The sequence below is a fragment of the Lethenteron reissneri genome, chromosome 7 (genome assembly GCF_015708825.2).
Source record: "Lethenteron reissneri isolate LAM-NWPU_2019-01 chromosome 7, ASM1570882v1, whole genome shotgun sequence".
NCBI lineage: Eukaryota > Metazoa > Chordata > Hyperoartia > Petromyzontiformes > Petromyzontidae > Lethenteron > Lethenteron reissneri.
The window spans coordinates 3329854-3387574 of record NC_083785.1 but is presented as its reverse complement, the minus strand read 5'-3'; the positions used below and the strand labels follow the sequence as shown (position 1 = coordinate 3387574).

At 44.0% G+C, this 57721-nt stretch overlaps 1 protein-coding gene across 1 annotated transcript; it reads right to left on the bottom strand.

Moving 5' to 3' along the window:
* Positions 1-10516: 10516 nt before the first annotated feature.
* RAB3GAP1 (RAB3 GTPase activating protein catalytic subunit 1) lies at positions 10517-57491 on the bottom strand. The gene is given in 26 exon segments (XM_061573366.1): positions 10517-14641; positions 20777-20797; positions 27180-27282; positions 27475-27590; positions 28988-29091; positions 29762-30041; positions 31476-31541; positions 32816-32953; positions 34222-34725; positions 35150-35204; positions 36533-36705; positions 38104-38208; positions 39218-39393; positions 44689-44781; positions 45810-45883; positions 46870-46938; positions 47819-47900; positions 49468-49567; positions 50056-50221; positions 51001-51120; positions 51535-51613; positions 52256-52298; positions 52300-52398; positions 54178-54253; positions 55978-56033; positions 57389-57491. Coding segments are annotated over 26 exon segments (3216 nt in total). The 5' UTR covers positions 57407-57491; the 3' UTR covers positions 10517-14341.
* Between the last annotated feature and the right edge of the window lie 230 nt (positions 57492-57721).

The following is a 57721-nucleotide window of genomic DNA, read 5'->3' as shown; positions in this document are numbered from 1 at the left end:
TCATTTCCCTTCTACGTGACTTTACCGAAAAAACCAAGAAGATGAATCCCTGCAGTCACGAAAGCTTTAAATCGAAATTCTCCGGGTTAGTTAACCATCGCCCGGGGTTCGGCGTTGTCAGCTGCTGACTGTAGTGACTCACCAGGGATGTTGAGCCTGGTGTGTTGTCAGCTGCTGACTGTAGTGACTCACCAGGGATGTTGAGCCTGGTGTGTTGTCAGCTGCTGACTGTACCGACTCACCAGGGATGTTGAGTCTGGTGTGTTGTCAGCTGCTGACTGTAGTGACTCACCAGGGATGTTGAGTCTGGTGTGTTGTCAGCTGCTGACTGTAGTGACTCACCAGGGATGTTGAGTCTGGTGTGTTGTCAGCTGCTGACTGTAGCGACTCACCAGGGATGTTGAGTCTGGTGTGTTGTCAGCTGCTGACTGTAGTGACTCACCAGGGATGTTGAGCCTGGTGTGTTGTCAGCTGCTGACTGTAGTGACTCACCAGGGATGTTGAGTCTGGTGTGTTGTCAGCTGCTGACTGTAGTGACTCACCAGGGATGTTGAGTCTGGTGTGTTGTCAGCTGCTGACTGTAGTGACTCACCAGGGATGTTGAGTCTGGTGTGTTGTCAGCTGCTGACTGCACCGACTCACCAGGGATGTTGAGCCTGGTGTGTTGTCAGCTGCTGACTGTAGTGACTCACCAGGGATGTTGAGCCTGGTGTGTTGTCAGCTGCTGACTGTAGTGACTCACCAGGGATGTTGAGCCTGGTGTGTTGTCAGCTGCTGACTGTACCGACTCACCAGGGATGTTGAGCCTGGTGTGTTGTCAGCTGCTGACTGTAGCGACTCACCAGGGATGTTGAGTCTGGTGTGTTGTCAGCTGCTGACTGTAGTGACTCACCAGGGATGTTGAGTCTGGTGTGTTGTCAGCTGCTGACTGTAGTGACTCACCAGGGATGTTGAGTCTGGTGTGTTGTCAGCTGCTGACTGTAGTGACTCAGCAGGGATGTTGAGTCTGGTGTGTTGTCAGCTGCTGACTGTAGTGACTCAGCAGGGATGTTGAGTCTGGTGTGTTGTCAGCTGCTGACTGTACCGACTCACCAGGGATGTTGAGCCTGGTGTGTTGGCAGCTGCTGACTGTAGTGACTCACCAGGGATGTTGAGTCTGGTGTGTTGTCAGCTGCTGACTGTACCGACTCACCAGGGATGTTGAGTCTGGTGTGTTGTCAGCTGCTGACTGTAGTGACTCACCAGGGATGTTGAGTCTGGTGTGTTGTCAGCTGCTGACTGTAGTGACTCAGCAGGGATGTTGAGTCTGGTGTGTTGTCAGCTGCTGACTGTAGTGACTCAGCAGGGATGTTGAGTCTGGTGTGTTGTCAGCTGCTGACTGTACCGACTCACCAGGGATGTTGAGCCTGGTGTGTTGGCAGCTGCTGACTGTAGTGACTCACCAGGGATGTTGAGCCTGGTGTGTTGTCAGCTGCTGACTGTACCGACTCACCAGGGATGTTGAGTCTGGTGTGTTGTCAGCTGCTGACTGTAGTGACTCACCAGGGATGTTGAGCCTGGTGTTTTGTCAGCTGCTGACTGTACCGACTCACCAGGGATGTTGAGTCTGGTGTGTTGTCAGCTGCTGACTGTAGTGACTCACCAGGGATGTTGAGCCTGGTGTATTGTCAGCTGCTGACTGCACCAACTCACCAGGGATGTTGAGCCTGGTGTGTTGGCAGCTGCTGACTGTAGTGACTCAGCAGGGATGTTGAGCCTGGTGTGTTGGCAGCTGCTGACTGCACCGACTCACCAGGGATGTTGAGTCTGGTGTGTTGTCAGCTGCTGACTGCACCGACTCACCAGGGATGTTGAGTCTGGTGTGTTGTCAGCTGACGGACTGTACCGACTCACCAGGGATGTTGAGCCTGGTGTGTTGTCAGCTGCTGACTGCACCGACTCACCAGGGATGTTGAGTCTGGTGTGTTGTCAGCTGCTGACTGCACCGACTCACCAGGGATGTTGAGTCTGGTGTGTTGTCAGCTGCTGACTGTAGCGACTCACCAGGGATGTTGAGCCTGGTGTGTTGTCAGCTGCTGACTGTACCGACTCACCAGGGATGTTGAGCCTGGTGTGTTGTCAGCTGCTGAATGCACCGACTCACCAGGGATGTTGAGTCTGGTGTGTTGTCAGCTGCTGACTGTATCGACTCACCAGGGATGTTGAGCCTGGTGTGTCGTCAGCTGCTGAATGCACCGACTCACCAGGGATGTTGAGCCTGGTGTGTTGTCAGCTGCTGACCGTAGCGACTCACCAGGGATGTTGAGCCTGGTGTGCGCCTACGGTAGCAGCTAGAGGTGCCGGGCCAGATGGAACAAGCCTGAGGCACAACTAGCTGGTCATACACATGTACAAGCGTCAAGGTCGGGATCGAACCCACAACCTTCTGTATACCGGGCGAGGTAGTTAACATCTCGCCAGATAGATGTTAGGCAATGTTGAACGTGAACAAACACACTTCTCAATGTGCAGGGAAAAAGCGGAGGACCCAGAGAAAAATCCACGCGACCACACGTGTCTCGGGGTCGAGCCCACGACCTCCTGCATACCGGGCGAGGTAGTTAACATCTCGTCACCATGGCGCTCCTATGACGACACATGGACGAAAATCATCAAGCGTGTCGATGACTACGACAACTGGCCACCAAAGAGAGATCAAAGCGCGATTAAATGAAATTAAATTAACGAGCATCGGCGAAGACGCAGACGAGGCTGTTTTTAGTAACGTCATTAGAGACTCATCTTCTTGGTTCTTTCGGTAATAAAAATAAAACATAATAAAATAATTATCACGACGTTTCGGCTACAACGCAAGCAGCCGTCTTCAGGTGAAGAATGAAACACTGCCAAGCTTGGAGCGTATATATATAAGCTGGGTTGGAGGTGGAAGTCACTAGAGACTGCAATGCGCTGATGAAGACCAAACGTGCTGTCTATGTATATAAGTATAAACAGGTGTGACTAAAAGCTTGAGTCAACTAGACTAAGATAATTAATGCATCGATTAGAAAACCCCGTCGTTCCGTTTTCCCGTCAGCTAACAGAACACCAAAGGAAGATGGAAAAACACCCTCCAAAATACAACTGTCAGCAGTAGCAGAACACGCGTGCCAACAAGGACACTCAATTGATTTGATAATGTTGAAGTTCTGTTCAAAACTAGTTACCACCGGCCAAGACTAATTAGAGAATCTATCGAAATTGAGCGAAATAACAATAACCGTTCTGATAGCTACAGGCTGAGTGCTGCTTGGAAGCGAATAATCAAGTAATACACCGTTTAACTGCATGCCCATACAGTACGTCGATGGTGATTAACTTTGAGCAGACAATATCAAGTATTGCGATTTCTTGCACCCAAAAATGGCAGGACGTACATGCACGATGCATGTATAATGTGCATGCATAATGTATGTCGATTACCATATGCATTACCCAACCGGTAATGGCTCTCCATTGTAATTCACGTACACACATTCAATGACGGAGCCAGGATTTTCAGGTAGAGGGGGGGGACCCCTCCAGCAATGAAAAATGATAGAGGAGTTGTTAGTGAGTAAGGACTTGTCCCTTGCTTTTTATTCGACGCGTGTGCGGCGATGGCGCAGCCGTCGATCGAGGGTCGAATTCGAACCGCGTTGTGTGATCGGCATCGCGCTCTCTGAAGGTGTGTGATGCTTCAGGGAAATCGTGGACTGTATAAGCAACTGCGCACAATTCTGAGTCACTTATAACCGCTTTGCCGTTACTTATTGCCAATTATGGACTCAGACTATTGTCCTATCATCTCATAGAGTCCCTGGCACGTAATAATATGCTACACAGTGGCAGTGGGGGTCGCAAAATGCCGATTTATTACTAATAAACCCCAATGATCCGATCGAAATTAGGGATTTCGATCAGATCATTGGGGGGGGGGGGCACGTGCCACCCCCCACTGGCTCCGCTCATGTTACATTAGCCCCCCACCCCCCCGATTCCTGGCCGTCACCCTTGACTGGCTGAGTGACATCATCACATTGATCCCTCTCCAGTATTTAAGTCCGAAGCAGGATTTGTCAACAACTCTGCCTGTCGTCTGACAATGCTAGTTGTAATTACTGGCGAAACGTCGGACTCGAATTGAAAAAAAATTGCTGTGGGTTTACTCTCCAACACACCGGTGTGCTGCTGTACCTGTAACGAATTGGTACGTTCTGTTCACGTGACAAACCTTTACTAGTTGGCTGTCGGGCGGTGGCGAGTTTATAAGCGAAAGCCTGCTACGTGTTAAATAGAATTAAAAGACACAATCATGTCCGAGTTGCCACTGGTGCTGGAAGAAGTTCCGAGCTCACCCCGAAGGCGTCGTGCTTTAGAGGGAATCCAGTGGAGCAGCGAAGCCGCAATGCATCGTCCAGACACAAGAGACGTGCAGGCGACAGACCCTTTTGCCTGTTTTATTACAGCAATATCAAGGGCACGAATGTCACATAGGCAAATGGCAACGTACAATCACTGCCTCTTGGGATTTGATACAAGTTCAAACTCAGTCTGAGCAGAGAATAAACCGCTGTTTCAGGTTTTCTGCAGATTTGTCCTACTTTATTCAGGAATTGTGCGTTATTTTAGTCAAGTCGACCCTTTTCTACAGATGTCATAGATTAATTCACGTACTATGTGCACGGAATTATGTTACAAAATCTTGCCGATTCATTCGGGGTGAAACAATTCACCGCCAGACGCAATGCACTGTTGTGATTCAGGGTCAAGATTCGATTCAAGCATCAACTATTTTTTTTACATTTTGGTGAAAGGTCGTGGCTCGAATGGCTGCAGGCATGATGTGAACACGTTTCATAAAATACACAAAACATACAGGGATCTAAAACCATGAACTTTTTCACGCGGAAAAGTATGCCCACATCGTGAGCTAAATAATAATAAATGTTGATATTTGGTTGAATATTAATCTGCTATATTAATCGAGGCATCATTCCATCCCCGCTACTCAATTGCAACATTATGAACGTGTTTATCTTCTTTAATATTCTCTGTATTCGCTGGAGAGATGAGAAACAATTGCACGTTAATTTAAATAAGGAGCCGACAAAATTAATGTCAGTGCCAGCTTGATGTCCGAATCATCGCCAAAAAGGGTCAAGTGCTCAAACAGGAGTCCACAAGCACTCGCCCTTCCTAACAACTCTAACGCAGCAGTGGGAATTCTACATTCGGGTGGCAGAGGCCAGCATCTTAGAAGTAAACCCATTGTCTATTTGTTCGAAAAAAGTGGCACCCATTGTATTGACCCGGAAAGGGACGAATGAGAAAATGTGTCGACCACCAATCATGAGTTGAATTCGCAACCTTCGGATTGTGAGCCAAGTGATCTAACTACGGGACAAACCCAGCCGGATACCAATCTCTCAATTACAAAAAGGAATGCTATTTCATGAATCCCCTACAAACTGAAATACTTTGGCTGCAACACTGGAATCGTTGCATTGAAGACAATGTCAATGCTTCAATTATGGAATATGCTATGGTAGCAGTTCTCACATTCCACAACGTAGGCTCAGGTTTCGATGCCTTTCAATCAACAGACACATGACGGGACACATTAGTTCACCTGTCAATCTTTACCCGATTTGCATGCGAATTGGATGCCGCATAGGCCATACCTTGAGAATATGAGGTCATGAGCGCTGGGAAATTGAGAACAGCTGTTACCAAAACAATGGGCAGCTATCAGATAACAGAAGAGAGGCAAACACATGAATGGACTGACCTCTCATTAAGCATTGGTTGGCTGTGGGTTTCTACATCAGGCCTTGGTTGTGGATTGGAGAGCATGTGGAGAAGAGCTGTGAGACGAGAGGGGGTAGGTAAGTCCATGGAGGTTCTTACGTGTGCAAAAGCAGATGCTCGAATCGTTCTATAGAAACACCACGCTTCAGATATGGCCCCGAGAGCTTGTGTAGCACAGCAGTGAATAAATATTACATAGAGCAGAACATTAAGCTGTCAATAGAGTGGGAACTCTTCCCTTGCCTTATTTAAGCTCCGTGTGGCAGAGCCTACAGTACACCCTTTGGATTTCTAAAGATTAATTTACCTCTGAATCCACGTGAAGACCTGTCCAAAATAAGAGAACGTGTCCATAGTACGAGCTTTGGAAGATGCTTTTTTTTATATACAGAAGTTATATTTGGAGAGGTTTAGCGACCACATGACAAAGGGGGATTGGAAACAATTGTATGGTGCAGGCGAGTATGAAGACAGTCACAGAGAGGAGACAGCCATCGAAGAGAGAAACACAAATCATTCATGCAGAACTTTAACAGGGAAAGTAAACGAAACGCGTAAACAGCCAGGGGAAGAAAATGACGATCTAACAGGGGCAGCAGTGGAGAAGGAGCGACCTCCCATTGCACAGTGCTTGACTGGGAGTTTCGACGTGAAGACACTGATTGCTATGGTAGACGGCACGTAGCTGGCAGCGGATACGGCATGGGAGATGACGGAGGGATCCGTAAGATGGACAAGCAAGTGACAGAATCTTTACTGCCACGAAATAGGCAGTTATTGAGACCCGGGGGGGGGGGGTCTTAACAGCTCATTTAGATTCCACATCAAACTGTTTCAATTGAGAACTAAATGTACCGAAAGGGAGGAAATCAGCTGACAAGTTCACGGTAACCCAAATGCCGCATGCAGTTCAGACTCATGTCATGCTAATGAGAACAGCTGACATCATTGGAATTTAAGTGCACTCTATTAAAGTGCCAGTCTAGACGAAGACACGTTGTGATGGCGGTGTCATGGTGTAAATGTTTGCACGGTGTTTAGGGGGCAGCAATATTGGTAAATTAGCGAGGGGCCCAAGTCATAAGGTATTGGGTTCAGATCCTAGTTAGGCTAACATATGCCCACAGTCTTGATCATGCATTTCCGTCATCATCTATCCAGGGTTGGTAAAATGGGTACCACCTATATTCTTTGGTTCTTTCGGTAAAGTCACGTAGTATAAAATAAATTACATTTATTTTATAAAATAAATAAAGTTTATAAAATAAATAACGTTTATTTTATAAAATAAAAGAATTTTAATTTATTTTATAAAATAAAATTTCTTTTATACGACGTGACTTTACCGAATAAACCAAAGAGTATGGATCCCTGCAGTCACGAAAACTTCAAATCTAGATTGGGTACCACCTAGTGAGGGTGATGGGAAGTCAAAAGTGGAACGCTCAAAGATTACTATATAAACGTGGACTCCACCTTCACGGGTTCAAGTTCAGCAACGGAGATTTGGTGCAATCCGGTGCTCAATTGAGCATGCCATCTCCGGTATAAGTAAATATTCCACTCTGTTTAAGGCATGTTTAACTTGAACAATGTTTAAAAGCTAATAGTGCCCTGTCGTTGGATCTTGTTTTTTCTTCTTCAAAATAATATACGGCCAGACGGCACGGTGGAAATACCTCACAATACCTTTCAATAATATCTTAGCGATATTTAGTTTTTTTACAGAATCAATAAAGCTTTCAACACGTGAGAGTAGCATTTAATGCATATATCACTGCATTATCAAGGGCATGTGTAAGGATTAAAAAAGAACCAACACACTAATATTCACGATTAAAAGTAAAACCAGAACACAGTATTACGTATTAATGCAAGGTTTCAAGTAGGCTACACATTTAGAACAACAATTTAGCCTGCAACGTTTTTCCAAAAGTCTTAAGAATATGCGGCAGCGTTTCACTTTAAAGCGTTGATAAAGGCCAAGTAGGTTTTAAACCACGTTTCTTGGCGAAGCTATAACTCAGAATAGACAACAGCTGGTGGAAATGAGCAACGGCGGTTTTGTGTGCGGGTACTGAAAATTAACACAAATTTGCAAAAACCGGTCAACATTTCCTTGTTTCAAATAGCATCCGATGAGAAATAATTTATCGACGAAAAAAGGTCAGCGCTTTAAAATATGGTTAAAGTAATGGCGCATCAATAATTCAGGCTCGCTTCGCCCTGTTCTGTTACAGCCGTTTGTATTGCGAGAGCGAAATTGACACCAATTTGTGGAAGGTTAAACGGCAAGAGGACAAACTATGCATCTTGCTGGCACGTATCACACACACAGAGAACGTGACAGTCAAATGATAAACTAGAGCATAAAACACGAGCGCTTGATTCTAAGGGCGAAACCCATACTGTTTAAAACTTCAAACGTAATTGGTCTAGTTTCATTTAAGATTGTTTAGGAAAAGTTTCTCCTTATTAAAATTCAGCTCTCGCACCCCCGCTGGCAATCCACCACATTCAAACTGCAACCAAGTTGTGAAATTATAACCTGATTGTCAGTCAAGCATTCGAATCGCAGCACTGCCCAGCGGGGAAAAAAATTGGACTGTGCGGATGCATTTACAACCCTTTTTAAACCTTTTATATTAAGTTCACTTGCTTGCTTGCTTGCACGCTTACGACCGTGCAAATCTTTCGGTCATTTTTTAACCCACTTCCCGTGATCAAATCGAGCTGACATTTTGTACACAGACTCGTTGTGCGTGACAATTAATTTTCGTGAATTTTTTTTCCACATTTTTACACTTTTTAGGATTTTTTTTTATATTTAATTACCAATTGCTTAATGGTGGCAGGCAATCATCTGACCCATAGGTGGCAGCCATCTCAAGCCAGAGGACGAGAGGACTCTAGCCGTCACGCATATAAAGGATTTATAGTGAAGAACTTTGTTTTTACGGGTTAATTTTTTAAACCCCACGCCAAACGGGTCACGTAGGTTATTATTTGACCCACACCTCACCATGATAGTGGGTGTGGGGTGGAAGGCAGAAAGCACACATGGTAAGAGCGTGGACGTACGGTACAACTTTGGAAATTGCTGATCTGCCCTCGACGTAGCTCCGCAGCAAGGATATAATTGAACGTAAAATTACGACGGATTCTGTATTTATAAGATGTACTGGGGGGAAATTAATACGCACCCTAAATGTGTTCGGTGCCAATGAACATGGCCACCGACCAGATTATAAGATGGGACCCCCAATATCTACTTTTAAATACAGGGAAACGAGTGTGTCTTATAATTCACAGAGTACGGTAATTGAGAAAAAAATGCTTCCCGACATTCAAATATTACAAGACTGAAATGCCACTGGCCACAATACATCTCAGTTGGTATCATAGCAGCAGAGCTGTGAACCACCAATCAGGGTTCAAAAATTTGCTCAATGGGTCTTCTCCGAGACCAACTGATCGAGTGAATGACGACTCATGCCCAGGCTGTGGCCTCTTCAACTAATTGTCCTGCCCATGGCTGTTGTATATACTGAGCCAGTTGTTGAAATCCCCGCATTGGATTGTCGAGACGCTAGTGTCTGCCCATGTTCAATTGGATGAGCCCCGCCTGGTGAGACATAAATCAGGAGTGATTGTGCTGGAGAGGAAGTGGCTACCACCATAAGAACGTGGATTGTTTTCTTTCACCGAAAGCTCGACAGCCAATGGGATAAGAGCATCGTCAACACTTATTTTAGTATACGGACATGACAAGATGCCGACACTTATTCACATCATACCCCGGTTACCTTTGCAATGGTTTCTGAGTCGGTGAAACTAAGTTGGTGATGATGCAACGCCACATGCCCTAAGATCGGGTGGACGTTGAAGTTAGTTTTGCGTCGGCTGGTTTGAATTCACAAAAATGTCACCGTGACGTCCCGCGCTGGTCTCCCCAAAATGGAGTGGCCTCATCCGACACCGCCGTCTGCGCCTATTCGGCCAAGTAGCTCGTCTTCAAGCGGAAGTTGCGGCTCCCCTCGCCCTGCGTGGGAGCGTCCCATTCGTATATGGAACCCCGAAAGTGCGTGGCTCTCGTCGCCCAAGGGGACACCCACGCATGCTCACAGCTCATCATACTCAACGATGCCTATCCAGGTTGCTTTGCTAGGGGTACCGCGGTGGTGAGATGTCAACGACCTCACCGGTATACAGGGGGTCGTGGGTTCCATCCCGATCCTGACGCATGTATAATTTGGGTTGTGCATGTTCTCCCAGTGGTCGTGTGGATTTTCATCCGGGTCCTCCGGTTTTCGCTCCATATTTAGAAACATGCGCTTAGAGTATTTTGGCTGCTATACATTTCCACATAAGCCACTTCTCATTGGGCTATTATTTGTGGCCAGGTCGCTTCGGGAAAAAAATTGCTCAGTGGGCCTTACCTGGTAAAATATAAAATGTTTGTTCGTAGTTAAATGGTGGAACATTTGAAGCGGCCCAGTGATAGCTTAGCAGCTATGACAACTATCAAACTACGAGTTGTAATGACATGAATCCTATTGAAAAATTGTAATTGGAAATTAAGAAAAGTTTAACTCGGGTTACCCGATCAAACAAGTACAAACTTCAATTGACCTGTGCCTTGTGCTTGGCATTTCATTAATCAGAATCGGCAGCAATAACGCGCTAAGACGGTCCATATCCTTTTATTACATTCCAGAAGCCATCTCGTGAAGCCACATACATGGCAACGCGTTGTTACCACCACTGACAGCAAGTAATTCAATCTGGCCAAATTACAAGTAGCACTTCCGCGTCAAGTTTCTTACAATGCTCACCCCATGTGCTGATCGCGGCCTAATTTTGTTGCACGAATAAAATGAACGACAATGAGGTGCATAAACTTCAGGGTTCTGAATGTGTTATGACCAAATGGCTTCCGTTTATTTTAACATATCGCTGTACATACGACCACCTAATATACCAACCTGTAGTAGCATGCCAAACTGTTTAATTAATCGTGGATTTCTGTTCCTGTATTGAAGTTTTCCTAGTAGGATGTGGTTCTTTAAACAAACTTTGGTTGGGTGGCTCAAAATACTCTGCTGGTCTCATTACTTAACCAGATCTTCCTGGTCTTGCAAAGTGAGCTCCTAAATATTTAACCAATTTCAGAGTGATGGCTTCAAATTCACGAACAATAACCGAGCTGAAAGCTATCATATATGTTTAATTTGATATAGACCCGTGTCTATAAAGGTACCACCCATGGTGAATAAATTATAATCAGCCGGCATTTTAAGGTAAGTCTATAAAGCTATGCACAGATGTATGAAGAATGTATCACATGGGTTTCATCCCTCTAAAACTGTATGCCCGCCATGGCATTGATTAAGTCATGGCGGGCATTTATCAGAGTCCCAGATATGTGGCAACATCTCAAATACGTTTTAACTGTTCTTGTTACGTGCTCAACACGTGTGTCAATTAGACTGCCTAAAAGGGAATAGGTGACACTCTAAGGCAATGGCCCTAATTCTGACAAAGGACACTTTTATGGACTCCGTGGTAGCCACAAATGTGTGTAAAAACTAGAATAAAAAAATGGTGGCTGAGCACAGGCCAAATGAGCAAATGTCCAGCAACAAACAGCACTCTTGAAGGCGTCAAAGATGTGGTTGGTACTCATCTCCATGTGTGACCCTGACAGCCAGTGAGGGAAATTCCCCATTCCCATGGCGGCAGGTGCCAGTCTCGTCCTAGGTCAGCCATCATTACATTTACACAAATGTGGTACTCATGTTATCAATTCTAGAGAGATGCTTGGCCCGAGTTGACCCCAACCAGGATTTCAAATAATGGATTTCAGATAGAGTCAAAGCACCGAACTACCACGCCACCCTGCCAGTTTTGAGTCAACGAGTAATAGTGCAGTGTATGTGTTCAAGTGCTGTTGGCATAGCTAACTGGTGCCCCTCCATAGTTCTGGGGATTAAGGTTACAGCAACATTTCCCAAACCATATCCCTCAAACACGCCGTTTTGTTTTTACAAGAATTTAGCTTTACATGTGTACCCATCTTCTTCACTCGGCATGACGGAGACACGGGAAGTAAGGGAGCTAGAGAAACATGAGAGAGCTCAGGAGACACACATGGATGAGCGATGATGATGCTAGGAAACGAACGTGATATGATAGGGTAAGCAACTTGGAAGTTCATAGGAGAATGAGGCAAAAGGGTTGTAGGCATAATTCGTCCAAGGGCACAGATGGTTTTTCAAGTGTCTGCTTCTCTATTGCCCATTTTCTTAGTCTTCCCTCCCCTCGCCCATCCACTCCTTGCCATCCCTCCCCTACCCTATGGTGATCCCTAAGAACCCTCCTATCGTGGTCACTCATTCTTCAACCCTTGCACTGCCCTGCCACCTAAATCTTTCTATTCTGTCAAACTATGTTAAGCGTCGTCAGTGAAAGCCCTCTACGGATATAACATTAATTTTGCTAAAATGTGATAGTACCAATTTCTTACAAGGCCATTCGAAGTGATTTACGTGATAACATTTTCAAAATGAGTTGTAATATCATTAACTTGTTTTGGCCTCATAAACAGAGATCAGTGAAATAAACTTGCTGCCACCCAAAGTCGTACCCATTTCTCTTATGGCCCACCGTGGTCAAACAGGCAGAGGAGGTTGCGATGGGCCGGCGACATATGCAGGACGGAGGGCAGATTACCGAGACAGGAATTGGCGTGGCACGGAGAAGTCGGCAGCCAAGATAAAAAAAAACCCTAAAAGGTGGTGGTGGTGGCGGCGATGATGAGACTGTAAAAGCAGACCTTGGATGTCCCGTATGGTGCGAAAGAAGTTCAACATACATACATGCATGTGTAGACTGTGTAACAAACGCAAGATCCAGGATAAGGCAGTGATGCCGAGGCGATGGCAAGATGCGGTGGCATGACAGTACTTTACCATGAGGACCCTTTTGAAATTTACAGCTGGCCCCCATAGCTGTAACAACAAACTAAAATCACAGGACAAGCAACCTGCTCCTTGGGGCAATACCCATACATTTCCCTGGTTCTTTGACCGTGACAACACGTTTAGGGTGAGAAATGTTCAAGTGGACAATTACAGGGATAGCAAGAGTCCTGCAATACATTTCGGTATGGCAGGCGTGGGCGGCTGATAAATAACAGCAGTAAGCCCAAGGCTGCACTTGCCTTTTCTTGAATGGGAAAAATGCCACTGTGTTTGCTACATTGTCAACTTCTCGAAGACAGCATACTTGGTTTGGATATAGCTCAGTGGGTTAGAGTAAATGTCCCCGATTGTGAGAAGGTATAATATAAAAACTATTGGGTGTTATTCTGGAGACCTCGGCCGTGTATATCACCCTAACGTGAGTTTCAAGCATGGCTAATGAAAAAAGTACACTTTGTTGGGATAAAATGAGTTTTAACTGTACACGCATTTTTTACTCCTTGTGGTGTCACAAGGATGCAACAATACATGCACCGTGAGGATAAAACAAGTGAATGTCTGATTGCACACGAGGTAAAGCCTGACATGTTTACGAATGATATTCTTCTATCAATGCAATATCAAACAGCGCAGTAAGCTATGCGTGCATATAGATGCACCCACGATGAAAATTCCTAAGCCAGCTGGAGTCTGCTCACCTCCATTAAACACAAAGCGATAACCGAAACACCATGGCTACATCACGACATACAATGGATTGTGGGAGCCATTCCATGTTTTGTACAGCATGCGTGGACATGATACCCCCAAAGTGCTGACGTTGACACACCATATTAAATAAAATCCAAAAGGTTGAAGTGTATAACGCCTCCTCTATACGAGCAATTGAGAGGTGATCATCTCTGTTGGCGGCTGTGAACCAGTGGTTAAACGCTCCACATTCTAACAGCAGCGGCCAGTCTCTTCAGGATGACCGCCGTTTGCTTTCTAACCAAGTGGCAACCATCATGTTAATTTACATTACAATAGCAGACTGCCCTCTCGCCAGAGGCGAAATGTCAAATGTAATGCTTGCCGAAGTTGATTACATCTGCCCATTAAACATGAATGGATATTCTGACAATGTTTAATCAACAGAAAGTCAATTTCTGTCTTAGGTTGCTCTTTTAATTTTGATCTGGCTAAGTGGCACCAGAGTTACAGCACTAGAATGACATTATGTATAGCTGCGAATTTAAATCCCATTTAGGAACTGATGCAGCCTATCATCCCCCTGGGGTCGATACATTGAGTGCCTTACACTGGCTCAGGGCCTGCCAACAATGATGGGCTCCACCCCTATTGCCCAATGGAGGCCAAGTTTTGAAAACTAATATCTCAGCACAGGGCTCAGCACGCACTCGTGATCACCTAGTTTATAAGATTTGCGCATTTATAAACGTACTTACTCGGTGCCTCTGCCTTGGTCAAAGCATCGCAACATTTTCAAAAGCCCCCGTCCGAAATTCCGACGCCGACAGTGTAAATCGCTAGTAGAAGGACGTGTCAGAGGAGAAGGCCCCGGCGAGGGTGAACTGGTCTTTGGAGAGCACGCAGAACATCCTGTGGGGCAGCGCGCGCGAGTACGGCGCAGGCCGCGGCACGGTGCAGCGCAGGATGAACTCGCGGCCCCGCGGGGCGGGGAATCCGTTGCCCTGCCCGCCCTGAGCGGAGCCCCCAGCCAGGCCCGCCGCGGTGCTGGCAGGAGCCGCCCCACGGCGCTCTTCCGAGCCGCCCGCCGTCCCCGCGGCCAGCGAGCGGTCTTCGTCGACTGGCGTCAAGGAGGTCACCTGTCGGAAAGGGGAGGCCGGAATGGTTCATTTGAGAATTCCAGAGGAAAATGTATGGGGGGTGTATTGGCGATATGGAAACGTCAGCAACAAAACGGGATTTGGTCGTAGACAGTCGAGGGTTGTTGCCAGACGTTCGCAAAGCCAGCGGCCTCTCCGTATTGGAGCTGAATGAGAAAGACAGATAGTTTGGTGGCGGTGGCGCACAAGCACCACCGCCACAAGCACCAACGCCACCATTAGAACTGCTTAGGTTGCGAGTTCAAACACCAGTTCAGAACTCACCGAGTCTAACATCTCTCCGAATGCGAGTACGATTACCACTTTTTTGGTAAGTCAAAATCATTTGTGATATGGAGACTACCTCTTGTAACGTAAATATTGAATTTCTAACTGGTCACTCTGTTTCAGGGCTGCCTAGGGAGAATAGCGCCGCCTACGTTCATTAGAACCGTAAGGAGACACTTTGATTATAGGAACTATAGATTATCAGGCTAACACTTTCAACAATTACCCTTGGCCAGAGTACTAACAGGTGAGCCAGATTGACTGTCACGGCCGGACACCACACTTTATAATGTGGAGCCTTGAAAACAATGGGACATTGTAATATATTCACTCTCCAACTACAAGTCAGTAAACTTCATTGGCTTTTCTGCTCTGAACGAGAGCCATTGTTTGAAATGTTCGCCTCCGAAACACTTTATGTTATGAAGCAATATTCATGCCAACATTTTTCAGTTTGAGCATCAACATTTCAAATCCTTTCGTTTTGCTTTTGTATTTCGAAATTCCATCAGCAATTCTATACCACGATTATGCTTTTTCCCACAATTATATTCTCATTCTGCTATCGACAAATTTCAATTCAGAACTTGAGCAAGCAGTGCCCTATCTCGAGAGAGAGAACAGCTCTGAAATATGACATCACATAACTTCTTCTCAAGTTGCTTCAACAGGCCTCTTTATCCAAATTAGGGGCACACCTTTCAAATACCCTGCAAAGGGCGTTCGTTAACAGCAATTCACACAACACATTTAATTAACGGGAGTTATAGCGTGCTGAATTAAAGCGTCGAACCAAATGTCATCTTTTTTTTCTAGTCAATGGTGACCAGACGAAGACCATTATAACTAACCATGTGTGAATATCAAGTTTGATTTTTGATGTCTGAAACCCAGGTTGACACCCAGGGCCTCCGTTGGTGCCAGCTACCCGGCCGTGTTTCTCAGGAATGGTGAATTCTTAAAATTAGCTAAAGGTCTCCAACAGACATCAAGCACTACCCCCAGTGGGTTAATTAAGAACAGAGATGCTTACTCTTTTTTTTTGCTTTATATTTAGTTTATAACCAAAACGTCTGGGATGCACCCACTATTATAAAATCGTAGAACCTAAGCAGAGTTGAGCTTGGATAGCAGTAGTATGTACTGAACATAAGATGCAACATATACACATATATTTGCGCAAAACCTGAAAGTTCATCTTCTTGGTTCTTTCGGTAAAGTCACGTAGAAGGGAAATAATAAAATAATCAAAAATTTTACATATTGTCTTTTATTATGTTTTATTCTTATTATTTTATTATTTCCCTTCTACGTGACTTTACCGAAAGAACCAAGAAGATTAACAAAGTAACCAACAGTGGGTCGCGAGACAAGAACTGCAGCTAAGCGTATGCTTACATAGCAGCTTTAAAGACTGGCAACCACTTAAAAGCCAAAAGGGACATATGTTGTGCATAAACAACATCCGTGAATAATGCATGAACTGCGCAAACTTGCACGGCTTTCACTGAACTCCTGTGGGATGCATGCCCAGAGAATTTCCGTCGAAGAGGAATCTGCATCATTCAGAGCACTGCGTTCAACATCTGCCTTAAATAGGAAATATTTGCAGCAGTGACATTCCGGTTCGGTGGGTGCTGTGGTCGTAGTTATATTCCAGTCGGGGGTCGACTCGGAGCATCAGTTCCCTCGAGTAAATTCAATGAGTACCATCCTGTGAAAAAACAACCTGTGGTTGTCATCTGGATAAACTGGCCCCGCCATGGAAACGTGGACTTTCCACCATTGGTTCAGCACCGCCGCCACATTGCTCATTTACGCAGGGAACCACTTTGAAATAAAATGTTGAAGCGTTCGAGACGTGGCTGCTGATGTTCGCGCTAATTTGAAAAGTACAAATCATCTACTCATTGCACAATCATTTGACCGTCCACACACAGGGAGTCAGAATTAGCTTCAACAAATAACTTGTATCTTTTACACCATCACATTTCAATAAAGGTCATTGTTTCACGTTAGCGGTGGTGGGAAAATATTATTCTAAAAACACGTTTAACTTTATAAAAACAATAGCGTTAGATGTGCTGTACGCAAGTACAAAATGTGCAGGATGGCAAGGTTCATATAACCAGCACTCACCCTAGCAGCAGATTGGAAATAGGCTTCCTTAATGTCAGATAACACATGTTCTTCGTAACGGTTTGCTGCCATTATTTGCAATAAAAGGAATTTAATGCGGACAGTTCAGCAAACACTCGGAATTGAGTTCTGTCAACAACAGAGGCTCCATCTAGCCAAGTCAATCTCAAAGCGGACGGGCAATGTCCTAGATTTAATGATATTAATGCACTGCAACGCCTTGAGAGGACACCTATTCATCGACTGCGTGTCGACCGCTGAATTTCAGCAAGTTGGTTCAGAAGAGAACTCTCAGTGCTCCGCAGCACAGGGAGCCGAGTCGATAGTCAAAGTGTTTCCTGGCACAAGCGAGCGTGAGGCAGTACCGCGCAGGTTTTGGCCGGTCGTGCTGCATAGGCCCCAGATGTGTTTCCTGTGTGCAGCGCATATCGCTTGGCATGATGTCCCATGTTTCACTCCACGTGCTGGAAGCTTCTTCAAGGGTAGTGCCTCATGACAATTTATGGCCTGAAGGCAGAGCTGGAAATTACATCTTCCCCATAAGGCAGGACCTCATTTCATTGATCCCAAGGGTATGAAGAGGTGACCAAAATATGAACTCAGAAATGTATGCGGATGAGCCACGTGCTCGAAATGGTTAGCAGGGGCAAGAGGACACATTAATTGCTCTCTGATAATGTTAATTTATGGGTAGTGTTCAAATGTATGCAATTACTACAAAAGCAGAGTCGGACCTTACTTTATGTTGATACATGGTAAAAGAAGGTGAATGGCCCGTTCATTGAATGATCGTTTAAAGTCTGTGTTCATGCTGAAAAGAGCATCAGTACATGCTTGGGTGAAATAAATATAGACTTCAATGCATAATAGAAACACCCATAACCACAAAACTCAGAGTTTTGTGGCAGTAGGATGGCATAGCTACACTGAACTGATCCTTAATAAAAAGTTACTACATAGCGTCGCAGCATTACACTGCAGGGATTTAACACAGTTAAACTGAAACTGCTGGTATAAGGCTGAAAGTGAGGGCCACACTTTCAGCCTTTTCATTTACTAAGATCTGGTAACTGTGAACTGCAATTACTATAATTTTGTGATTTTTTAAAATTAAACCCACATGAGAGCCCATTTAGATCAACAGCTTATTTTCTCGACATGCTCCTATCCACGTAGGTTCAGATCTATTTCCAGGATGCCATCTGACTACTACCAATGAAGAGAGGGCAATGCAAGTTGTAGGAGATTCTCACTAAATCCCTTCCAACCTAAATACATTTGATCTTGACATGCACTACTGAATTGCAGGTCAGAGCGTGCAACTTATGTGTTTGCAAAAATACCTTCCAAGGATTACAGTAAGCGGGATTCAGACGGCTAAACCACAGCAATCTGCCTTGTCAGTGGAAAACATGTAGATCATAAGGGAAACCAGCCATCCCCACGCCTGTTTTGATTGAGCTGCTATGTTAATGCATTGCTCATGAGCTGTGGTTTTCAACGCGAGCCCGATTTTTTATTTAAAGCTTTCGTGACTGCAGGGATTCATATTCTTGGTTCTTTCGGTAAAGTCACGTAGAAGGGACTTTGCCGAAAGAACCAAGAATATGCTAGCCCGATTGTTCAACATGTCTCCATCCAAGTAGTGCACACCCAAGCATGGTTGTTCTATGAAAATAAACTGCAGACAAATGAAGCTTTTTTTTCGACAGAGAACATCTGTGATTAAGGCCAGCAAGATGGGGGTCCCCACTGAGAGCAATCAATAGAGATGGTGAAGCATCAGACAGTTATGGTGACATGGGAATGAGTGATGCATTCAAGACTTGATCTTTTTTCTGATTAATGAATTACTCTCTAAATAGCTCTTTAACATATTGCACTCTCCATTCCAAATACTATCAAGGAATATGTGAGGGCAGATGCATGACATGTACCTTCATGCATTCATGTACTTGTGCATTTCTGCATTAAAATCTATTTATGTAAGCAAATGCATGCAATGCGGTTGCATGTATGAAGGCTTTCATGTAAAGATCACTGTATATTAAACCATCTTCTTGCTCAAACAAATGTGGACAGGTGCTGATCCCCCCTCTTGGTGCCACTGAACAAGCAGTGGAAATTCCATGTTCCTATGTTCGGAGCTAGTATCTCCATAGGAGGACCGCTGTTGACTTACCGCAAAGTGGAACTAATTTTATCAATCCGCGAGAGACAATGGAAAGAGTAAATCCCCAACCAGGATGTGATGATTTTTCTAACCGAGTTGAGTGTTTCACCGCCAGTGAGTGTGGAGTTGGGTACTGCTGCAGAAGGCTGAGATCCAGTTAAAAAGCAGCTGTGCAGAAACTCTACCGCACGATACCCCACGACCACTGTTTAGAATCGAATATTTGTGCGTCGTAACTCCTACTCCTTGGTTTTTTCGGTAAAGTCACGTAGGTAAAAAAATTAAATGAAAAAACAACTGAATTAAATCACGACGTTTCTTCAGGTGGAACCGTCACAGCAAAATTACTGTATCAAGATTTTTAGCATTTTTTCATTTAAAAAAAATTTTCATTAAATTTTTTACCTACGTGACTTTACCGAAAAAACCCAAAGAGTATGAATCCTTGCAGTCACGAAAACTTCAAATCTATAATTCATAACTCCGCCTTTGTTCACGTAACTTATTTTCTCTCGGGCTTCAAGAGGCAAGACATAGAACCAATTTTGGAGCCAATTATTTTGAAAATGGGCACATTGGCTGCCTTCAAATCCATGGTGCAGATTGTAATTTCCACCAAGCAGCGTTGGGATGATTGTAATGTGCAGCCACGGGGAAATATTTATTTATTTTAAGAATCATATAACATTGTGAGCGGTCCTTCCGTTAATAGGAGCGACTAAAATGTGTGTCCCTTGTATCATGCACACGTTTCACCCCTTTAACCTAAGAGAGGTGGTGTATTGTTATTAAACTAGCTTCTACAAATGCAACGCGTTTCACATTGTCAAAAGTTAACGGTGGTTGCCATGCAGAGAAACGGACAGCTGCTATAGAAACAAGCCCGTTCCGACCACTGGATCAGGTCCACCAATAGAGATGAGTACTCATCACTGCCCACTTCACTAAGCAGACACTATGCACACACACAAAGTATACAGCTAAAATAGATCAAATGTTGCATATATTAATTCCTTACGTACGTGTATGTGCACGTACACGTGTCTGTATGTAAATTGGGAAGCGGTAGTGTAGTGGTATGCGCACTGGCCTACGAACTAGAGAACCGAGTTCGATTCCCGCTTCATAATGGTGTTGAATATTTGCTGGTCCTAGGCCTCCGCTAGATAGACGCAGCCTTAAATGAGGACCTGGTGTGGTGTGTAAATATTAGTACTGGGGAGACAATGGTGGTTGGTCATGGTGTTGGCTACCCTCCCCCCCCATGTGCTGTACCGGCCTTCATAGGAGCTTGCTAACAGCACTTGCCCCAAAAGTCTGTAAAATGGCCATCGGGTTCTGGAACCTTGGTCTTTGTACGCAAATGACACTACTGTGATGTGCAACAGTGCGGCGCTTGTGGAGGTATCAGGTCACATGCTGGAAAAATGCCCAAAAGCCGCAGAGGTAACAAATAAAAAAAAGCAAAGCTTGCAATTCGAGGCGGGCAGTGAAAATAATACACACAGGGTGTTAGTAGAGAGGAGTTGAGTTACCTCATCACTGGTGTCAGAGAGCTGGCAGAAGAGAGGGCGGAATAGCAGCGGTCAAAGAACAAGCGAGGGAAAAGGAAAGGAAGAACAAGGCACAGGACAAGACAACAATTATGGAGGCTGGAAAATGATAGAAACATACACAAGGTTCCACCAGATATTAGTCCTCGGCTTAGAAACAAGAGCGCAGACCTTTTCATTGCACAGTAGAGCACCATAGAGGGGAAAAAGATTACAAAAGTTGCCAGCACAACTTTAAAAGGTTCGTCGCTTTGACTGACCACGAAATTTCATGCCGTCAATATTTTTCTGATTGTGAAAAACTTCCTTTGGAGTGATTTTAAGTTTCGGTAAAATGAGCGACCTGACATTTTCTAGACACTCAAAGTCCAACCTTTGGTCCACATTTTCTATTTGTTGTTGTTGCAAAATGTCCAATTGTGATCTGAATGTATTGTATTTGTCAAATTTGACGATATGAAAAAAACTGAAACATACCAAACACTGTTGAAAGGTTTACCTCGCAATCAGAATATGAAATAAGTGTTGCTTATTCAGTCAATGTAGATGCAGTTACTGGCTAACAAAAGGAAATAATGAGCAATATTTTTCTATCGTGCCAAAGAGTTCAGTTGTTGGAACAAGAGGCCGCTGTTTTTGAAAAATGAATGTCTTCAAAGATAACCGCAACAGGCCAGACTGATATCAGCCAATTTTCGTCACTCAAAATTAGATTCATTTCAACGTACGTCACAAGAAATGTGGCCAGTTACAACCAGTGATATTCCTAGAGTTTAATCGGATGTCGACGTTGTCCGGGCCAATGAATAAAATGGCTTTTACACCACAGTGTTTACTCAATGTATAATGATGGGTTTGACAAAGAATATATGTAGCTCAAATTAGAATGTAAATATGTAATGCTATTATTCTCTACAACAGTGCGTCTCAATCTGAGGGTCGCAATCTTCAGAGGCCACGAAAGGCAATTGTGGGATCGCAAGAGGTCTGTCTCGGGCCCCATGTCTCTCTTGCTGTGAGCAACTCCCTATCCCCAAGTCTCTCCTTGTGCTGTCACTCTCTCCTTGTACACCCAACTGTCCTTCATCTATGCCCTTTCTCGTTTATCTCCGATAACTCTCTCTCTCTCAGTGTCTCTCTCCGCATGTGTCTATCTAACCCGTGTGTCTTTCAATCCCCGTGTCTCTCCTCTCATCTCCCTGGTGTCTCTCTCTTCACGACGACCTCTGTTTGCCTCTCTCCTCATGTCTCACCTCATTTCTCTCTCTGTGTGTCCCGTCTCTGTGCGAACCTGAACATGTGCCTGCGTGTCCGTGCACTTGTGTGCTGTACAAGCACGTGCATGCGAGTGCATGTGTGCTCATATACTTGTACGCATGTGTGTGTGCAAGCAGGCGCATGTTTGTAAATGCGCACACTTGTCCGTGTAACTTCTTGTACGTTTGTATTCACGTGTGCACACTCGTGCACGTGCGCGTGATGATACGTGTGTGTATGTATTGTAAATTTAGCTCCAGTGCATTGGTTGCGCATTGCGCAATGAACCCCACGACCCTAGTTCGATTCCCTCTGGCAGCCAACATCAACGACAAATAATCTGAGCAGGTCCTGGGGCTCCCTTGTACATGGTGTGTTAACATCAGTACAGGGGAGACAAAGGTGTCTGGGCGTGTTGCTGGTCACCCACCCCTCCATGTGCTGTGCTGGCCTTAATAGGTGCTCGCTCACAAGTAATTGCCCCAACATTCTAGATCTGAAGTTTTCGTGACTGCAAGGATCCATACTCTTTGGTGCTTTCGGTAAAGTCACGTAGATGGAAAAAAATATATATAAAGTAATGTAGATGAAAAAAAAAATGAAAATAACTAAATTAAATCACGACTTTTCGAAGGCAACACAAGCTTCCGTCATCAGGTGGAACACTACAGTAATTTTGCTGTGGCTGTTCCACCTGATGACGGAAGCCTGTGTTGCCTCCGAAACGTCGTGATTTAATTTAGTTATTTTAATCTTATTATTTTTATTTTTCATCTACGTGACTTTACCAAAAGAACCGAAGAGTAATTGCCCCAACAGTCTGTTAAGGCTATATGGGGGAACATTGTTTTTAGAAATAGACGGTGTTTGTAAGACGGCACTAACATTAGCATATTGAAAAAGAGGTCGCTTTCCTGAGAAATTTGAAAAGGGACTCCTCTAAGAGCATTGGATGGTGCTCTTCTCTGTTGGCAGCACTATACCAGTGGTGGAAATTCCACATTATTTCAGAGGGGCAGTCTCTCCACAGATGCACTATTTTCATCCGACAATGTGGTATGTATGTTATCGATACCCAAGAGATGTTGGGTAAAGTTTCCCTCCAACTGGGATTTGAATTCACAACCTTCCAAATTCAAGTTGGACATTGTGCCAGTGTCTACCAGCTGAATACATTTATTTTGGTTCGTAATTTGCTTAAAGCATCGAAAGATACCTCGGAATATTCTAAGACTCTAGCTGGAATAATGATCATTCTTGACATAAACCTTTCAATATGATTGCTATCCCCACCAATATAAAGGTCTAATACAATCTCACAGAATAGCGCAATTAAATCAGTGTTTTTAATGCAGAATCTAAACATAAGGCGTAATCCCATTTGATGGGCTGGATTGCTGGTTTGTTTCAAGAAAGAAATAGAGAAACAGGCGTTGAGTGTCTGTCTGTTTGGAGACGAAACAGCCGCACAATGACGCAGGTAACCAATTTAACCGAGACATTTCCTGCAGGTATGTACATTGCCAACCGGTTGACGTGACACAGCTAAAGCATAGATAAGAGACGTACAGCTTCTCAAAACACTGCAAAAGTATTTGACGACAACTTTTCCCGAACATTTTTAGTGTGTAAGTGAAATTAATTTCTGAAATTTACACTAAATAATTCCAGGTGAAATGAGCAAACGTCATGCACATGTTGTTTGTGTTGTTTGCATATTCCCTTCACTTACATAGACACGTATGTCTTAAATGAAGTTTAAACGTATGTGTATGTGCGTTTGTGTTTTAAAGTATAAAAGCTTTTGAACGTCATGACGAATTGCAATCAAATTGTGCTGCTGGAGTGACATCAAAGGGAAAATAAAGTCCACACCTTATTCAGAAGATACAGCATCTTCACATCATGCCACAGAATGGCCCTCGTAAATGACACCACACACTCAAGGAGTCCGTTTGACCCAACAATAGATGGCGGTCTATCAAATCCTAATATAAAAAAAATTCAGCCTCATAGCTAAGCTAAGCTAAATGAAATACAAAACATATACTAAATATGACGTCGTTGGTGATTGATCCAAGAAACAACAAACCTTCAAATTTAATATATTTGCCAATCTGGTTTGATCATGGACCCCTGCGTGGATTCAAACCGAGGTGCTCAAGAGTTTGCTGGCTGATTGTTCTGACTTGGGCAATAAGGCCCATGAGACAATTAATCTTTTGAGCGTTTTCACATACAGGATTTAAATCTCAGCCTTGATTGTTGTTGGCTTTAATAATAATCCACTGCTGGATGAATGCCTCCCCAAGCCACGTGGGTCAAGGAAGTTGTTTGACCTATACTCTACCACGCTGGTCAGTGTGTGTTGACGATGGAGGTGAGGGGGGGGCAAACTCAGAACCGGTTCGGATGTCACTCGCCACTGGTTAGGCCAGGAATTGAACTTAGGTGGCAGAGTTTAGAGAACAGTGCGCCAACCACTTTGGCAAGACTATATGCAGTCGATGTAAAGGAGCTCCCTGCAATTGCTTGTTAATGCTAATGCTGCGGGACGGGCCTCAACTAGAGAGACTCATATTGTGTAATTTGTCTACTTTTCCATGCTTACCAGGTGTGTTGAAAGAGGTGGGCGAACACCACATTTAAAACAGCACATTGCCCAAACATCAGTGCAGTATATGACTCCTTGTTTTAAGTCACTAATATATCAATCCTGTGATTGCTTTTCTACTGAAGCATCCCTAAAACACTGCTTTAATGTTTGTAAAAGCACTGCTGAAAAAAATATATATATACGAGCTGACATACAAGGTTAACTTAGAGCAGTCATGTTATCCTGATAGCTTTACTTCAAAGGCTCAGCAAAAACGGTATATGCATAAGCGAGGTATTTTGAAAAGGCCATTGTTATATTGGAATTTAAGCCTCTCAGCCTGTGGTCACATTAACCATTTATGTGTCCTTGCGAGTGGGCTGTCGATACGTTTATCACAGTAGAAGTTAGTGCCTTTAATATCCGTCTGGGTGGCACTGTGGTGAGAGAAGTTGTGAATTAAAATCCCAGTCAGTGGCCAACTCAGCCCATCATCATCATTCTGAGAACACTAAAATAGGTACCACTTTGTAAGTAGTCAACAGTGGCCATTCTATGGAGAGGCTAGAATAACTCTGCCACAAGAAAATTGATTTTCCACCAACTAATTCAGGGCTGTAAATGAATAAAAGCAGTGCACTACGCTCATTTGACATTGGACTTGTGAGAGCTTATTGTATTGGCCATTATGGAAGCATTATCATTGAACTATGTTCATGAGGCTGGTGGCACAGGCTAATGCGCATCTATGACTAATGGACAAGACCACGAAAAATTGCTGTGATGGCTTCTGGCTCCAAAAAACTATTACTTTTACAAGTGATCGAGCAATGCAAGTGACAGCACAGCTGGCAAAGCAAGGTGATTCAATGCACAGTGTTACAGCGCACCCTACAGACATTTTCTTTTAAGAGCAACTGTGCGGATCTTAAATAGATTATCTTTTTTTTTATCTCCAACTGGATGACTCTGCCAAGAGCAAAACTCACAATCAGAAGACTGTGCGTTCAAATCCAGGTTTGGAGTTGGCTCATCTAAACATTCATCCACAGTTGATCAAATGAGAAGCGCAATTTGGATACTTTCCTCACAATAGGAATGTGGAATTTCCACCACTGACTCCGGGCCGCTAATAGCAATGAGCTCTACCCCAATCTTATATGAGCAAGGAGACACATTGTGTATAGCATACAATCTCAGAGCTGGTCTTGAAATGAAAACAATTTGTTTATGCTTTCATCCTTGTGCATATCTTCATTTGAAGCTTTCGTGACTGCTGGAATCCATACTCTTTGGCTCTTTCGGTAAAGTCACGTAAGTTATAAAATAAATCACTGTCACTCTCAAATCACTCTCTAGTTATTTTATTTCTTGTGCATAATTCGTTGGTCACCCTCGGTTCAGACTTTGTTACACTTAACAACCTGCCTTTGTTATTACAAATGGTTGCACGGATGTGAATCAAGAATGTCAGCGGTTATGGCTTAGTCCTCTAACATGGACACGGCATTAACGCCCTCTCCCCCCCCTTCTCGGAGCCAGTCGGCCACCTTACAACTGCGCTAACGATGGTGTTGCCACACTGGCTGGGTGTCTATTGTTGCACAATGTTGATGTGCTCCAGCTAAACAACCAAATAGTATTCCCAAATGACTCAATGTAAACGTATGCGTGCACGGATAAACTCGCACACTTGATGATGAAGTGCAAATGTGCACATACGTAATTTGACAAGAAACAACAACAGGTTAGTCAAAAATAAAGTTTTAGTTTACATATATGTATAGTGCAAGGAGATACACGTTTTATATGACTGGCCTTTAGGAATGATATTGAGTTTTACAGAGTATTCACATAGTCTTGGTAGATGAGGTTAGGTTGTGGGTAGTGTCAGATTATGAATTCACCAGAGAGCAATGAGTCATCGGCGGTTGTTTTTTACGCATTCTCAAGTTAATAAGCGCATTGCCTGTGTTGAGTGTAATACGTTTTCTCATTATGTGGATATCTAAAAAGTTGGCTGAATGTGATCGTTCGATTAAATCTGGTGTAAAGAATACGACTGTGAATGTGAATAAGCCTTTTGGAGAACAAAATAACTGCACTCTGTCCTACATTCCCGCACGTATAAACAGTCGTCAATTCACTGAAAACACTTTAAGATCAAAAACTAATGCAGGACCCTCCTGAAAAAAGTCCTAGGAATCAGTGTGGCATTCGTGAATACAAATAAGTAAACTCTTATTATAATTTCATAGTATAAAAAAAACTGTTGATTCCCTCCATCCAAGGATCCACTACTGGTCCAGCACGGTTTGGGTATAGCCCCTCGTCTTTGTGATAAAACAGCTTGTTACTTACGCGATGCGACTTGAAAGCGCACCCAGGTTAGCGATTGAACCCGAATCACTGAAACTGCAAAACATAAATGCCACTGCCAGACCAGCAACCATGAAGCGATCCCAAACACGTGTTGTCTGCACAGGCACAACACTAGCCCGCAGCGGAGCGGTGAGGCGTGGCACAGCGTACCTGCTGTGCACTCATGAAGAGACGGTGGATGATGCTCCCTGCTGGGCCCCTTCCCGCACCAAAGACTGGAACCTCCGGCTCCTCCAGCAAACTCGACACAAACCTGAGGTCAATAAAACACACAGTGTAGGGTTCAGGTGGATTAAAAGAGCGTAACCAATTATTGCAGTAATTAATGTAATGCTGCTGCTATAACTGATAAATATAATTAAGAAACGTATGATATTAAAGCTGATTAAGAAGGATACAATGATGACACTGGTGGTGCTGATGGTAATGATGGTGGTCCCATTACCTCTCCAGCTCCGTCTTCTCCTCCTCCTTGTCAAATGTGTTGATGGCGAACTTGGCACGAAGCGAGCGCCCACGGGCGATCACCGCCTCCGCCAGCGTCACTTGGCTTATCACCTCCTGCAAACGGGAGCACAAATGCATTCAATCAATCCACTCAAGCATCCTCTGCCTAACCAGGTGAGAATGCAATAAGATTAATCTCAATCGGGAAGGAACACCTCGATACAGTAAAACCTTGGATTGCGAGCATAATTCGTTCCAGGAACGTGTTTGTAATCCAAAGCACTCGTATGTCAAAGCAATCGAATATCAGTTGTGATCACGTGACGCTTGGCAGACGAAGCGTATACGTTTTAGATTTGAAGTTTTCGTGACTGCAAGGATTCATACTCTTAGGTTCTTTCGGTAAAGTCACATAGATACAAATAAATAATAATAAAAAAATAATTGAAATAATTATAGAAATAAAATAATAAATCACGACATTTCAGAGGCAACACAAGTCTCCGTCATCAGGTGGGACCGTCACAGCTAGATTTACTGTATCAAGTGTACTACTCGTATTGCAAGACCTCGCTCGTTTATCAAATTCATATCTACTTAAATTTTTTGCTCATCTTGCAAAACACTCGCAGACCAAGTTACTCGCAATCCAAGGTTTTACTGTACCTGTTATTGCATTCAAATAAGGCAAAGTGTTTCCACGATCAGGGCCACCAAGGAAGATGCACACTTCTCGACACTCATTTTAGCAGGGAGACAATTTACTTAAATTGACTTCAGCAACTGGGCTACATCACTTAGTTGAATTTTCAGTAACGTAACTAACATTTTCAAAATTAGATGTATTTCTTTTTATCAGCCACTACTGGCATCATAGACCATTATTTATACACAGTTTTTTTTAGTATGTTCCAGATTACAACTGCAAGTGAATGGAAATAATGACATACATCCATGTTCAACTTACACCTAATTTCACTGCATCCTAAATGCATTCCACAAAACATAACGGACGTATGTACAGTTCATCCGGTTTGCAAGTGGGGTAGATTGTTTCGATAATTTTGCTGCTATAAATTTCCACGTGATCAGTCGCTTCATTGAGCTATCATTTGTGGCCAGGTCGCTTCTGAAAAAGAAGCTAATAGCTCAGTGGGTTTTGCCTGGTGAGATAATTTTTTTTACATGTAGTTGTATTTTTTGTTTACCTTTCCAATACTTTGCACTCCGATCGTGTTTTTGTACCATGTGTTGTTGTAATGTTCTAACATGCCCCAACTGGAAATCTGTGAAAAAGCGCTTCATAGCTCATCGGATTCCTTCAGTATGAATAAACATTATGATTCTGACTTATTTGGAAGGATGTATCCATTTGTGTCCATCCCATTGATTTTATGAGCCATTTTTTTTATTAATCAAATTATCGCCATTTGTTTGAGTTAAAAAGTGAAATGAAAAGCCGCCCAAGAGCCCCCTGCCAGCGAGATGTGTGGGATGCATGGGGACCCAACCTCCAGGCGGCGTGGGTCGGGGTTGGGGTGGCGGAGGATTCGGCTGGCGAGAGACACGGACGCCTTGAGCAGCTTATTCACTGTTGGCACGTCCTCCGATGACTCTGCAAACGAGAGCGACGTAAACGAGCGAACGCTCCTGTGCAGGTGTCCGCGGTCTTGCCGCGTAGCTGTCCCCACGTGTTACTCGGCACGACGACGCGCTACGTTTCGCTCCACGCGCTGGGAGCTTATTCAGGAAACGGATTTCAGGATGATGACCGAAACTTCGAGCATAAAGCTGAATAACACACGGTATGACCCAAAAGCAGATCAGAGACCATGTATTCATTCATTCAGTAGAGGCACAACATTGACTTATGGAGGTACAAGCTGTTAACAACACGTTCTATGGACAGGGTGATCCTTCATAACATTTTATTGCATCAGAAACCAAAATCTTTTTAAAGTTTAAAACTTCACAATATAAGCATGAAGAGATAATGGGTCCCCATTTTACTCAGGTCAAAGGTCAATCCCGATGGTCGGAAGCCACTGGAGCTATGCACTTTTAAATCTAGATTGCAAACTAATTTCTTTGGAACTACTTTTTGTGTTTAGTTTGTTGTCCTTCCCCCGCACCTCCGATTAGCGCGGATGGCTACATATGGTGCCAAATCAGTTCAGCAAACATACAAACACAACGGTTCCTACATAGCTCATCATCAACATTACAGGTTCCCGATTGCTTCTAGAACGAGCCCTCGCTGCCGACCTTTCGACCGGGAACCCCACCTTCCTTGACCTTGAGGAGGGCGGCGTGAATGGCGCAGGGCAGCAGTTGGAGGGTCACGTCGGCCGGCCGCATGCCCGCCAGGTAGTGCAGCACCTTTTCGGCCTCGCGCGTGTCGTCAAACAGGCGTCGCTGGCGGCGAGCGGGTATGGGGCGCGTCGCCTCCCACGCCTCCACCCACACGTTCCCTGGCAGCTGCATGCGAGCGCTCAGACGCCCACGGGGGGCGACGGCTGGAGCGCCCGACTCTTCGGAGTCGGCGGCGTCCTCGTCCGGAGGAACCTGGAGAGCCGTTGCCAAAGCCTTTCTTTTTAACTGTTACAATAGAAAGCATGCACTCATTCGACTGCAGTCGGAATGCTGTTGTCGTAGCTGGGGAGCACCCCGGTTCCTACCCTGCCGCACTTGACGAGAGTCAACACGTAAAGCAGTCAGATTGATTGATGATGTAGCACGAGCTGATTCCCTCCTGTCACTCGCTCGCGATCAGACGTCTCCACATCACTCATCTGTCACTACGACTCTGGGTACTCTTCCCCTGCACTTCACTCATTGATTCCTCCACCCATTTTAAGGACTCAGTCTGCACCAACTGGATGCTTTCTTTCATCCACTCTCTGCAACGAGCACACTGCAGGTCACAACACGACCCTTTCTGCTTCTGTCCCCGCACTGCTCGACTTTGGAATACTCTCACATCGTCTCTCTTCCCAAGGTCTTATCATAATCTTGCTCAATTAAAAAGAAGTATTAACTCTTATCTACTACACCTTCAATGGTGTTGTTTGTTGCTGGCCTTCTGGGGCTTTGGGCCTGTGCTCAGCAATTGTGATTAATAAAAAGTGTTGCCAAATGCAGAAGAGTGATCAAATAAAGTCTGCAAATTTAAGAGGCAGAAGATATACGTGTTCATGAAAAAATATAAAGACGCAATCCATAAAACAATGAGGTACATTACTACAATATCAAAGCAATACCAATACACACCAAAGTGATGAGTTAAATCTAATTCTTTATATATATAAAACTCGTATTTCATCTCAAATCTAGGCTCTAGGTAATTACATTCTCCTGCGCTCGCTGGTCAACTCCCACAATGAACCCTGCATTGCGATGTCGCTGGAGTCATGGGGCTGCCACTTTGTGACTTGAGAAATTAATCCACTGCGGCTGAAAAGCCTCCATAGGGTGCTATGGCAATGCACCCGAAAGTGCCATGAATGATATTTAAAAAAATATTTCCCCTCATTCAAGAAAGCTTCCAAAGTGTCATACAGCCAAGAATGCTCAGCGCAGTTATGTGCATCTCCAAAGCATCAGCTGTTTGCTTTTTAGGATTGCATTTGCCCTTCTATTAAAGATAGAGGGTCACTGCATCACACACTTTCAGACACACTTATGCGACCGTCTGGAACGCTCTTCCTAAGGAAGCCAGTGGAGCTATGCACTTTTAAATGTAAATTGAAAACTAATTTCTTTATAACTTTTTTGTGTGTTTAGTTTGTTGTCCTTCCCCCGCACCTCCAATGAGCAGGGTTGGCTATGTACATACAAGGAGAGATTCCCATTTTCACAAAAATTTAGCGAACTAGCCTAACGAACAAAGTAGATTCAAGCAAAGAGATAAACCCACACACTGACAATTAGAATTCAACTACTCGTATATGACATATAAAGTATTGGTATTATTGGTAAAACAAAAACATGAAGTCATACCTCCTCATAGTCACGTGGGGAGTACCAGCGAACAAAATCTTCCAGATGGCAGCCTGGATTTGCAGCCTGCAACGCAAATAGTAACAAGAGACACTCTCTCTCACAAACACAATCTCCCAGAAAATGTATTGATTTCCATGCCCAAATGAGCAATTGGGCACCATTTATCTCCTTTGGCTATTGCAAGCCAGATAAGAATCTGAAATTGCAGAAAGGTGGTTAATTCCATAGTTTGGCGATTTGATGATTGCTATCTTTAATTGCGATTAGATTCTTACCATCGAATACAAATGTGAAAATGATCGTGGGATCAGTGGAACCGTGGAACTGTGGAGGGGCCAGACTCTGTGGAACCCGGTTGGCCGGGTTGAAAGTGGCTCTCTAGTATCGGGGTCAAAACCATGTGGTCGTTGTTGCTAGAATCACCATTTAAAGATATTCCCGATGCTTAAGAATGTGTCTAAGTACTTGGAACTGGCCTGAATTCACCATGATTCTATCATGGCATTCAAGAAAGACGGGAGACCCTGGGGTCTGGTTGAGGGCCTGAAAAACCCCAGGGTTTGGAAGGCCGAGTTGAAACCTAAGCTATACACAGATCAACTAAATGCACAACCTAACATTTACTCGGGTATCTATGCCCTTGCAAGCGAGATGCGCAAAGACGTGGGTAATGACTGTGACCGGGATGACATTCACTAGGCCGTCCATGTCCCATGGGCCTTCCATTTTTGTTGGGCAGCTCAACCGCTGAGTCAAGTAAGGGCTCAATGAGGCCCCACACCCACCCCAACCCCCCACCAGGGACAACCATGTGGAGGACTGGGCCCAACGGGAATACAACTCATCTTCGTGGGACCACCACAACTACCACTGGGACCGACATGACTTTTATACTAAGGCAAACCTGGCTTACTACTGAGATGTCCAGGACCACTACTTGGACAAATATGACCACCAGCATCAGCACTCAGACCACTGGAACTACCACGGGACCACAACTGTTTGAAACCATGTTCGTTTTCCAATATACGTAACACATACTTCAAATATATTTTCATTCGGCACGGGTTGTGTGATATCATTAGCGATGATGATGTATGTTACGTGTGCAGAAAAATGGATGCGAATCTGTGTGTGTGGGTTCATGTCTGTGTGTTGTCTCCATTGCCATCTTCTTCAAGGCCTCCATCGTCATCATCTTTATTGTTGCAGTATTGATTAATGTGGTAAGCTTTTTGTGTTTGTACACCGATACCAACGTGGTCCCCTAGTTTATTTATTTTTCAGAGTGAAGATGCGAACACGGGTCTTCTACAGAGAGGGCAAGACACACATACCTTGAATGACTCCATGTCCGACAACAGGCATGCGCTCTGCATACGGGCGCGCAGATGAGCTCCCTCTGCTGAGGTCCCAAGCTTGGCGAGGACCTCAGTCTGTTCCTCCAGCATGTCCTCCGTCATGGGAGCTGGCTCCTGCACATCAGACACCATCCACCAGTAAGCGGCAGTGAAGTCATCACAGCACTTGTGTCCAGGCTTGGGGTGAACTTAATTGCTCTTTATACTGGTAGGAACCTCCTGGTTACACCAGCCCACAGGGGATTATTGTGTCCGTTGCGCAGGGAGGGGCTGGGTGGGGAGGGAGGGGCTGGGTGGAAAGGGGAGGGTGGGGAGGGGCTGGGTGGGGAGGGTGGGGAGGGGCTGGGTGGAGAGGGGCTGGGTGGGGAGGGTGGGGAGGGGCTGGGTGGGGAGGGGCTGGTCACCCCGTGGTGCCCTTATAAAATTCAACGTTTAACCTACTCATGCCGGCTTGTGCCCGCCCTCACAGTCGGGCATATTTGCGGAATACACCACGCCGCCGTTGACCCTGGCCATTGACCAGCAACCCAACGTTCCTACCAGCTCCCTCCGCAGGAATGTGTTCTTGGAAATTCTGATCTCAATAAACCTCATGGAGGTTCATTGAGATCAGAATTTGGAATGTTTACTAAATTCTCTTCGAATTAGTATTTTGCATGTGGGAGGAAACCTGATTACCAAAAAAAATGTGTTCATATGGAGTGATAACATAAAAAAAGAAAGTGTAAAAACTAAAATTTCTGAAATTGTCGTTTCCTGGTCATCTCACAACCAAGCAGGTTTGAGAGTCAGCAGATGACCCAAAAAACCCCACTCCAAAGTGATCAATTACGGACCAACACCACCACTACACAGTGATACCCAGTATCTGCATAGGATGACCAAGTGCTGTGGATTTCCCACAAAAAGTGATAAAAAAAATGTGACTTGAGATTTCAAGCCCTGACTGGGATTTCAACTTGCAACCTTTTAATCGTAAATTCAGTGATCTAAGCACAGTACTATGGGGCTGGATGTAAAAAACACCAGCGATGAATACCTGCCCAGATTATCACCGTCACGGTCTCGTGAGGCCAAGCACACATGCTTTTTTAACAGTTAAATTATCTGGAACTTGCAAATTATCTGAAATGTAACACATACTTAAAAACGTATTCCTATCAAATGAAAGCCCATCCTTTTAAAGTGAACCTAGTAGTGAACATAATATTCTCAATTCAAGAATCAACAAAAACAAAAGTGAATCGTAACCGTTTCCACCACACAGGTTCGCGTGCACGCTAAGTGAAGAAGCGGTCCAAAATTCCGCCCGAAAGCAAACAAGCATTACACCTCAAACTGCCTGATGTAAAGACAATCGCACAGTTTGCTGTTGCAGTCACCTGCGTGATGGGAATGTACAGGGGCTCCCCGTTTTCGATCAGCGTGATCTCCCCGTGCTGGTGTAGACGTCCATCAGGCTTGCGCAGGGCGGTCGCGTTGGCAGCAGCTGCCGCTTTGCGCTCCTCCTTTCTCTCCGCGACTTTGCTCGCATTGTCCTCGTTCGTATCGCCAATGCCACTCTGTCTCGTCCCTTCTGTCGATCCCTCCCCTCCCTCCTCCGCTCCCTCGCCACCGTCGCTCAGGTCACTCTCACACTCAAAGAACTCGTCCTCGCTGTCCTCACTCCAGGAGTCCCATGGCTTCTGTGCAGCCATCTCAGCAGATGTGCCACCCTGCTGCTGTCTCTCCACGGCCCTCCCGGCTGCCGCCTCCCTGCGCCCGTTCTTTGAGGTTGACGGAGCGGTGTCACTGCCGCCCGCACGCCCTCCTCCTCCTCCAGCGCTGCCCGATTCGCGCTGCCTCTCCTCCCTGCTCTTCTTCCTCTCGATGCAACAGTTGAGCATCTTGGGGACAGAAAGGGCATCCCATGGGTAGGATACATTATTAGCCATGAATCTACTAATGGCGTATGCAACGAACGGGATTAAGCCAAAGTGTCTCCTCGTTCAAACATGTGAAGAGCGATGCTCATCTCAGTCAGCAGCCTTGAGCCAATGGTGCACATTCACATTCCCATTGCAGGGGACCTGTCTCCTCATAGGACAAGCACTGTTAATTTCCAATAAAAGAGTGGTGGATGCCTGTCCCGCACAGGGACAACCATATATTGACTCTCCCCAAACTGGTAGTCGTTGAATTAACTCTGAAAAGAGCAAAGGCAAAGATATCCCCTGACCAGGAATTTAACTTACCACGTTCCATTTTAAGTGAGGCACCGTGACTGACTACAGCACTGTACAGATAAATTAATTTCCATGTAGAAAATACCTGCAGCTTTTGATGCAATAAACAGCAGCTGTAGTCAGGAGGGCCAGGTGTTAATCTGGAGGTGAAAATGATGGCCATCATAAATTAAGCAAAACCAAATCAAAGACATATACACACAAGCATGTATAGTAACATAGGCCTTACTCACACTTCAAATGTACGTCTCTTAGCCAAATGTTGAGCTCTTTAAAAATGTTCACTTCTCTCACAAGGTGGATTACGTCATCCAACAATGTACTCGCACGCAATAACACCGTAGAAAGCTTGTACTTTGAAACTTTTAAAATAACTTCAGAAATATATATTTTTAAAGTCAATCATGCATTATACTACCTAAAGACACAACGTTTTCTCGTAAATGTACAACCTCACATCCTTTTGACACCTGTGAGGGCGCCACAGTGGCTAGGAGATGGTAACTACCTTGCCTGGTATACAGGAGGTCGTGGGTTCGATCCCAACCCTGACGCCTATATATTTGGAGTTTGCATGTTCTCCCCCGTGATTGTGTGGATTTTTCTCAGGGCCCTCCAGTTTTTCCCTCCACATTTAGAATCAACATGCGTTGAGAGTATTTCACTGCGATAAATTTCCAAATAATTAGCCACTTTGTTGATCTAGGTCGTTTTGAAAAAGAGCTAAGGAGCTCAGTGGGCCTTAGCTGGTAAAAAAAAATATTAGTTTAATTAGTTTTTTATTTTTTGTAGCCTAATGTCCCATAGGAGATGAAGATGAGTAAGTCGTTTTTAGTTTTAACGGTGAAAAAGGCCCACTCCTAACCACTGCTTTATCCATAATCTTGATACCCTACTATCCAGCCTCAGTACCAAATGTCTCAAAAGCTAAATCGTTATGGCATTGGATACGACTGCATGAACGTTTTAAATAAAATGTAGTGGGAAAGAGATAATCAGGAAAAAGAGGTTGTCATGGGTGGAACGTGTACTGGATGGAACAGGGCAGGTTATTATTGAGCATGACGCAACAATTCATTGATTTCTCAAAGAAAACTAATTATTACACTCACAATAAAAAAAACGTTGAATAGCGCACATTACAATAAATTATTTCCGAGTCAAATTTGTTTATCACGCAATATATTACATAGACTCACACCAATATAGATTTGTATATCCGCCACAAGTATTAAAATATCTATTTGTATTTTTAATCAAAACGCCAAATCGTGTCAACTCATCAAATTATCTATTGTGTAAATCTTGACAAACCTCTTCTCCGAGACAGTCATTGGTAATGGGCGCCCAGAGACCAAGAAGAACACCCAATGCCAGATGCAGTCACATTTGCAAAACTCCTTCTAAACTGAAGACAAACTCAACGGACGAGAGTGAAAGGATCCCAAGCAGTGCACGATCCTCTTACCCGGAGATAATGTAGTTGTTCTCCCAGCGGTAGCGCATCTCCAGCACGAATTCCTGCCAAAGGTGAGCCACTCCCTTGAGGCCGCCGTGCTGGTAGTTGACGGTGCAGAGGCACAGCGCAAGCTTGTGGGTCAGGCTGTCAGCCGGCGCCGACTTGAGGCTGCGATGCAGAGTCTAGCGGGGCGATCAAGCGGAGAGATTGTGAGCGGTGCGCAGATGCATAAACACACACACACAGAGTATAGACAAAAACAATATTCTGTGTTGCAGCCATAATGACTGCTGGAGAAAGTGCTGTTTGCGAGCACCTACGAAGGCCGGGACAGCCCATGAGAGGGTGGTATGGTCACAACCATGCACGGCCACCTTTGTCTCCCCAGTGCTGATATTTATACACGATAACAATCATTTAAGTTAGAGTCAATCTAGGTAAGGCTCAAGACCTCTTGATATAATCACCACTTGTGCTGGCCATGGCCGGGAATCAAACTAGGTTAGTTTGGATAATACCAGGTAGTTGGTCTATGTGTTGAGTAGTGAGTGATGTCATGTCACGCTCGCCTCCGGTACGGTGACGGGATGTCCCCCTGAAGTATTTAAGGGGGGACCCGTGACGTAAAGGGGGTCGTCGTAGAAGTCCGAGAAAGGTGAAGGCTGAGAGTGGGACCCAGGGTAGGGGAATCTAACACGGGACTAAGAGTGGCTCTGTTCCCGACTGACCAGGGTTGGATCATCCCTCGGTCAGTCAGGGAGAAAAGCCCAGATAGTTAGGGGGGTGTTACGGATTCCCAGTACCCTTCCCTGGGGGGGGGGGGGAGAATAGAATAGCCAGGAGTGTAGGCGGGAGCAGTAACAGTTTAGGCGTAAGCCTCCAAATAAACCTTGGCATCAGCCCTTCTGAAGATCTGTCTCCGTGTCATACTTTGCACCACAAATTATGAATGCATACAGTAAGGTCACAGAGTACGCAGGCTCAGAGTATGCGGAGCCGCTCATACGCGACCGACCCCGATTAATACTTACACTTGTGACTCGTGCTTTTGCAACACGCAAGGCGTGGGAAGCAAGGAGTCAAATCGGCGCCCGCCATCACGTGAATGTGTATTTGACAACATGTAACTGTATCGCCCGCGCAAGAAACGAGTTCAAAAGCTATAGTGTTCTATCTGACGTGGATGCTATGGATTAGTGAATCATTTACTATACAGTACTGTAAAATGTATACAAATGTACATTTATGTACATTTATGTACATTTCAATAGATTGTACATACACTTGTATAGACGAACCCCAACTTTTACGAATTCGCGCTTACGCGGGGGTACACGGAACCTAACCCCTGGGTACTATGAGACCTGTTTATGAAAGTGTATTCTTCAGGAGACAGAGAAATATCAGAGAAAAAACAGATACACACAAGTGACCACACTGCAAGGACTATTTCTACTGCACTACCATCCTACAGGCAACTTATTACCAGGCTGATGGGTATGCCGTGCACAGCAGCATATCACGTATGTTTGTGTGATCCACCAACCGCCCCCCCCCCCCCCCCCCCCCATATCACTTACCACCATTTCATCGTCTTCAGTAACTGGAGCTGTTGTGGCTGAACTAGTAGTGGGTTTAGCATTTGGGCTTTCTGCCGACTTGTCAGCTGCATCTGGGAAAAGGTACTGCCACAGCACAAGAAAATGTGACGAGCAACAATTAGGGAACGCATCTGTCACGTGTAATAATCTGAAGCCACGATTCACATAGTGCTGGATGAAGCCCGTGCAGTATGCGGATGTTCAAGGAGACTTGGAAATTGATTTAAAACCGACCAGAATGAGATAGGTAATTCAAATTGGGTTCAAATCCCATTGGGGGGGGGTGACTCATCTATTGATGAAATTGGTGCCAAGCTATCAAAAGTTGAGTGGAATTACCACTGCTAATGCCAACAAAAATGCTTTTTAGGTATGGAAACATTTTGAGTTTGGACTTTGATATGCAAAAAATAAATGAACCTCCTATTATCCTTACAGATTGTAAGGATAAGTGCTATTAGTGAGCGCCAACTCAGATTGGCAAGGCACACAAGGGACAGTATGGCCAGTACCATACATGCTCAGAAAACTTAGTCTCCCTATTTGCTGTTGTTCACACACTATAGCAAGCACAGTCAATCTATCGGAAGCCCAGGATAAGTTTAGATACCACTTAGAAACCATGTAGTGCCATGCACTCAGCACTACACCACTGCATAACAGTCACCATTCCACATTAAGTGGTGGTGATGCTACCACCACGGGATTTCTGCCACACTGGGTGCAATTTAGACAGCTTTAAACAGGCTGTTGGGATGAAAAGCCAAAGATCTCCTGGAAAGCCTTCACAGACTGTTGGGGCAAGTGCTGCTAGCGAGCACATATGAAGGCCAGCACACGAAGGGGTGGGTGGCCAGCACCATGGAGCCTTGTCTCTCCAGTGGCGATGTTCACACATCACACGGGGTACTCATTTGAGGCCGAGTAGATTTAAGTGAGGCCCCATTACCAGCTCAGATATTCATCACTAGTGTTGGCCGTGAGCGGGAATAGACCTCGGATCGCCAGGTTCGTACCGCAGCGCACTAACCACCACGCTTCCACTCTACCCGCACACATGCACCCATGCGCACAAACACGCGCAAATGCGCACCAGCAGCATAGAGTTGAGCAGGGCGTTGGGGATGGGCGTCTCCGAGGCGCGAGGCCGGCGGCTGCGTATGCGCTTGCGCGCGCCCTGCACCATGCTGCTCATGGAGGAGAGCGTGGGCATGTGCACGGGCACGGGCTCCGTCAGCCTCTGCAGCGCCTGGCTGATGTCTGCTCCCTCTGGTGACGGGGGGCGTGGTGGAGTAGGCAGCAGAGACAACAAGAAAGGGCAATTAGACATCAGGATCACCACCTGGCCACACGCACCACTTACGTGACACCTTCAGAACAAAGGGACGTTGCGAGGGGAACTCAACAAGTGCGCATCGTGCTGTTTATAATGCGGGACATGTTTCTATTTCATCTTCATACTTTTTGTAGTGGTGGCACAGTGGTTAGTGCACTGTGCATTCATCCAGCAGTGGTTGAACAAAGTGCTGTGAATTGTAAATGTTTGTACTTTACAACAGAGGTAGTAAAATTCATAAACTGATCACCATATCCCCATGCTGGGTTGAGAAGGGACAAACATAGTTGCTGTTCTTGCAATATTACATCATCAAAGAACGTGGTGCTGCGATTACAACAACTGAATCAGCTCCAAATTAACTTTGAACTGAATCACATTCTGAATTTCAAGAGTACATAGTAGAATTATTACAAAATGTAGCACAGTTGGCTACGTACGGTACAAAAGAGGTTCAACATACATACAATATACCCAAAGAAGACTAATAATACATGTTCTCACAAGATAAAACTACATCAAATTATGTAAGCGCATTGCAAAATTCAATCCAAGATTAAAGTAAATATATTACAGATATATACACAGACGAAACATATATGCAGAGATGAAATGTCCATATAAACAGTAACTTTGTTTAGAAAAAAATCAGCAAAATTAAGAACATTTTAAAATTAAGGATTTAAAAACTAATATAAAAAAAAACACATTGAGCAAAGCTTATCCCTATTGGCAGCCCTGAGTGAGTGATGCAAATGCTACAATCCTGTGATAAGGGGCCTTTTGTCCAAAGCTCAATCACTGCTGACGTCCAAGCAATACAAAACAGCATTTTACACTGTGCACACTGTTGTGCAATCAGCTCCAATGAAAGAAACACTTCTGCTGGTATTGTAGTCGAGAGATATGTTACAAAACAATGGACAATGCTTTGCAAAACAGCTTTAACCTAATAAATATGAATGACACCACAATACCACATTCACAAAAATGTACTGGCATAATCATGGTCACAATTCACAATTGTTGACCGCTACACAATAAAATGCGAAGTTCTCATTAATTTAGCAGGCGACAGCCCGTTCAGCCACAACGTAACTTTAACATGGGAAACTTTAGTCAGCAGAGGAGATAAACGTGGCACAATTTCGCTGCTGCTAATGTTACATTTAGACTACGGGGCATCAGTGCTATTGTTAAATCTTTGTGGGACATCAACAGTGGTTTCTGCTACAGCTCCCACCGTACAAATGTGAAATTATCCACGACTGAACAATGGCTGTCAAAAAGATGCAGAGCATCGACACATTATTTGAACAGATACACTACGACTTTGTCTAAAAAAAGCACACAATAGCTTACTCTTATGAAGAATGTCACAGGTTCTTTAATGTCAATATTACAGCTTCGATAAACCCCCATGAACAAAATCGGATTGCCAACAGTAGGAATCATTGGTGAACGCAACAATTCTAGTAGGTACACACCGCTGCCCACATATAGAGCAAAAACTAATAAAATCAGTGACACAAATTACCCGTCAAGATGCGCCAACGCAGGCTCTATGAGGAGCCGATCTGGACAGTGGAAGGACACTTGTCCACACGGTGAGCTGCTGGATTAATCGTCTCATCCAATGGCGGAGCCAAGATTTTCAGGTAGGGGTGGCAACCCCTCCAGCAATGAAAAATGATAGGAGTTGTTAGCAAATAAGGACTTGTCCCTTGCTTTTTATTCGACGCGTGTGCGGCGATGGCGCAGCCATCGATCGAGGGTCGAATTCGAGCCGCGTTGTGTGATCGGCATCGCGCTCTCTGAAGGTGAATGCCTTCAGGGAAGTCGTGTCCTGTACACGCAACTGCGCACAATTCTGAGTCACTTATAACTGCTTTGCCGTTACTTATTGCCAATTATGGACTCAGACTATTGTCCTATCGTCTCATAGAGTCCCTGGCACGTAATAATATGGTACAGTGGCAGTGGGGGGGGGGGGGGGGGCACGTGCCACCCCACTGGCTCCGCCAGTGGTCTCATTCAAGCTGGGCTGCTTGACAAAGAAACAGATTATCAGGTCGATCCTTCCCAATTTAGACTGCACAGTTCTGCAACTCTGCCTTTTTTAAAGCACAGGAGCTAATCAGAGGCTCTAAGGCAGATAACAGAATGGCCAGCAAGATAAAATTACAGTTAGGAACGTAAATGACAGTGTCAGTATTTCAGCATTTAACTTCTTTTTTCTTGTACATGATTTCTTGTATTGAATGCGATGTTTGTGTGACTCCCTGCCTTCTCTGTCATCAAGACAATGAAGATAAACACATATTAGACTTTCCCGGTTAAATAGTTTAAGCACATGAAATAATAACACTTACAATCAAGTAGCAGGAAAGGAATCAAGAAAATGTGGGGTAATATCCAAGGACATTTATTACAGGGTACAATAATATAACCACGCAATGCACGGTAAATACACAACCTGGCAGGTTGGCACTATAGAAGAGTATTTGGCTCACCGTCAACATGGTTTAGTTCCGAGCTGAAATTCTAGAAGCGGCCAACTCAGTCCATTATCACCCTGGGGTCGTTAAATTCGGTACTACTTTATTGGAAGTCAAGTGACCATCCTGCTGGACATCTGAGCTACATAGGTCATCGGATTTCTCCAGTACAAAAAAAGATTGTGATATGGATAAAACTGGCCAAAGGCATGGGAATTTGGAAGTTCCATCTCTGGCTCAGGTCTGCCAATGGAGATGAGCGTTGCTAAATGTTTAGCACAGAGCTGCCACTTTTGACTCTACATCGTGTTGTTGCACCCCTGGGTATTAGAAAGTCAACGGTGTCACAGTTACCTGCACTTGCCAAATGCAAGCCTCGATTGCATTTTTCTCTACGTCCCTGTTAATTTGAAAACATAACTCAACAATTCCTAGGTGGAGATTTGGCAACATGTTTAAATTTATTATCCTAATATATATGTATGTATTCTTGGATCTTTTGGTAATGTAACGTAGAAAGGAAACAATAAAATAATAAAAATATAAAACAATAAAATTCTCACGACGTTTCGACTGCAACACAGCAATCATCATCAGGTGTGAAAAATACGGCAAGAAAATTTGAAAAAAGTGGCGTTCTTTTCACCTGATGACGATTGCTTGTTTTGCAGTCGAAACGTCGTGAGAATTTTATTGTTTAATAATTTTATTATTTCCCTTCTACGTGACTTTACCGAAAGAACCAAGAATATGAATCCCTGCAGTCACGAAAGCTTTAAATAAAAAATATATTTTATGCTGAAGTTTTTTTTTTAATCTCCAATGAACGCTGCCTCAAAATGCGGATGGAGAATTGGTTTTCATTTTAAACACTTAAGAAAAGTAAAAGATAAATAGAAAATAGCACGTGGGTCAAAAGTGCTTTGTTTGTTTTTTGTCATTTTTTTACTCTAAAGTCAACACAACTGTTGCTCACAATATGAATATGGTAATTGTGATTATCTGTAACATCTGTAGCACAACTAGCCATACGTATGGTTGCAAAATAGGGGTGCAATGATACGTTGATTCACACTCATATAATTAATCGTGGGTGGAAGAGTCGTAGCTTTTCTATTTGATAAGTTGTATGTCATGGGTCCACGTGACCCCTGTAGCTGACAAAAGAGGTCGCTACATTTACCGCACTGTTAAAAAAGAATCGATTCTTCAATCAAATCATGACTCTTCATCATGACAGGGGTGAATCATTAAACCCCTACTGCTAAGGGAACAAACTGAACAATGCAATAACACCAAAATCCCTATCAAATCATCATCCTTGGTAATCTTCACGTGCACTGCTACATCTTTATCAACCTTACCTGAACTAGCATTACATTCATTATTGTGAGCGTGCTGGTGCATTCATGTGTTCATGCACATGAATACAAATACACTGTTAACGCTGTAACAACCAGGTCAGTAGTTGTTGAGGTGTAATTTATACAAGTGTTTATATATTGTGGACACCCTGGTAAATGAGATTTTCCATTTCAAGGGATTTTCCAAGTGAAATACATTGATGATAAAAAAATACGTTATTTTTAAGTGCTTTCCAACTCAGACTAAATTGGGATGGCACTATCCCTGGTGTACAGCCCTGAGCCAGTTGTGAAAACTTCTCTGGCAACGGCGAGTCTAAGGGCGAGTCTATCCACATAACATCCAATATTGCAACCCATGGTCGCGTGGATGTTTCTCTACAGGTCTTGCGGTTTTTCCCCCCACGTTTAGAAACATGCATCGAAAGTATTTGGCTGCGAAACATTTCCACGCGATAAACCAATTTGTTGAGCTATCATTCCCGGCCAGATCGTTTCTGAAAAAGCTATTTAGCTCAGTGGGCCTTACCTGGGAAACTAAACATCTCTAATGGTTTTTCTCACATAAAGGAACCTGAATGGGTAGCACATCATGCTCAATCCAAATTTGTGCTTTCAGAGGTAACAAAAATTGTTGTATTTTTATGTAAATTCATTTAAACTAATGCACTCCTGCAAAATAAATTCCCTTTGGCTAATTGAGAAAAATAATAGTGCACTGTTTGGGTTGCATTTCCTTTAACTGTGGCCATGTTGGTCTTGATCATAACGTGCATGGCAGCTGAAAAATTCAAACCACACTCACAAATACAGATAGTCCCCGAGTTACGATGGTCTGACTTACGATATTTCGATCTTACGATGGCGATAGCGATACGACAAAATTGTTAAATATTTTAAATTTTGCGCGGCAGGCAATCGCAGCAGCGAACGATACGTTCAATGCATGTATGATACGTAGCTTTAGCGATTTCATTTTAGGGTTACCACGATACGATACGTTCAATGCATGTTAAACGTTATTTTAATAGCAGATAGAATTGTTTCCTGAAAAAACTTTCTATTAAATTGCGATTCATAAAAATAGGCTAAGAATTTACCTTGTTTTTTTACTTTATATTTTACTGTGCAATACAGTATTGTAATTAATACATACAGTAGATCGTTTATACAGTACGGTACTGTAAATTGCTCTGTTTTGCTAAATTATCACCATTATTTAAGACTCCTGGGTAGGCTAGGCCATCTTCGACTTACGATATTTTTGACTTACGATGGGGTCGTCGTAACGCATCTCCATCGTAAGCAGAGGACTCCCTGTAGTTGCACTGTCAATGTTACATGGCGCATCAGTTTCAACAAATACCTTTGGCTTCATCGTCGAAGACCGCCTTTCCCAGCAGCTCGTCGGTGGATTCTTTGCGATGGCACAATGAGTGGAACTCGTACAGGAAGTCCCCTGCATCAGAAAATACAAGGAGCCTCTATGAATGAACTCTGCGCTTTTGACTAACAGCCCACATCGCATGAACAAATACCCAGTGCAAAGTTGAGAGGCTCCATTAAAAGGATGACAACACAAGGACACACAGCCTGTTTGTAATTAACAGTAAGTTGGTGTAACTTGTGTAGAAGACACTTTGGTTAAATCGTCATGTTTTGATGAGCCCAACATATATGCCACAAACGCTATAAAACGTGTAGCTTTAGGGAAGTGATCTTCTCCAGTTTATAACCATAAGCCAGCTGAAAAAACGATAAACCTGACATTTTTACGTCCTGAAGTTTCCTTTTTTCTTCACATTTCATGGCAACATGGTTACATAGACTCTTGGATGTTTTAGCCTTCTGCAGAGAAAATTATGCAAACGTGGAAAGTGTCACTTTGACAAAATTATGTTCTTGTTAAGCAATGAAATAAAAATATATTTTTAAATTAAGAGAAATGATAGGTCAAGCCTCATATGTTGGCAAAAATAAATCACTATGGGAAAATAGCCATGGACTAACTTACTAAAAGGCAATGTGGACAAATGGCCATGTTCAGAATTACTAAAAAGGAAATGAATGCAAACTGGCATATATCAACTTACCCAGTAACCACTGTACACAAGTAACCATGCTACACGTTTGCCAAACATCTTTGGAATGAAAGATTTTTGGAGTTGAAGAGCTCGGATAAAAAAAATAATAGGAAGAAAAAACCGATCACCGATGCTTTTGTTAAAGCAAAAGAAATCAAGTGGAAATGGGCAGGACACGTCAAGAAAACAATTGACGAGAGATGGTAAGACAAAATCACCTTTGGAGTGGAGACTGAGAGAAGGAAAAATAAGCAAAAAGGAGTCAAGGGACAGACAAGAACTAAGCAAAGGAATGATAGAAAACGCGGGAGCCTTTGCCCAGCAGTACGAAGTCAGAGGCTGATAACGACAACAATGACAACAACAGTGGGCACTTTGGGTAAACTGACAAGTACCAACTTACCCAGAAGGCACTGTGGGTTATCAGCCATTCTCACTCGCACGGACCACTGAGGGGCTTGAACTGGGTCGAGATCACTGGACAGCAAGGACACAGAGACAAAAATGTCACTGTCAATTGTAGTAGTAGTAGTAGTGCTAAGTGAAAACAACTCAATTAAATCACGACGTTTCGGGCGCAACACAAGCGCCCTTCTTGAGGTGGGGACAATGTAGCGAAAGCACAACCGCTTAAGTGTGTCTAAGAGGTGGCTGTGACGATGAATTATATAGTCGCGGGGGATGGAGGGAGGGGAGGGGCCATGGTGAGTGTGTGGGCGGGCTGTGGACTGGGAGGCAACGTTGTGAGGCATGGCGGGGGGGGGGGGGGGCGCTGGGAGGCAATGCATGGAGTTCAAACTGAAGCTTTGTGATGCAGGCGGCGGTTGTGCTATCGCTACATTGTCCCCACCTGAAGGACGCTTGTGGTGCGCCCGAAACGTCGTGATTTAATTTAGTTGTTTTCATCTATTTTATTTTTTATCTACGTGACTTTACCGAAAAAAAACAAAGAGTATGAATCCTTGCAGTCACGAAAGCTTCAAATCTAGAAGTAGTGCTAAGCTCTGAGAACAGGCAGGCACTTCTTAGTAATTTGTGGCATGAGACTTGGCTCTATAACACCAGGTTTCAGAATATTTTACAGACATAAAAATAAATATATTTATGCTGACACCACCTGCAGACTTTGATAAATTAACCAATGATGTAGAAACATTTAATTCGCATAAATAATTAAGCGCATCCCTCTCCAAAAAAACATTGGGGAACATTCATCTCCATTCGCAGCTCTAATTCAGCAGTCCCAATTCCACATTCCCATGACAGAAGACAGTTGATTTATAAACGAATCACTTGACTTCTCATACAAATGGATTGCGAACTACGTTGAACAATGACAGGGATTTTAATTGACTATCTTCTCATTGACCAAAGCCCCGTCCCTTGCCACAGCACCACTTGGCAACACGTAAATACTCACCTGATATTTACAAGACTATCCAATGCGTGCACGCTCTACTTACGAGTAAACGTCATTATCCACGATAATGTCTTCTGTTAGATGTGGCCAAGTGGCGGCGAGGTGCAGTTCACTGCCAAAAGAAGACCACAGGATCAATATGACACATCTGCACTTCGTTTATTATACATGGGGTGGGATGATAACTCGGGGTGGGGGGGGAGTAATGCCATTATCTAAACACTGATTATTACAGTCCAGACCAAATCTTGCTGATGCTGTGCCAGTAAACTTCTCCACGATGCATCATCGTAGTGCTGCCCAGTACTGTGTGGACCAGAAGTCATCATCATCAACATGATCTTCATCATTGTCGTAATTGTCATCTTTGTCATCATTATTAATAATCATTAACATGACCAGTCATCAATCGTTACCACCATGAAAAAGAACACACTGTAACTGGTATTGGTCAAAAACATCCCAATGCTGAAAATGGACCTGACAACCACTCAATTTAGATTACACATAGCAACATCGTCCCCCACCCCCCCCTGCCAAGACTTGTTAGGAATCTGAAAAAGAGTTTTGAGTGAAGCTATCCTAGGTAAACAAGCGTTATATGGTGGAACTGCCAAGAACCTGGATTTGACTGTTGGGCAGTTTAATTATGGTTAAACTAGGTCCTCAAGCAGAGTGGATTTGGTCAACAATGAATTTGCACAATAAAAACACTAAACGAATTTACAAAAAATACTGAACATGTTGATGTTTCATTAAGTAGATCACCACCATCAAAGTGTATCTGCTTAACCGATGATGGTGCTATACTTGTATCCATTGGTAACCCGTTGCAAAGGTTAAACATTCCACATTCTCTTGTTCGAAGTCAGTCTTCTCCACAGGATAACCAACACAACGGCTCTCATTTCATGGTCTGTTCCGAATTCCCCACATTACTTTCAACAAAGGGCACTCAAAAGGCAGCTCATCGTATATGCATTGCCACTCACCTCACAGGGTCTTCACACGCGCCGAAGGGCAACTTGCCGAGTTCAAGAGCACCAACCTCGCCACCGACCAGGGCATCAAAGTCTGCGACAAGCAAATCCGCAGCACCATACAGTTCACAGTGTTCAGAGAATGAGCTTCAACGTAAACATCATTAGGCTCTAGCTTAAAATAATGAATGTTTTGCTGATCAAATAAACTCTGGGGTGGCATTCAATTCCTTTAGCTGCCATGAACCAGCAGGGGAAATTCCTGATAATCGTGATATTGTGTTGAGAGTTGTGCACAAGCATATAGGACACAACAAATAAACATATCGTCATCAAGTGGATTATGCTAATAGTTAATTATATTGAAATAATAAGTTGGAACGAGGAATGCATTACTGCATGAATTATGTAAAAAATATAAATCAGGAAACGTTTAAAAAAATTATAGCTCTCATGAGGCCTCGTGGAATGTAAAGTTCTTGATAAAACTCTTAACCACCCGACCTCTGGCCTCTCTATGTGCTGCGCAGAAGGGCCATTGCTTGAAATGTCGTCAATTATAGATTTTTCTTTTAAAGACAGTGTTACTGGTAGAAACCACCTGGTTCCACCAGCCCACAGGGGATTATTGTGTACGTCCATCATGCATCCAAAAATGGGAGGGGTGGGGCTGGGTGGAGAGGGGAGGGTGGGGAGGCGCTGGGTGGGGAGGGGAGGGTGGGGAGGGGCTGGGTGCGGATGGTGGGGCTGGGTGGGGGGTGGGGCTGGGTGGGGCTGGGTGGGGCTGGGTGGGGAAGGGCTGGTCACCCCGTGGTGCCCTTATAAAACTCAACGTTTAACCTACTCACGCCGGCTTGTGCCCGCCCTCACAGTCGGCCATATTTGCGGAATACACCACGCCGCCGTTGACCCTGGCCAATGACTGAGCAACCCAACGTTCCTACCAGCTCCCTCCGCAGGAATGTGTTATTGATGAATGTGTTGAGTTTCATAATTATCAAGGTAGAAGCCATTCTCCCCACAGGATGACCACTGTTATTTTTCCACTAAATGGTACTCGTTTTATCAACCACAGAGAGATTATGGGCCGAGATGACGTCTAAGGCTGGAGATCGCAAACTTATAATTTTGACTCCATCACTTTGCCACAGCGCTACCGAAAATGTGGCATGTATAATTGCATAAAATGCCACGTTAAAATAATACTTAAACTTTACAATGAAACGGTAGAACCAATTCACAGTGAGTCACTATGTATAGTCGTGATCGTTATGATCACTCCTAAAAAACCTTAGCTCTGTAAGTTAATATAATATCTCATTTGCACAGCACATTTCAATAACAACCTTCAAGTCATATATTAACCAAAATACCATGACAAATGCAGCCTAAAGCACATATTGGGAGAAAGTCATATTCTATTGGTTCTACTAAAAAAAAACATCAAACGATACAAAAATGTAAATGTGTCCTTCGGTTCAAAAACATGAGGAGGAACTAAGGCAATTGAACCCACAACTCAAGAGTATAGTGGCTCAGGAGGTCCCATGATGGCTCAGTAGTGTTCACAGCTCGGCCATCTGGCCATCCCATAACCATGACGAGACAGTTGGTGACAATGATGATGATAGTAATGATGTAATGGGGTTAGAAGAGCATACCTGGAGGTGGCTGGGGCCACGAGTACTGCTGGCAGTCCTGCAGCACATAGGTGAAGCGAATGCTGACACTCACAGGAGGTATGTGGGACAATGGGCAGGCCTGCAAACAGACACAACCAACATGAAGCTTAGTGCACATGTAAAAATAATAGATGTTAAACAATGAACTTGGCCAAGAAAAAAAATTGAACAGCCAAATTCAGCAAATCATAGCATCGCTTACCACCACAGTGTGTCAGATTTGTCACAGACTTACAATTAAAATTAATAAAAGTAAAATAAAATAAAAATCATGACGTTTCGGAGGCAATACAAGCTTCCGTCTTCAGGTGGAACCGTCACAGCACGATAGCCGTATCAAGTCACAGCACGATAGCTGTATCAAGTAAGTACTTGATACAGCTATCGTGCTGTGACGGTTCCACCTGAAGACGGAAGCTTGTGTTGCCTCCGAAACGTCGTGATTTTTATTTTTATTTTATTTCTATTTTATTAATTTACATTGTTTACCTACGTGACTTTACCGAAAACCTTAGAATATGAATCCTTGCAGTCACGAAAGCTTCAAATCTAGAATTACAGACTTACAATTTTAGACTTGAAGACGTCCAGCAGGCCCGACAAGTGGTTGTAGTGATTGGGCGCCTTGCGCAGGTGAACCATTTCGAAGTCCGTACGTACGCCGGGACCCTCGCACAGGCCAGAGAACATGCGGCGCCACTTCTGCTGGATCTGCACGAATACTGGCACCTGACTGCAACAAAAACAAAGATCCCCCTTATAGCCTTTAACAGACTGTTGGGACAAGTGCTGTTAGCGAGCGTCCATGAACGGCGGCACGGCACACGAGGGGGTGGCTGGTCAACACCACGCCCGACAGCCTTTGTCTCCCAAGTGCTGATGTTTACACAGCAAACTAGGTACTAATTTAAGGTTGAGTCAACCTAGCGGAAGTCCAGGACCAGTTTAGATATATTTTACTGTTATTGGTCGAATCAAAGATGGGTTGCCGGGTTCGTAGCACAGTGCCCTAACCATTGTATTACCGCTTCCCAAATGGATGCAACACAAGTTGTGGATGCAACACACGCACACACGCATATACAGAGACAAGAATGTTTAGCGACGAGTGCACACAGCTTGGCACATACATAATCAAAATCAATAAATAGTAACAAAAAAACTACGAATATCACAGGAAGCAATCACTATTGTTTGGAATTGATGTTCCTGCTGCTGCTGCTGTTGTTGTCGCTTTTGTTATTGATTATGTTAAAGATTCTGCTACAACTGGTTAAGCTCATAGTGATGCTACTGGTGGCGTGATGATGATTATGTTACTAGACGTGATGCTAAAGGAACTAATTATGTTGATGATTAAGTTGATATTGAAGATTGTTACTGTTACTGCTAACAACAATGTGTGAATAACGATGCCCCGAATGGTAACAGTAATGTTGTTAATGTTGCTGCTGGTAATAATGTTCATAAAATGCCAGGTGGCCCTAAGTATCTTCACGCTGGACCACCTACCAGCCCGTGTTGCCCAAAGCGATGCTCACAGAGCTCAGGAGCAGATTGCACTTGGATTCTGTGATCACAGCTTCAGAGGCAGCCGAGGGAGCAATGATGACAAAATTTCTCAGGCCATTCCTGCGGAAAATGGTAAACACACACAGACACACGTGTGAAGCAATGGTAACCAGGCAGACGTAAGGGCTGGGTAGATAATGGGACGAATGCCTGTGTTAGCGCAAGGAGTCAAAAATATTGAGAACTTGGCTCAAAGAAAAAATGCTCAGCAGTTTAAAGACAATTTTAACAAAACAAAGATAGAGGAAATGGTGTTCAGTGTAGACTAAAGTGAAAGGAATTGAATCGGAAATACATAAAAGTTATTTGCGCACTCAAGCAATAGCAGCAGGAGAGAATAAGGGAAGATACATCATGAGTTTGTATTGTTTGTATTTCGACACAATACGAATCCAAATTGCACTGCAATGCATTGTATGCAGCAGAAGTCAAGTGACATGGGCTTGCATGTGTAAGCTGTGCTCGAGGCCTTACCAGCGCACGAGGCAGTGAGCTCTGGGAGAAAAGTCATTGTCCATGGACACCAGGTCCTGCATGGCTTCGGGAAGAGCATCTGCCACAATTTGCACAACACAAGGTTTTTTTAATTTACGGAACTTAAAATTTCTGACAAAAGAGCTTAATCTACAGTGAAACTAATCGCTATCAGCAATATATATATATATATATCTGGGAGTGGTAAGGTGGTTAACATTTCACTTTTACAAACTTGAAATGGTAACCATGCGGAAAGGCAGTGGTTGATACCAAGTTTTTAATTTTTGCAGTGCAGGGTAATTGCATCATTTAAACGGGTATCTTGCTCTACCTAGGGTGAGGCTGTACTCCGTTCCTTTATCAGTCAAGAGCCAGTGGTGATAACTCTATAATCCTACGTCTGGTGGCAATCTATTCATAAGGCTTCTGACCACTGGCATGTTGCAATTTTTCTCTAAGTTTATCAACACCAGAAGCACAACGGGAATTTGAACTCATTACAAATGTGTCAAACATCTTGCCAACAACATCACCCAGCTGGATATGTGTGCACAATGCACTAGAAACACATACCCATCCTGTACTAATTCACTAATTCATACTCCCGATGATTCAAGGTATGGCAGCATCAACAGCATTTCCCACGATTGAACTCTTGACCCTTTTGACCACGATCTAAGTGTGTAAAGAGGCGCTCTAACACCAGGGCACGTTGTACCATCATCCTCGGCAGCCTCGCCCCTGCCCTCCTTGCCGTCGACTGCTTTCCTGCTTCAGGTAGTGGTGGATCACCGAGAAGCGGAAGTTCGCGAACATCACCTCCTCCGTCTCCTCCTCCCACGTGCCCGTCGTGTACTCCCCCTTGTGGAAATCACAAATTTCACGTTTCACTGAGTTTACTGATGGAGGTACGATAGGCCCAGTAACTATAAATGACGTGATAATTCTTATTAAGAACGAAATAACAATTATTCACGTATTCCGCTAAAGGGGTCTCCTCTAGTTCTGTAACAGCATTCTCTCTTTGGTAAGGTAGACGTGAGTTTCTTTAATATATATTTTTTTAAATACATATAGTTGCAGGTCATTTTCTAACTTGTCAATTTGAGCTACAACACAAAGCACACAATGCCCTACATTTGCAAATAATGTCACTTTTAACATCAAATAATGACAAATCCTTGATAAATGGACACTTCTAAAAGGTCACAGGTTGCAAAATACTGTACACCACAACAACATTGTATTGTCAAGTCCTGCCGAAGCCAAGACTTTAAACAATGGGATTTTATGGAAAGAGGTAGCTTAAACAACCGTAGAGGTCAGTGTCAACTATAGAACACTTGAATCTGGTGAAACAATGGGTCTATTGTCTGATGCCTTAAGTCAAATTCTACTCAATGTAGTGTCATCAATGCTTAGCATTTCCTCGCTAAAATTGTCTGAACTACACCATTGCAACCTCATTTGCCAGTAAAAAATATGATAATTGTTTTTTTACCCTTCCATCTGGCAACAAAACTGACACCTTTTAAATCCTTTATATTAAGTTCGCATGCTTGCTTGCTTGCGTGCTTGCGTGCTTGCGTGCTTGCTTGCTTACGACCGTGCAAATCTTTCGGTCGTTTTTTAACCCACTTCCCGTGATCCAATCGAGCTGACATTTTCCACACAGACTCGTTGTGCCAGACAATTAATGTTCGTGAAAAAAAATTCCCAAAATTTTACACTTTTTAGGCAAAAAAAATTTATTTTACATATATTCAAATAGAACTCATTCTTGGCTTTGGTTGAACGTCACAGTATAAGAGCCCAGAGCGTAACCCCTCCACAGGCCGTGGCGGAGTAGCGCAGTTGGTAGCGCCCTCGCTTCCCATGCCAAAGGTCGCAGGATCGATCCCCGCGTCCTCCACAGGCGAATATATTTTTAAATCCTTTATATTAAGTTCGCTGCCACGCATATAAAGGATTTATAGTGAAAAACTTTGTTTTTACGGGTTATACTTATTTAGGTGTCAGTTTTGTTGCCAGATGGAAGGGTAAAAAAACAATTATCACGTCTGAACTATTTTTACAATCAATGAAAGATGTGCATGCTACTTTGTGGCAAATCAACAGCAATTGCCTAGTAATATATTATCCACCATTGGCTGAGGACTGCCATTAGAGAAAGATGAGCATTGCTCATTTGATATAAAGTATCGGATCGGAAGAATAAAGGCATAAAGATTATTAAAGTATGAACCAATGCAGCTTCACCGAGATGCGGATGGAACGTATGGGACAGAGAACAAAAGAGAAATTTGGAGAGATCTTGACTGTTATGAAAAGTACATAAACTTGGACAGAATACATCGCTACAAGGATGATGGCCGATGGACGAGAATAGAGACGGAATTGCAACCAAAGAAGAGAACACAGGTGAGACGATGACCACCACAGAGCTGGAGTGATGAGATCAGCTCATGCACGGGAGTGCGATGGATTGTGGCATCGCGGGACAAAGAGAGACGGTGACGACATGGGGAGGCCTTCATCCAGCAGTGGATGACTTAAAATGATGATTATGATTTAAATATGTGATTAAGAAAAATATTTAAATGCTGCCTGATGTATAAGCATATCATACAAGGTATTTACTTTGCGAACCGGCAGAGACGGTGATGGTCCAATCAGCTTCCAGTCGTTCATGACCTCCTCCACGCGGGAGATAAACCTGCATAATACAAACACATCCGGAGTAAAGGAACAATTACATTTCATATATTCAAGAATAAATATACATCGCTCGTGCAATCAGCATTTATCCAATCAGATGGCACTGTGGTTAAAGTGCGAATTCACCATTTGGGAAGGTTAAGAGGTCACATCCTCGTCAGAAGTACCAATTTGGGAGAAGCCAACAGTGGTCATCTTGTGAAGAGCCTCAGCGCAGGCCTGCAAATGGACATGAGTGCTGTCCCTTTGACAGGGGAGACATCCTCTACTATGTTCATTAGCATTCAAAAATAAAATGTATTTTTCATTAATTTTGAAAGCTCATGAAGGAAGATGCAGTGGCAACACATTCACTTGTCTACAAAGGACATCAGTCGAAAGGTTTACAAGATTACAACCTCCAGCTTCAGCTATTGAGCTGTGCAGACAAATTAGACTCGTCCGTGTCTCAGCAAAAAAAAAAAGCTCCTCGAGAAAGCTTTGGGAATCTTAAATGTAAAAATGTAAATGAATTGATGATACTGGGATAGAGTGATGGAGCAGTGGTTAGCACCACATGGTGATTGTAATCTAAACCAGCCTACCCACCCTCTCTTCACCAACCTGAGCTCAACAGTGTGGTGAAGCATGGTCAACAAGGTTTGGGAAAACTTTCATCCAGCAGTAGATATACAAAGGACATTTTTTTTTATATTACAGCAGTTATTGTGTGGTCATTCATGACAAGACAACGTTCAATCCGTATAAATGCATCCATCCACCTATGAGTGGAGATAAATTCAGTATTTCAATATATATAAAAGGGAAATTTGTGAATGTGTGTCTGTTCGAAATGTTCAGCATACTTCCCAACATGCAACAAACTTGAAATTTGGCATGTGGGTACCTTCCAGACTGTACACAATGCAGTGTGCCTGCTGACGTCATGCATCCCCCCCTCCAACCCTCCACGTAGGCCGTGTATTAATCCAAGACAAGAATCCAAGTCTCGGGCGAAGCCGGGTAGTAAAGCTAGTCTGTTATAAAAATGGCAAGCCAATTTAAATAGTTTAAATTCCCTATAATTAGCTCCATGTGTACCTATGATATATCTAATTAAATGAATAACCCTTTAAAAAAAAGTTCCAGTGAACCACACTAGTTTGCTGAATTATTAATCTTAACAGGAATGCTTAGTCTCTTCACAATCTCAATATGTGATTTAATTCAGTGTTGTAATATTGTATATCTATTCCCAGATGTTTCTTCCAAAGAGATGCTCGACTGTATACGTTGCTAACAGACCAATCAATTTATGATTACACATTATATATACATTCTCATACGGTAAGTAGACTAGAAATTGACAATATCGGTTCACATTATTACTAAAGTAAATACACCAGCAGTATAAATACATTTCCAACAGCGAGAACCATAATATGCCAATCCACAGCCTTTCGTCAACGCTAAAACTAAACTGGTTTCCTTTTACCAGGTAACAAGCTGCTGGAACGATAGCGGCCCAACACTGTGTTGGTCATACGTGTAGTTGACCATACTTCACCATGCTACTTCGTGTGGATTAGTGAAAGGGGGCCCCGCGACATCAGTTCAGATGTCATCACTCGCTAATGATTTTAGCCGTGGTCAGGAATGGAACTTGTATGGCAGGGTCTGTAGCGCAATGCCCTCCACCGCCAACAATGACAAGACAAACACAATCCAAACACTGCACCGTACCTTTCCCATTCTGATGCAGTGGTGAAGTCTGTGATCTCAAACACCTCCGACTCAGGCTGTAGCATGACAAACAACAGAAATAAATGTGCACATTAAGTAGTGTCATCGAAATATAGTGCAAACGTTTTCAAACTAAACAACTTTGATAGTGACAGTGGATGAAGTTGACAACCGTTTAAAAAAATCATAGTTTAAGTGAGGATCAGAACAGGATTGAACATGTTGTTATTACAAGGTAGGGGCCATCTGTGCACACATTTGCCTCCTCTTGACCACACTGAACTCTGTCAGTCGAGTGCGAATACCAGATGCTCAAATTCCTAAGTGCACGGTTAAACATTTCGGATGTCAATATGTCCGAGTCATACAGGCAGTCTAAGACAATCTAAGCATTATTAAGATACAATGATAACTACAACAGTTTAACTGTTGAAAGATCCATAGGAAACATTACGATTTCGTGTGAATACCTGAGACTCAAAGTCAAATAAGATAACACGAAGAACCCTCGGGTTGAATATCAATTTGATGTATACTGAGGTCATAAAATAACAAAAGCTGCCATACTTCACTGATTAGCACAGTTGACTAAGTACGGTGCGAAAGAAGATCTACATATATATAATTGTTAGTTGGTTATTACTGTCCATGTACATTTCATGTTAATGCGTTATGTATATGTTAGCGTCACAAATCAATTTGATGTGGAAGCCGTGAGCCGGCAGTGGGAAACTGCTAACGAGTACCAGTGAGAAGGAGACTTGGGCTGGTGTACGTGTGTGTCATGCATCCTCACACACCAAGAACACACATGTAATACAGGTATTCATTTCTCTAAAGAGCTTGCCTTGACAACATGAAACAATTCGCATGTTTACCCTGGGCTGAAATGAGCTCGTCTGCTGAAAACTCTTAACCGCAGACAAAAATCCGACAGTGAAACTGTGCACATTCTGGCGTGACAACTGGTCGGTCGGTACACATCTCCATTCGTGTGGCCTTTGCGCCAGTGGAATTACATTCTCATGGTGGAGGACAGTGCCTCCGTAGGACATCCATCCGCCGTGGATAACAGCACAAACAATATGATTGTAAGGGTAACGTATGTAGCGTAATAAATAGCGCTGTCGTATAAAACAAAACAACGCAGTAGCAACTACAAGTACCATGTCACACGTGTCGGAAACATGTTTACATTATACTTCCATCGGCACGCCAACGATACCCGTGCCAAAAGCCTTATCCATTAAGCTGACGTGAAATAATGTGACAGCAGGACATCCACACATTAGCAGGCCAAATCACAACAAGCAGCTTAGACATTAGCTACAACAAATTATGTTGTTGTTGTGGTTGTTGTCAACGATGTGTGTTAGTCGACGGACTGGTGTTTGAACGCGTGTGTATCTACCTCGCTGTCAGCGGCCATGGCCCCGGGCTGCGCTGGTGAATCGGCGGAGAAGCCGCGGGGAGGAGACGACCACGAAGGCGGCGGTCTCACGGGGGGGGGGGGGTCCCCGTCGCCATCTTACCAAGGGAAGCTTCCACCACCCCCCCCACCACCACCACCCCCCCCACCACCACCAACCCCCCCCACCACCACCAACCCCCCCCACCACCACCAACCCCCCCCCCCACCACCCACTACCAACACCCCCACCCACCACCAACCCCCCCCCCACCCACCACCAACCCCCCCCCACCCACCACCACCCCCCACCACCACCACCAACCCCCCACCACC